The sequence below is a fragment of the Ammodytes marinus genome (genome assembly GCF_949987685.1).
Source record: "Ammodytes marinus genome assembly, chromosome: 8".
Lineage (NCBI taxonomy): Eukaryota > Metazoa > Chordata > Actinopteri > Uranoscopiformes > Ammodytidae > Ammodytes > Ammodytes marinus.
The window spans coordinates 16,292,811-16,351,773 of record NC_137212.1 but is presented as its reverse complement, the minus strand read 5'-3'; the positions used below and the strand labels follow the sequence as shown (position 1 = coordinate 16,351,773).

The 58,963-nt window shown below is 39.6% G+C and overlaps 5 protein-coding genes across 6 annotated transcripts; 2 read left to right on the top strand and 3 right to left on the bottom strand.

Moving 5' to 3' along the window:
- Positions 1-204: 204 nt before the first annotated feature.
- usp13 (ubiquitin specific peptidase 13) lies at positions 205-32,793 on the bottom strand. The gene is made up of 21 exons (XM_080032240.1): positions 32,659-32,793; positions 30,148-30,273; positions 25,994-26,051; positions 23,345-23,466; positions 20,718-20,860; positions 19,635-19,819; positions 18,905-19,002; positions 18,643-18,833; positions 17,728-17,799; positions 17,301-17,406; positions 16,306-16,431; positions 14,599-14,752; positions 13,702-13,876; positions 13,478-13,566; positions 11,196-11,309; positions 8,827-8,850; positions 8,275-8,418; positions 5,675-5,844; positions 4,110-4,302; positions 3,331-3,415; positions 205-2,918 (listed from the first exon to the last, which is right to left on the bottom strand). The coding sequence occupies exons 1-21, from the start codon at positions 32,767-32,769 to the stop codon at positions 2,822-2,824; spliced, it is 2,583 nt and encodes an 860-aa protein (XP_079888366.1). The 5' UTR covers positions 32,770-32,793; the 3' UTR covers positions 205-2,821.
- A 1,449-nt stretch (positions 32,794-34,242) lies between these two features.
- On the bottom strand, positions 34,243-37,403 carry ndufb5 (NADH:ubiquinone oxidoreductase subunit B5). The gene is made up of 6 exons (XM_080032398.1): positions 37,282-37,403; positions 36,533-36,615; positions 35,991-36,057; positions 35,766-35,827; positions 35,165-35,271; positions 34,243-34,456 (listed from the first exon to the last, which is right to left on the bottom strand). Exons 1-6 carry the CDS (start codon positions 37,397-37,399, stop codon positions 34,336-34,338), a joined length of 558 nt encoding a protein of 185 aa, XP_079888524.1. The 5' UTR covers positions 37,400-37,403; the 3' UTR covers positions 34,243-34,335.
- Positions 37,404-37,627: 224 nt separating this feature from the next.
- mrpl47 (mitochondrial ribosomal protein L47) lies at positions 37,628-39,915 on the top strand (the record flags this gene model as incomplete). The annotated part of the gene is made up of 7 exons (XM_080032914.1): positions 37,628-37,794; positions 38,366-38,514; positions 38,620-38,680; positions 38,763-38,859; positions 39,019-39,149; positions 39,341-39,436; positions 39,578-39,915. The coding sequence occupies 7 exons, from the start codon at positions 37,628-37,630 to the stop codon at positions 39,687-39,689; spliced, it is 813 nt and encodes a 270-aa protein (XP_079889040.1). The 3' UTR covers positions 39,690-39,915.
- A 1,935-nt stretch (positions 39,916-41,850) lies between these two features.
- On the bottom strand, positions 41,851-53,668 carry actl6a (actin-like 6A). Its single transcript, XM_080032419.1, has 14 exons — positions 53,500-53,668; positions 52,151-52,227; positions 50,798-50,969; positions 49,285-49,385; positions 48,865-48,962; positions 48,664-48,758; positions 46,990-47,096; positions 45,884-45,973; positions 44,457-44,518; positions 43,952-44,066; positions 43,684-43,764; positions 43,187-43,282; positions 42,830-42,916; positions 41,851-42,063 (listed from the first exon to the last, which is right to left on the bottom strand). The coding sequence occupies exons 1-14, from the start codon at positions 53,522-53,524 to the stop codon at positions 41,983-41,985; spliced, it is 1,287 nt and encodes a 428-aa protein (XP_079888545.1). The 5' UTR covers positions 53,525-53,668; the 3' UTR covers positions 41,851-41,982.
- A 48-nt stretch (positions 53,669-53,716) lies between these two features.
- aldh7a1 (aldehyde dehydrogenase 7 family, member A1) lies at positions 53,717-57,306 on the top strand. Of its 2 annotated transcripts, XM_080033309.1 has the most exons (3): positions 53,729-53,793; positions 54,963-54,995; positions 55,083-57,306. In XM_080033309.1, exon 3 carries the CDS (start codon positions 55,088-55,090, stop codon positions 56,714-56,716), a length of 1,629 nt encoding a protein of 542 aa, XP_079889435.1. In that variant the 5' UTR covers positions 53,729-53,793; positions 54,963-54,995; positions 55,083-55,087; the 3' UTR covers positions 56,717-57,306. The 2 variants fall into 2 exon arrangements, with proteins under 2 accessions (XP_079889434.1, XP_079889435.1); XM_080033308.1 differs by lacking the exon at positions 54,963-54,995 and having other exon boundaries at positions 53,717-53,793.
- The last annotated feature ends 1,657 nt before the right edge of the window (positions 57,307-58,963 follow it).

Here is a 58,963-nt window from a genome sequence, read left to right as displayed (position 1 = left end):
GGTGTCGTTTATTTAATTATCCAAATCTCATAAGTAAACAGTGCCAGTGAGTATATTGTCAGTAAGCTACTCTATTCACATACACCGAAACCATATGTGGATAAACGCATACATTACAAAAGTCAACGTAAAATAATCCTTTCAGGAAAACTGTTTAATGAAAACTACAGAATTGGAACAAACTTGTTTGCAAAAAAAAGGCAACAGAGTAAAAACGGGTGAAGAACCTTTTTGACATTTAGTTAAATGAAAAAAGAGAAGACAAAAAACTCACCAAAGTACAATTGTACAATCCAAATGACTAAATGTCAACGTCTAGTGCACATGCTGACAGTGAAAAAGCTTTTAAGCGACAAATTGAACCGTAACGGCAACAGAACGGGAAATGAATGAAAGAGACCGAGCTGAAGGGAAAGCTAAAACAAAACGACGAACATAGAAAGACAAATCAGTAGAACGGGGGTGACAAAAAGGAATACAAATAAATTGCACAGAATACCTGAAGACATGTATCACTAAACATCACTGAGCAAGCGACAAGCTTAGCCTATCGCCCATTCACCGGTCATGAAAAGCAGGAACAGGGTTATAGACCAGGATTTGAAAAAATACCTTTTAACCGGAAGAACGGAAGAAACACAAGACTTGCATAGAAAGACCTTTTAAAATCCCCCCCTGCATAGACAATGAACACTGCAGCAGTTTATCAAGTAGTATCTGATGAAGAGGATAGAGTCGAGATATAACAAAACCTAGTGAAGTCGAGGCACAGTGTTGCTGAAGGGGAGCTCTGCTGAAATGTGAAGGTATTCTGTAAAATGATTATTTATCTGAAAGCATCCATGAAGATTGATTTAACTGTAGCCCTCAAGGAAAGACACTGACTTTTTCAAAAAGCATTACCTGAGAAGACATCATTAAGGACAATCGTATTTCTTTGCTATCTTTTACCATGTTCGACTTTTAATAGGCATGGAGTAATGTTAACTTTATTATTGAACTGTTTCATTTTGTCCTTGATTATGAGAGGTAATGACTCCAAAATGTAGCTCAATGTTGACTTTTACAGAATACTATAGAGTCTAATTTCAGCAGAATTCCCCTTTTAAAATATGCACCCAAAAGTGCATCATTGAGTGACAGACAGTGTCACTGGGTGCCAGGGTCACTAAACTGGAATTAGATGTTAGTGACACTTATACAAGACAAACACATTGCAGAATTACGTTGTTTGAGATGTGTCAGATAAAACCATATACTGTATAATGTTGACATTCAAGAGGCTGTAAATTCACAAATATTTGACAAACAAGTACATAATATCTACGTTGAATCTGTCCGTCTGAGTTTGAGGTTATAGTGACGAAACAGCAAGGGCAAGCTCTGCGTTCATTGTGAGTTTGAGTCGTTCCGAGTATTAAAGCTGAACAGGAGGTTTTGGTTGCAGTGAGCACCATGAAGTTATACATTCAGCACTCCAACGAATCTGTTAGTATAAGAATGCACATCTTAAAGGAGATGCAGCTCACTGTCTGGTAGGTTTGAGTAGATTAGGTCAGATGAGTATATTATTTTAGATGTAAAAACTGTTCAGATTAACTGACCTGTAAATAAAAAAGAACAAGAAAAAGTGGCAACAGGTGAAGCAAACCATTAATTTTAACTTTAGGGGGCATAGTCTGAATCTGTCAGAGTTATAAAGGATCCAAACTGGACCGGCTGCTTCTGAGAGTTCAAACTCTTGCCTACTATGCAAATATTGTGCAATAATTGAAATAAGTTCACTGCAGGATTGTGGACTTCTATATAACTTGCATGTACACCAACAATTTGATAGCCACCTTAAAATAAGCACAGCTTTGCTTAAATGAGGCATCAGTTATATGCAATGCCCCCCCTGTTAATAGACTTGTGGCCACTTCAAGGATTTACAGATTCAGCTGCACTGAAGTTGAACTTAAGATAACACATTCAATTGCTTAGCTGGTGAATAAAAAGTCCACTTATGACTGCATACAGAGCAAATTATGAACTAATTTAAGTTGTGCTGGGAAAGAAAAATACTTGAGATCTTAGCCAGTCTACCTTGGAAAGTTCCTAATTAAAAAAGGAAACTTGCACATCCTCTCTAGGTAAAACTGGGGCAGGTTTGAGACATTATTCAGGTGATGCTGACTAAGTTGTTCCTGGACTTCCTGGTGTTCTCCTTCAGTCTGAAACATGCATCCAGTATGTGGGTTATTTCTCTTAGTGTAACCAATATATTTGAATTATTGTCTGTCCTTTCTATTTCCTGGATAAGAAAAAACATTATTTTTTCAACGTAGAATGCAAAGCCACCAGCAGTGCAGTCATTTTCTGGTTTGCTGTTGCAGTGTCAGGGTTGGCAGTGAAGCACTCTCATTTCAATATACATTTATAAAATGTACCACTTTTGAAAATGCTGGAACAGTAGCTGAAGGCATATAGAAGGAACAATGAGATTCGATATGTGACATTATTTTGTCGAAGTGGCAATTGTACACATCTCCCTGTACAGGCTATCAAGAAAATGTATTTTCTGAAACATCAACACTGAGATACACATTAAAAGCAGAACGTCACACGAAAAGCACAAAAAGCACATTGCTTTCCCTTTTTGACCAGTGTTTATGGTTGCTCCTGAATGACATCACAGTAAGGCGAGCAGCTGGTCTGAGAGGTTATTTCCATTGATTCCGCTGTTGCTGTTATTGAGGTCGTCTGCCAGTCCACAGGGGTGAATGACTACGGTTCATTTAAAAGGTTGCATGGTGGAGGCGAGCGGGTGAAGGAATTTTGTTTAACTGCTAGACAGTCGATGGTAAAAGTAGATGTAGCCCAAGTCTTTTGGAGGCCTTTCTGACAAACAAACTTTGTGGTCGTTGTAGATCACCCACCTACCAGAAGAAAGAACATAAGTGGAAAAATACACATTGCCTTACAGAATGCTTTCAATTGTCACTTCTTTCAAAGCGGACTGCTGTGAGGACAGGGGTGAATTGGACAATTAATCTTTTTCATTCAGTCTAAAAATGTTGTTCCTGCCATTTCAAATAATTTATTTTCAGAATTCTAGTTGCAAAATATTAACAATAAAACCAATATGAATTGATTTTTTTATTTTTCATTTTAGAAAATCTAGTTCCTGAAATGATTGACATAAAAGTAAAAAAACAAAACACATTACGATCAGAAAACTTTTTTTTTGTGAGTCACAGGAAGTCCCTCATTGTCATCAACAATAATCTGTCCGTTGTGTGCCACAATGGACTAAATTAATATAAAGCATTGAATAGGCACGCAGCTCACCTTCCCTCCTTTTTGATGTGACAAACGTAATGTCCAGACATTGTGGATGCGCCCATGTGACTGATGAAAGCAAAGAGCTCATAACCTAAAAAAGGGACATCAAGATATCAGAACTGCTAAATGTCAAACCATCAGTTACACAACCCGTTTCAATTAACATCCTCAGTAGAAAGACATTTAAATAAATTGAGCATATGTGCTGACCAGAAGATTAAATGGCTGCTGACAATTCCCTCAAGTTATAGGTCTGGCATAGCATAATCAAAAAGATAAAACATACAGAAATAAATTGCTCAATATTAGTTTTAAAATAATTTTTAAAGATGTTGTTCTCTCTGTACGAACCCACTGTTTACTATAGTGAACAGAAAACAGGGTCCTCTTGTGGCAAGGACAGTCCAGGGTACGCTTCGGCCAATAATAGTGAAGAGCGTTAAGTTGAGGAGTGGAGTTTTCCTCCACAACTTTGCATGGTTGTCGTTACAGTTCAATTATGTTCACTGTACATTTTTTGTTATGTTTTCAGTGGCTAGCAGCACCAGACTACGCTGCAGACAGTAATTGGAGCTGATGGTAAACTGTGAGACTGTGAGAGTTTATAACACCCCGGTGAAATCAGGATGCAGAAAACGCCCTTGTTACTCTGACCCTATTTTCATTAAGTAAAGCAGGGATTTGCCTTGTAAAACAAAATACAAATATATTTATTTATATATATTTTATTGTATTTTTTTTTCTCCAATCATTGCTTAGTATAGATGATAAATAAAGTCACTCACGTCCGGGTCCGTCTTTGACCCGGGGGCCCGACGAGTCTCTGTCCGGAGACAGTGTGGAGTCGCTGTGAGAGTTGGCGTTAGAGAAAGCATTGTCATTGGGCTCTGTTGTGTCAGCCATATCTGAAAGGGCATCACTCTCCTCCTCCTCTGGGTGCGTGAATATCCAGTCCAGAGCTCGTTCTAGGTTATTGTTCTGAAAGAACCATTTCAAAGGTCACTACAGATTTTCACTGAGGTTCCAACCCAAAATGCCTTTAATAAACCAGTAATTGATGAAAAAGTTAACGATTTTTGACACTTTATTAACAGGAAATATAACTGCAAAATGAAGACATAACGCCAACAGATACAAAGCAATGACAATCAAGGCGCTGGATAATACATTTTCATATTCTATCATGTTATATTCTATTCGCTGTTGTATCTTTAGGTAGCTCCTCAGAATAAGCAAGCATGTATCCGTGAGGTGGTAAACATCCATCTAGGCCAAGGTCCCCCTCAGGATATCTGTTTTTAATCCAAAATAGAGGTGTGATTGTTCGCAAATGTCTGTCTAGATTGGCGGTTGAGGAAGCTTTTTCTGTCAGGTCACTGAGTTTGAGAATAAAAAAAATAAAAAAGATCCTCCTCCTAATCTTGGGCCAATTCTTAAACAGCAGCGAGAGCTCTTTCCACTTCACACCTTCATCCACCTCCCAATGTTTGTTTTTTCTTAACAGCATGATGGATCACACAGTTAGGGATGATGACAAACTGCCTGGTATCTGTTCCATGTCTCAATAAAAGTCTGCTGGGCTATGTTTTGCTGAGGGGGCAGTTTGAAATATGAAAAATGAAACATGAAATGTGAGAATCAGGGGCCGTTTCGAAAGAAAAGAGCTGATACATTTTTAACCACCGTATTACCTTTCATTCAAAATGAAAAATCAATACAGCACATTTATTATCACTTTATTTATGACATGTGAGGATTAAATGGCCCAACATGTCACAGAGGCAGATCTTGTTCCTGAACCTCAAAGGCTGCATTAGAAGCCGCGTCCATATGCTGCTAGGACTATCTGTAAACACCATGAAGGCCAGACATCTTTAATCACTCTGACATGTTGGGCATATTAAATTTGCAGCTTGGAAAGCAAACAAGTAGGCCAGACAGAGCTTTGTATGCCTTATCTCACCCCCTCTTTGCCCTCTTTCAAACACCACCTGACTTCATGCCAACCTTCCTGCTTTGCCATGAGGGGGTGACACTTTAATGACGCTTTGAGCATTACAGTCATTGCTGTGATGTTCTTGTACTGCACTACCCAGACCACTCAAACATTGTGGGTGGTTCTTTGTTCTCAGACTTTCTCTTGACTTTACTTTTTTTTAATCCAATGAAACTTTTTATTATCTCTGTGAGCCACAGATTTAAGAATGAGCGTCATCCACATAAGTCTGACTTTCTGGAATTGCTGCTCTTTCCCTTCTGTCATAATCCAAATGCTCTGGTCATTCAAAACAATTCACCGTTATCGCAAACCCAATATCGCAATCATGAACAGCGTGGGCAGGAGACTGACCGTTGCTTTGAGCGCCTGGATGCTGTGAGCGCGGGGGAAGCCCATGGAAATGAGGATGGAGATGCTCTCCTCAGGGGGCGAGTTATCCAGTGGGGTGGCACCCATGGGACTGTCACTGAAGGAGGGACCAGGATCTATCATGGAGGGCAGAGCGAGAGGTTCTGCAAAGTCTGGGAAAAGAGAGAGAGAAAAAATAATAATGAAACGTGTAGCTCTCAATTTAATTTTAACCAAATCAATGAACATAATACACCTCTCCCAAAATGTGTCACTACCATAAATTGAAAAACACCATAATAAAAATAATCATATTGAACTGTTAAGATTAAATTTACACAAGTGCATTTTTCTAGAAAAAATATGGCCTATCCACTTTAGTACTGGCCAAACCAAAATACAGTTTCTGCCTTCCCCATTTTCCCATTTGGTATTGTATAAATCTGGGGAACATTGAGCCGTCGAAGCCCTGCAAAATGTCTCAATTTCTGTCTTTTCACCAGCACCTTGTGTTTATGCTGTCTTTTCCTCTATGCCTTTTCTAACCTTCTTTTGCTTCCTCTTGGATAATTTGCTGACAGAATTTCTGACCGCTGATATAACTGCACTTCGGAAAAACTGTTGAAAAGCATCCTCAACGAAGACTACAACTAAGTACAAAGTTCTATTTCTAAGTGAACTACAATGCCTTTTGCACTTTTAACGGATTTAATGAAGGTGAAGTGAACAAGGACATTCCTACTGTGATAACTCTACTGACCATAAACACAGCCTTCATTTCTGTCCTTGCCATAAATGAAAATGCGCACCACTTATCTCCCTCTCCCAGGCTCCATCACAGCCTTCTTTGTCTTGCGTCCTTTTAATTACCCAAAAAGCTGTTGTTTTTATCAGACAGGGAGACAGGTGTCTTAAAGGCACTGGAACTTATCATCGCATGTACACAAGTTGGGTTAAATGATTGTAAAATGATTGCTATTATTAAAATTCTAAGATCAAATTTGAAAGATTGCCTTATTTTTTATTTATTTTTACCAAATCAATTTAAATTGAATAATGACATAATGATTAAGTGTAATTAAGTGGCCTTGCTTGCTTTGTAAATTTGCCTTTTATAAAAACAAGGAGCAAATGCAGCACTCTAGGGTTCACCTCAGTCAAAAGAAATGTTACATGGAAGTTCATTGAAAAAATTATTTGGTGAAAAGTTTTTTGATGCTAATGGTAACAGAAAGAAACCAAACAAATGTGGATGAGGCAGGAGAAGGGTATGTAACCTCTGGACGGACTTTTTTACTAATTTAATTGAATGTGAATGCAGCCAATTTTGCAGATGCATTAGGGCCCATTTAAAAACTAACAGGCTCCAATTTTCCCTCCACTAGATGGTAAATGGTAAATGGACTTGACTTATATAGCGCCTTCTAGCCGATTTTCTCAGCCCCAAAGCGCTTTACATATCTTACCACATTCACCCATTCATACACACACTCATACACCGATGGCAGTAGCTGCCATGCAAGGCGCTCTCTGAACCATCGGGAGCAATTTGGGGTTCAGTGTCTTGCTCAGGGACACTTCGACATGTGGCGGGGAGACGGGGGATCGAACCTCCGACCCTGCACTCCAGAGGCGATCTCCCTACCCACTTCGCCACTGCCGCCCACTGTAGAGACACTTTTAAAGCCAACCATGGAAATGAAAGTGACACAAGTCAATGCCTCAAGGGAATGTCTCTGCTGCTGAGAAGCTCTACAAGAGACAAAGTTTCGGTTGATGACCTCTCACATAGACATACAGAGATATACATCCACAGTACACAAAGGGATGTAATGTGTTACATTTGCAAACTCAGATTGTCAGGCATTTTTTGGCAGATTTGCTTAAACAACGTCTTCGGTAGGAAAATAAATAGCATGACACAGTCTTCACATGTGAGCTGAAAAATATCATGTGAATGCTTGAGTTGCCCTGTGAAACAGCCTCTCCATTTGTAAATGCCAATACCTCATGAAGTCTGTAGACTGGAGAACTTTAAGTTCAGCTGCTGCTCTATTATCTATTATCTGTCACCAGTATTTTTATTTTTTGGGTTTTTACAGTTACCTCTTTAACCCTCAACACTCCTTAACACTCCTCCTTTGGCGTTTTTAGAAATGTATCAAATTGTTTGACTTCTTTGAGGGCAGCCAGGGAGGCACCCTATATAATTATACAACATAAAAAGGCATCAACCCCTTAGTCACACTCAGTGGTTGAGAGAAATGATGCAGCATCTTCAATTAGAGAAACTGAGGTATCTGCAAAGTGCCCCCCTGACAAATGTGGAAAAAAACATGGCAGACCTTTGTGAATCACGCCTTTTTGTTGTTTTCATTATATTTTGGCATTTTCAAACAGAAAAGAAGGAAAAGACAAGAGTCTGAGACAAGGTCTATGGTGTAAGGATGTAGCCACATGCCGGTCTTCCTGTTCAAGTAAAACTATGACTTTGCTGACTCCCATGTGCTGATCTACTTTAAAATGATAAAGACCCTGATGTGAGAAGAAGAAAAATGCGTGTCTGTCAAACTTAATACTTAAATGCAGTAACATAGCCTTACCAGGCTCCTCCATGTGGGCTATGATCCAGTTGAAGGCCATCTCGGGGCCCATGTTGCCTGTGTAGTACACTGCCTTCCTACAGGCCTCCAGAGGAAAGCCCATCTCTGCCAGCTGCATTACTGCTGCCTCGTCTATTTCCGGAGCTGGGGACAAAAAACCGACATCAATAACTAAAAACCCAGCAGCTGCTGATTCAACACAACTGGTAACCTTCCAGTTTTATCAACCAAACAATATTTTTTGGGAGCTCTTTCTTTGGGCCTCATTAAACAAAGAAGAGTTCAGCCTTAGGGAAGTTTCTTTATCGGGGAATGATTTGTCAAGTAGATTAAGTAGTGTGGCTATTATAAGCGGAGCCACATGAAAAGATAAGTTTGTTTGGAGGTAGAGAGAAGCTGCAGCTCAAGCATACATGGTCAGAGGTTAAGCTCCACAGTATTCATCCCTTTTGCTTGGTTCATCAAATACATGGCTATAACTTATAAAGATGGTACGTGTTCATATTTATAAACATTTAAGTAAGTAATTGGCTAAATAAATGAAATACTCACAGTCTGCGGAGCTCATGGAGTTATCTGAAAGAGGAAAATAAACTTATTTCAGGTGATGGCACAAAAATCACCAGTTTTGTCTGTTTTACCTATGTTTGTATGCGGGTTGTGTACTTTCATTTATACAAGTGTTTAATCATTTACAGATGACATGGCCCGGGCATGGTACAGATGCTAATGAGATGACACGCGCACACGCACGGATACACAACGTGAGCTGGATGACGTCCTTAGAAGCAGTGCTGCAGCAGCAGGACCAGGATGTTCCATGTGTGGCCAAAAAAGCGCAAGAGAGGCAGCAGTATTGTTCTCTGTGTTGTTGCTCTCCATTGTTATTCTACTAAGAGGCCAAGAGGCAAAATAAAATTAGCAACTGAAACGAATCAATAACTATATGGTTTTAGCAGATTGTTTGTGTGCTTTAGAACAATGGAAAAATAACAGAAAAACGTCTTCCATTATCTTAATGGTCAGGGTTCATTGAATGAATTGATGATACACAGACCAATGAGAACTAATATGATTCAAGCAGCACACAGGAAAACGCATTAGTGCAGTGCTGTGTAATCAATGACAAGCACTGAAGTCGTTTGGAGACATAAGGTTGACCAATGATTTGTCACTGCTGATGCCAAATGGAGGTAATGGGCCAGTGGTTAATTTGCAAGCGACAAAACTCATCATATAAATGTGAAATAAATACATAAATCAGGAACAGTACTGAAAACAGCACATCACCCCCTCTGACCTCTTTCCATTTCACAGTTTAAACCGCAAGATAAACACTCTGGCACTCATCATAACGTCTGTCTATAGAACGAGAAGCTCTGCCATAAGTGCAAAAAGGAGAAAAGTGCAAAGTAGAGCTATAAATGACTCTGCCATCTCAAACTTACTACATCCAAAAAACATTTACTCATATTTTCATGCATCGGTTTTGCTGTGGCCCTCCAAGATAGCAGCACAGCTTACTGCTGTGAGGCATAGATATGCAAAGCTCTAGTTTCAGCTCAAAGAAAGTACGCTTCAATGTGCAAGACTGTGAAGAGTCCCAAATGCATTTCTTTCAAATGAAGGCATACTCAGACAAACCTGTTCAAAAGCAGCTTTCTGAATGAGTATGTGACGCACCTTCATGGGTCAGTCAATGTTTGAAGCCCAGAAAAGGCTGCTTTAAGAAGTTACTATGACTTGGACCACGTTATGAGTCTGGACTTTGAGAGTGACAGGACCAGATGTGCTAACCACCTGCTAAAATATTAAGAAGGAAACTGATAACTTGATGTATCTGAAATTTACAAACAATGTAATGAAAGCAGGAATTACAATCACAGAGGAGACAGAGGCAAAGAGTGAAACAAAAAGGAGGGAGGTTTTAGTGTAGGTATTCAAGAAGAAGGGCAGACGAAAAGGCTGTAGCACACTGTATGTAATACTGGAAAAATCACTAAACTAACAGTCTGGTGCAGTCTATGTATCAACAATGTTTTAAGCAACAACAAGACTGCTTGTGCTCCAAAACTTACTTGCTAGCCTCTAGTGGGTTATTCCCACAGCCCATGGTAGTGTATTACAAAAGGATCTTATAAAATCATTGTAACTTATTAGGTTTAGCCACACTGTGAACACAACAGTTTGTATTAACTGAATGAGCATGTATTTCCCGTGGGATTCCATTCAATATTCCCCTAAGATAAAACTTGGACGGCTATGAGAAGAACATCAAATTAGAGACGATTTCACGGATAATTTGTCATTCACAAAAATACCCAGGTCAGGTTGCAGCCTTGGAACAACACACATCTGATATACAATGTTTCATAATTGAGAAGTGTTTCTAATAGTATGTACACTTCATGTATATAGTAAGATGGAACAAATATGTTTGGCTATTAGGGTGAAAAGTATATTAATAAACAGGCGCTCAGGGAAAACAATGCCCTCTAAATTTAAGGATTAAGATTGTGAACTTGAAGATGAAGAGCCAACATGTTCACAGTAGTAAAGAGTGCCATTTAGAGTGCATTTACATTCACAAATAAATGCAAATTATCCTGTACGCCACTGTTAGTGAGTAAGGGGGCTTGTGACCATGTGGTCCTTCTGATTGAATTCTCGGTGAGATAAATGGATGACTGCCTGATCTGAAAACAGTAGAATACATCTGAAACAGAATCCTATGTTGGTGCCAATGTGTGTTCCCAAGTCTTCATTGATAATGACTAAAGATTAAAATGTCAGATAAAAGGGGCAACATCCCCTTGACACTATTTTACTATTGTATTACTTTTGAGATATCTGTCAATGCATACATTACATATAGACATTTACACACAGGTTAAACCACTTTTGCAGTATAAGTGACCTACCTTCAGCTAGCACGATGGGAGGCATGAGGTCCGGAAGCTCCTCTTCACCTGCCTGCAGTCCCGTTGCCCTCATCCGGCTTAGGTCCAGAAAGTCTGGAACGTCTATGGCCAAGTCTGTATAGGAATAGCCAAATATTACAAAATAACTGAGAAATGCATTGACAACTGTTGTTCCGGGAACATCTTAGGGTTGCAATGATTTTATCACATAGACTTACAAAGAAGTTTCACAAATACACTGAGGGCCACATCCACTAAAGGGTTGCACCGCTTTTACTGCTGCTAAAGAGGTGCAAATGAGAGGAAATAGCGCCCTATCCACAGAGCACGTGGAAAGGGGGAAATGCGCGCAGCCGCAGACTGCACTGAAACTGCCCTGCCGAGCAGACAGGGGGCCATTTGAATGTGTTTACATGAGGGAATATTCAAAATCCAGCTCAGAATTGCTCCCTTCCTATGCAAATAAGCCTCGTTGCAAATAGCACCTTATCCTCAAAGGCAAGCGCTTATTGCAACAGGCCGTTTTAGTAGAGCAGTTACTGAATGAATGAAACTCGTGTACTAAAGTCACACAATCTTTCTATACTAGTACTACGCTTCTCTTTGTCTCCCTCTCTCTCTCTCTCTCTCTCTCTCTCTCTCTTCATCACTTGTGAGCTTTAAATTATTTTGAATTGATATTGATTTATATTATGGGGGGAAATCTACAGGAAGTGGATTGTGTACAAAAAACAGTTATAATGGAGCTCAGGTTTATTCAATAAGGGCTGCTTTATTAAAAACAATGTCACCGTATAAAGCTGTGATCTGTGTTTAACAGCCCACCTGTGTGGATGTGAAGCAGATTATAGAACATTCATCACCATCAAATCCTAGCCAATCGTCTTGGCACCAAGCTGCCTGAAACAGTCCTGCCTAGGAAGAGACCAGTTACTGCCTGCTGCGTATCTTCACTGTGCCCGCGCAACACAATTTTTCTTCATAGTGCAATTATCACAGTGCATCAAGTTAATGACATGGATCCATGAGCCCTTCTCCTACAGCTCTGTGTGGATAACATATCCAAATGTTGCATCACTTGCTCCAGCACAGAAGTGGGATTAGAATGTCTTTGTTAAAGCTCACATATTATGCTAAATGCACTTTTTAAATGTGTTCTAACATATCCATGGGTCCACGGTGTGCCTAGACTCCTAGAGACTGCCAAAATATTTAAAAAATAACAATCTCTCCTTTTCTCACTCTCCCCCTTTCTGAAACCCCCACCCTCCCCCCCAATATACTCCAGTCAGAATTCTCCTCGTTTCTGACCTCACAAACTGGAAAGCCAGAAGCTTCCACTGTGCAGCCCACACCCCTATTTCTTATTGGTCCACGGCCCTGACAGACAGAGGGCGAGGCGTATCTGGCTTCGCTTCCGGACAGGGGGTGGGGGCAGCTCAAAGATTGTATATTTACGAGGGGAGCTGCAGCTCTTTTTACAAAATAGGCCATTGTGAGATTAGCTGAACATCAGCATAGTACAATAAATTATCTGAACGTTTTTTTCAGCAAACAATTAAAGAAAAACGTATTAGGGACCACTAAGACCATATAATATGGTGTATAATAGTACCGAAAAGTGTATAATATGGGAGCTTTAATGTTGTTTTTGTGGGCTTGCTAGCGCCGGTATTAAGTGCAAATTCCTTTGTGGATCAGTGCTAAAACGGGGCAGATTGCGGACGCTATTTCGCCGCAATTCACGGAGCTATTAGCGAACGCAACTCATTCTTAGTGGATGTGGCCCTGAGAGATACTATCAAGAGCTAGCTGGAGGTGTAAGTGACTAGCCACAGACAAAACACAACTGTGATAATGGGCAACATATGGAACTCACAAATATAATATTGAAGATGATAACAGTTTACACTATTCACCCATTATGTGGCCATATCTCACCAGTGAGAGAGTAAAATGCTTAAACCCTTATTGGCAAAGAGTCATTGAATTTGATTAATTTTGGTATCCAGTTACATTTAAAACTCCATTAGCTCTTTATGCCAAATAAGAGAATGAGAGATGGTGTAGTTTATGACTATTTGTCCAAAATTGCAGGTTGAAAGAGTTGGACAAAAATGTACTGGCAGCAGTTTCACCTACTACTGTATGTGCCTTTTGAATTGCAGTTGCGATAGTGCTCTCTGCTGGGCAATTACAGCACTGGCGCACAGAGTTTGTGGAGGGCAGTTGAAGACATTTTAAATCATATTAATCAGTGGAGGAGGGTGACAGAAAGTTACCCAGTTTCTTTGGCACCCAGTCAACGCCAAATGTGAATTTCTTGATCTGCAAAACCAGATACTCTGGGAAGGAGGCGAAACGACAAGTTCTGCAAATAAAAAGAACAATAAATGTAAGAAGGAATTTTAAAAGAAGAAATACATCTTGTTTGAATTTAATTTAAGATGTGAGCTGATAAAACAAGAGAATCTAGAGAATCTACAACCCAGAAAAGAGTGCTTACTTTATTCCGGCTGATTTTGCCTGCAGCGCTGAGCTCCAGAAGTCGGGGACATTCTCCGGCTCTGTTAAGGCCTGTAGGCATGCGGTGAAGGGGATCCGCGCTCTAACCGGCTCAGGTGGAGCCCGCATGTTCTCCTCAGCTTCCTTCTTCTTGGCATCGTATGCCAGCAGCTCCTCTGGAAGAATGAAAATAAAGACAAACTAACACTTTGAGCTATTATGTGTACATCAAATACATCAGCATCAATCCTGATTTTCAGTTTTCTTGAATCTAGATTTGAGATATATCAAGGATTATACAAATTCAATTTAAACATAAAAAAAATATTTAAATGTGTAGCATTAAAGATGGCTGCTGACAAGACTGACAGCGTCTGTTTCCATCTACACATCAGACAGAGACTAACATCTTCACCAACGTCACATGTATACAATAACTATACAGATGCAGACAATGTCACATTAATATGGCGATGTTTCACGGATGTTAGCTACCTTAAGATATCTTTATATTGGTTTATACAATTGGTCATAAACAGTATTATGTTGAGCCAAAAATGTGTAATTAGTAACACCTTTTGATGCTGAAAGACACATATCTCAGCTGGAACGTTCTGTGCCCTTTCAGAGTAGGACCTGCTGATTCTCCCAGCAGCTTGTGCCACCTGAGCCCGGCGTCATGCCAGCTGTACCGATCAGAGGCAGCTGTGGTGTTATCCCAAACCACTGTGTGTGTGTGTGTGTGTGTGTGTGTGTGTGTGTGTGTGTGTGTGTGTGTGTGTGTGTGTGTGTGTGTGTGTGCGTGTGCGTGTGCGTGTGTGTGTGTGCGCGCGCGAGTGTGTTTGTGTGTGTGCGCGTGTGAGTGTGTGTGTGTGTGTGTGTGCAGGAGCTCCCTTACCTCGATTGGTGGCTGCCTCAATGGGCGCTGGCAGCTGGATGCAGTAGTCCACCCGCTGAGTGTAACGAACCTGATGTGACTGGCAGCACTGAACTCGCTCCTCCACCAGGAAGCGGAAGACGTCACTTGGATTCTCAGAGCCTGCACTGTTCCTCTGTTAACACAACATTGTGGGGAGTATGAGAGGATGATTTTCATTATCAACAACAAACAGGTCATGAAATTAGGTACAAATGATGTCTTAATAACATAATTTTTTAGTAAGCTCTGAATATGTTTTAGCAGTTTAGCTAGTGTTGATCTCTGAAAACTTGTATCAACCAAATATATTTGAACTGTATGTCTATGTCAGAGCTGTACAGAAGCTTCACATGTATCATAAACATGTAAAGCTTCTCTGACACATGACAGCCTGAGGCCTGAAATGCAACTATTGTCAAGAAGATATTCTTTGCTGTGGTCTATTAAAGCCTCCTGGCACGACTACAGTTTGACCCAGATCTCTTTCTACCATCATTCATAATGCAGATGCAAATCTTTAATTTAGGAACTGCCTCAATTAACCATAGCCACCATGACTGAGAGCGCTACATCTTTTCAGAATTACGGACACATTTATCATTACGACTGAGCGGCTCTGTGTCGTCCCACTATGTTTGAACAGCAGGGGTCCTTGAGGTTTACACTGTGTTTATTTGAAGACTGTGATGACGGACAGCATCGTGACTTAACACACAAGTTTGCACTGCAGCCTTTCTGCAACCAAGCCCTTCTATTCTGAGAAGCTACAGAAATAAACGTTACAATTATACTCAGGCCGAATGGCCAGGCTGACATAGACAAAGTAAAATGTTGCTGATGACAGTGGCTTGAGTTAAGTTAGCTATGTCTAGATAACTAAATCTGTATCTAGTTTACAGACAGCTGTTGAGGCAAGTGCACTAAGGAAGGGGAGGACAGTGAGGGCCTTTTACTTACAAAGCTAGTTTGAGAACAAGCTCTGTGAGGAATCTACAGATAAAAGGGCAAAAAATTAGAAACTGGGGCTCAGAGGATCTGGTTGGAGTGTTTTGTTGACGATCACAACATGAGGTGGAGGAGATGTCCGGTCCCAGTCAGGACATGTATCATGGCTGTGACAGAATAGGAAGCATTATCTGCCCCCCATGTGTAACAGATAGCAATGAGCTATATATATATCCTGGTTGAGAAAGACACATCAGAGCACACCAAGTGTATGTACCAACCGAAGAGACCGTGTGCAGTGTTAGGTGAAAACAAACCGTTCCTCTCAATGAACTGGCAGTACATGTCTGTCAAGGGACGGACGTGACCCAACCATATTGTAAAAATTTTAAGATTCCACAGTAAAGAAAATTCAAGATTTTTGGCACGATGTGTTCTATGAAAGGCAGCTTCCCTTTCTGTTGTGTGTTCGTAGCATAAAAGAACATTCATATGTAACCAGCCCTGACCATCCAAGGAATAAATAGTTTTCACATTGCCTGCCTTTGTTTAAATATGGAAGGCTTTTATGGCTTTTCCCAACATACTGCAGTGAATAACTCTTGACATTTAATACTTAAATTCTCACTGCACAATGTATTAACTCAACAGAGTATTATACCTCAACACGTGATTCTTAGGTATGAATGATACATTTTGTATATTTTGACCTGCACAGAGTGCAGATTTATCTTTACTCACCTCCACCAGGTTGACCATGTGCAGTAAGAACTCGTGGGCATCTTGTTGTCTGTTGGAAGAAAACTCTGGGTGTCCCCTGCTGACCATGGCCTTCAACATCCGGGGAGAGATACCCTTCTGCTGGTGCTGGAATGAAAAGATTTGGGGCGTCAATCACACATCGACAGTGCATGACCACTCACCTGTCTCGCAAGACATCAGACCAATGCCGAATGTTGCAGATAACACACTGAGAGCAGCTTTAGGAGGCCTGCCAGTACAAGTGAATACCAGTGAATCTGATATGAAGAACTGTTTATGCAGTTTTACATAACTGCAGTACAGAGACATGATAACAGGTACATCTAATGTGGAAATATTCATTATTCACCCTGCTTCTCCATGTTGACTAAGTTACAATACAATCTTTGGCAAAGGAATACACTGACAAAGCTATTTGAATGAGATTATGTCATTATAATGGTTAAGGCAATACTTTTTATATTGTATGCATTGGAAATTAGTAGAAGCAAAACACGTAGACAAATAACCAAACAAATCAATTAAACTCTTCAAGATCTCGAGATTGCAGGCAGCAAAACATTATCCTAAAGCACAGTTAATTAGTTAATAACACAATAGAGCTGTGCCTTGAGATGTGCTCAAAAACAATTGTGTTGCATATTTGGTTCTGCAGCCAACAGCTATTTTCAGACTTATAGGGAAAAGGTCAGAGCTCAAGAAAACTTGACAAAGGAAAGTATCTAAAAAATCACATCTTCTTTTTTTCGATAAACAATTCTCCAGCTGCAACAAACAATGTATTAGCAACAAACAGATATACAGCATTATAAAAAAGCAGTTTCATGTTTTAATTAAGAAAACATCAAACTGACAAGCTAAAGCTCTTGGCAACCCCAACAGTTTGCTCATTTATTGAAAAACACTAATTTTGCTACCACTCAGTATTAACATGCTTCTGTCGGTTATGGACCTGGTTTGGGAGCTGGACATACCCAGTTTAATACCTTGTGTTCTTCTTTCATCACCTGTTCAATGAGCTCAGATTTCATGGGTGGTTTGGCGTACTGGCCTGAGATCAGTCCATGTCCCAGTTTAGCCCTGTGTGTCAGACAAAAACAAAGAGGCATAAACATGACAACAACAATTTTTGTTGTTGTGTTCTTCCGTCATACACATGACGAAATACACAAGTATTTACCAGAACATGTGGGGAAAAACACTTTCATCCAACAAAATATGTATATTCTATATACTAAGATTCATAGACACATCTTGGCCTTGTTATAAATCTGCAGTGTCATAAAAGCCTGCCCCTTTTTTCAACATATTGAAGCCCATGGCAAGACAGAAGAAGCTGGAAACACTTTCACTTGTTTTTTGTATTTTAACACTGCATTATGTAAAACTGGAGTCACTTACATTTGTGTGGCGAAGTCCTGGCTGGGGTCAAGGGGTGAATAGTCATATATCCTCTGAAGATTACCCACATACCTAAAGATCAAAGTACTTGTCACACATTGGACACCACACAGACACAAGACCTTTGGAAACACAAGGTGGTACTAAAGACACTATCAGCTACTGCTGGTGGCAATGTTAGTTGTTTAAATACAAAGAGCTGTGTCAAATTAAGCATTAGTGGGGGCGCCCTTAGCTCAGTTGGTAGGGCCGGGCCCAGCAGCAGACCCGGGTTCGATTCCCGCCCGCGGTCGTTCTCTGCATGTCACTCCCCTCTCTGCCCCATTTCACCTCTGTCTCTCTGCACTATCAATAAAGCATAAAAATGCCCAAAAAATATCTTTAAAAAAAATTAAGCATTAGTTTTGTGTTACTATGAATTACCTCCATACCTAATACCAGAACAAATAAAAGGAAAACATACAATAATAATTACATGCAAGTGAGATGACAGAATAAGAAATACTTGTAAATTGACTTTGAAGCAACTGAATCAGCTAAACAATTGCAAAAGTTGTCATATTGGGCTATCCATCATTTAATTTTACAAGTTAGTTTCAAATTGTGACTGTTGTTTTATTTAGATTTTTCTTGATGCAGTTTGTCGATGATTGGTTTACGTTTAAGTGATGGGAAAAAAACGGTTGTTCCGTGTGTACGGTTGTTCAGAGTGTATGTTTTTCCTGTGTTAAAAAAACAAACAAAAAACAAACAGGTCTTTTTGACCCCAATAAAAAATGTAACACAAAACAAAAGTGATGGGAAAAAAGTCTACACATAAAGTAATATACAGTATATGATAACACATTAAACATAATAAAATACAATGCAATATTGTGTGTTCTTTAAAGAAAAATGTCATCCAAGGATACTCACATCCTCTGGAAGTCTGGGATGCTGAAGAGAACCTGCATTACTGTGCCGACGTAGCAGCTGTTGCCCAGGTTTTTGATGCCTGTGTAACCAGAACCAAACACTGCCTTGAGCTTCATGCCCGACTCCTGTATCACCTCCCACTCGCTGACCCGCGGCCGGGAGTTATTGTCTGTGTTGTGACCATTCTCTGTCTGAAGGAGGAGAAAGAAAGAGCTAGGTATGACACCTCTACTTTTGTTCGTTCAGAACTGAGTCTACTTACTTTTTTCTGCATCTGTAGCATGTCTATTCCAAAATGTGACAAATGTTCTGATATTTGGGGGTCCAATACAGCTTCCTCCTCCTCAAATGAATAAACATCTGAAACCAAATCATCAAGAAGTCACTATAATACTAATTACATAAGTCCAGCATACTATTCTCTGTAAATCTACTGCACAGACAAATCTAACCATTTATACTTCAATTCACAATAGTCCCTAATTTGTTAGATAAACCTGTACAATATAATAAAAAACAATGGTGGTGCTGTTTTTACATACAAAAGTGGGCTAAAACATTATAATTACCTCTCAGTACAATGCTATCCATTACAATATCATCATTAATGAAATCCTCAAAATGAATCACGAAATTAAAGTGTCAAGAAATATGGTGAGCTTCATTACAGGTTCTATATTTGATTGCAGGACTGTGAGTTTGTACAGTTATACATAATATCCTAGTAGGCAGTGCAAATAACTTTCAAATTATACCATATAAATATAATAAAGACTATGAGATACTTTACGCACCATGATCGGAAACAAGGAACATTTTAATTTTAGATATAAATGTGACAAATAACCCTTTCCCAAAAACGTGTGTTTTCTGGTTTGAAATCCTAAGAAACTGTGACTTGCATGTTCTATCTTAAAAGGATACTGACCACTAACACCAAATTGGTTTCTGGATTCATGCAGCAGTAAATAATGCTATCATGTGTCTCAGACCTGCTCCGTCTGGGGTGATGGTGTCCAGTTTGGCAGCCAGGGGGTAGTTTTTCTCTCTGTAGTGATCAAGAGCGTGGCCGTTTCCCCCGCTCCCATCGAAGAACCATTTCCCACAGAGCACTGCTCCATCCGTCAGGTTCAGCCACAGGTTTTCTCTCAGCTCGCACTTCTGACACTTCCAGCCTCTGATATCGAAGAAACATGAGACTCCTGTTGCTCTTGTGTTTTTAAAACCTACACAAACTTACAGAACTATTTTACTCACAAGCAGGAGCAGAAGAGATGAGATTGTTAACAGACTGGACAAACAGCAATAGACAAAGTAAGGCAGACATCCATTGTCTTTCAAATTAAAAAACTTAAATTAAAACTAAATATTTTTGCAAACTATCTCATCCTCACTGCCTTAATGTGAAAAAAATGGCACAGTGTAGTATCCTTACAAAAGTTGTTAGGATCTGACATCAGAAGAGTACTTTAGGAGTCAGGCAGTGCAGTTTACTTAAACTAAACAAGATATTAAAATAGTGGTGGCATTTTGATCATAGTATAACTTTACAGTGGATCATCTTATTTACCACTGAGCACACAGAAGCACATGACCTACATAACAATCACAAAAACTTCACCTCTGCATTAACAAGGACCAACTTTGACAATTATTTTAATTCTCGTTAAGTGGAATGTAAAATATTTGATAAAATATTGACTTTCTCTATACAATAAAAAAAAACACCTGGGGAGAATGTTAGTTTGTGATTGGTCCCAAATTCTTTGGCGGAAGTAAACTGAGTCAAACTGGGGTTGGGTCCAGACTAGTCTGCAGAGCAAAATCAAATCGCCAGCAGACTCGGTTGGGTTCACCCAGGCTACCCAAAAGGTAGAGCCAGCTTGTTAAACAGAATGGGTGTCATTACAGTGGCCTGTTTTAACATTCAGTATTTCATCAGAGTTAGCCATGTGAATGGCTACACTATTGTTACCATCTATCAAATGAAATTGTTATTGTCTATCCACCCAAATTAAAGACCCAATGTATAACTGATAGAATGTTATATCAGTTTGTCCAGGTGCCTTTCCTACCTGGGGGGGATCCTGACCCCATCATCTAGCTGTCTGAGGCTCCTGGCATGTCTGGACACCTGGATCTCCTCATCCCAGGATTCAGGCTCCTGTTTCTTGTAAGCTGATGGTGCATTGAGCACTGCGTCACAGGCTATGGTCACCTGAACGTCGGAGGAAACAGCAGAGTGGGTTAATGTTTAAATTACATCAGTATATATTATTTTCCTAAAATAAAATATCAGGAATAAAGAACCTCTCTTTGAACAGTGTAAATTTCAGAATTTAGAAATCATTTTACAGCTGTTGAAACAATAAACCTGTCAATGAAACTTAATTGTGATTTGTCAATAACAGCAATGAGAACTAGAACTGCAAGCAGTTGTGGACGGGGGCCAAGCCGTCCCGTGCGACTCGGGATGGGGCGTCGTCGTCCGCGGCGCCGGCCCCTCGCTTCACGGAATCCGGGGATGTAAAGTTTTTGAATGTGGGATGTTCGGTTCGGGAGTTATAGACCAAAAGGGAAAAAAATGGCAGAGAAAGATGCTCAAGTGTGTTGTTGGCGCCCCCTTTTGGAGCAATTTAAGGAAAAAGTAGAACCAACCATAGGACAAACATGTGTGAAGTTTGGTGTCAATAGGATGAATCGTTTTGGATTTAGGAGCAGTTTGGTACAAGGTAGCTAATGTGCAAATCTTTAAAGCGCTACCGTTTGGTCTTCCGACGGTCGTCGAGAAATTATTTAGTCAACTTTTGTTCGTGGGAGTCCATAGAGCATACTGCTTTTGGTTTCGTCCAAATCGGGCAAAAACTGTAGGAGGTGTGTGTTTTGGTGACTGACACAGTTTTTGCGATGTAGCGAAAAAAAAACCCATACGCAAATGGGCGTGGCCTATCCCAAAAGATGCAGCTGACTTGTGGGCATCTGTGGATGTAAAGTTTTTGACTGTCAGACTTTTGGTGTGGAAGTTATAGCCCCAAACGCGTTTTATTTGCGTTTTGTGGTTTTGGCGCCCCCTATGGATGACATTCGCAAAAATGCGTTACATAGAAAGATGCAGCTCAATGTACCAAACAAGTGGATGTCAACTTTTTGAATGTGCGATGTTTGGTTGCGGAGTTATGAGCAAAATCAAATTGTCTACCTCTCCACTTTTTTGAATTTTCCCGCCAAATAGTTCGAAACAGGAAGTAAAAGTGCAAAACTAATTTGTTTAATAAATCCGGCATACATTGGAATTTCTTGGCCATATTTTTTTTATAGACTCAGGTATGCCCCATGATAGTGTCCCTTGAGTTTCAAGAAAATGCCTTTATTTTATTTTTTTTAAGAGATTTGCGCGAATGTTTGAAGCGCTACCGTTTCGTCTTCCGACGGTCGTAGAAAAATTATTTATCTTACTTTTGCTCGTGGGAGTCGGTAGAGCATAATGCTTTTGGTTTCGTCCAAATCGGGCGAAAACTGTAGGAGGAGTATGTTTTGGTGACTGACACAGTTTTTGCGATGTAGCGAAAAATGTATATATACGCAAATGGGCGTGGCCTATCTCAAAAGATGCAGCTGACTTGTGGGCATCTGTAGATGTAAAGTTTTTGACTGTCGGACTTTCGGTGTGGAAGTTATAGCCCAAAACGCGTTTTCCTTTGTTGTGGCGCCACCTAGTGGCTGGGATGTCTGAATTTTTTTGTATGCTGAGAGACCGGGGGTCTGAACTAGTGCTGCAAGTGGCATGTCCCAACCCTTTACGGTTTGGGCTGCAGCACCACTTCTAAACATGGAATAATAATAATAATAAAAGGCCCAACAAAAACAATAGGGTTCCCTGCCCCGCAGGGCTTGGGAACCGCGGTGCTCTGCATTCCGCGGTCCCAGCCCTTCTCGGGCTTGGCCCCCTAATAAACAACAGGATACATGCAGTAAATTGTGAGGCTGGGCTACATAAAGCTACTGATCCAGCAAAGGAAGCCAGGGCAGCACTATACCTCTACTGTAGTGCACAAACAAACCATGCAAAACTAGAATGGTAGTCACAAGGTGTTTTCACAGATATTGTAAAAAAATATATATTATTATAGGAATTAATATATGCTCGGAATCCCGATGTCTATATTTAAACAACAATAAATTAAACATGCAAAAAATATTTTAAAATGTTAAACTCATGCCAACGTCAACCTCATGTAGAAGCCAATACTGCTTGACAAAACATGAAAACAGAAACAGGAGTAAAATGTCTCCATGCAAACAAGAGACAACAGACGTGAGAAAGACACCTACACAGTATGTGCATCCAGTGGTTCCCCAGAATCTTTTCATGGAAAAGAGTAGTATATGAAACAGCCTCTACGACAAAACTTTCCACCAAAACCTACCCAAAGGAAAACTTGTATGTAAGCTAACAGCTGATAGAGGTTAACTGAAGCATGGGAGGAACTCTGAGCTTCAAAAAATAGTATTATATCCTTCAGTGCAATTTTTAAACTTTGTGACCATGAAACTTTCACTTCAACATAAACTAAATGTTGCGGCTCTCCGAGACAAGAATGGCCCACCTGTCTGTTCAGTGACAGGGGAACCACTGAGTGCACCCTCCCATCCATGCACATGGACACACACACCGAGCCCCATGCATCACCGACTCACTGACCAGAGCGGGCAACTCCTCAATATTTGGTAAAGGGATCTCGAAGTGGTCTGGAAAAATGACGAGTTTGGCCTCGTCCTCGTATTCATAGTCCTCTCCGTTAAAATCACGGTTTAGCTCTAAATCTAAAGGGGAGGAAGTAAACATCCAGTCAGCTGCTGATAGACGTTAGACACTGACTGACGTCACCCGATGAGCACGTCATGATCGACTTTGCTCTCAGTTATTTTTATGTTCTGATCTGTTTTTTTGCCCATGAATGTGAGGTCTGTTCTTTTTTTATGTTCCCTGTTTATAAAAGTCTAAGGATGCAGCGAGTACAAACAGGTGAATCCATCAACGGCATCATGTTTTATAACAGAGACAGGATGACATCATATGCTGCTTATGCCTTTTTATGTAGAGCTTTATTTAGGCATTTATCACACACTCTTATCACCATGAACTTACTAAGGAGTACTAAGGATGGCTTTGTCTGTTTAGATATGTTACGCTCATTTCCTTATGGATCGCAACTAACAATTACTTTCCATATTGATTAATCTGCTTGTCATTTTCTCAACTAATTACGGTCTGTAAAATGCCAGAAAATTGTAAAATGCGTCAACTACATTCTGTAGGACTAACAGTCCAAAGCCCAAAGACAATGTGGTTAAAAAAACTGAAACATTTAGTCGATCAAAAGATAATTAATCTGCTGGAAAAATCATTTCAGTAATTTTTTAAGCAAAAACTCAGCATATGGGGCTGTTTAGCGTACAAAACAAAGCATTTGAAGACATCACTCTGAGCCCTAAGGACAGTTGATGGATATTTTTCCCTTTTTATTTTAATTTTAATCTGCAGATTAATCAAATATGAAAATAATTACAAGTAGTTTAATACTAAGAAAAGCAAGCAAATCTTCACAATGGAAAAGCTGAAAGCAGAAAATGTTTGGGTGGTGTCACTGAAAAATAATTCCGTTGAATAATTTCCTGTCGACCGGCTAATCGAACAATCATTTCAGCTGTTAACAGAGGGATATCAAACTTAACTTGAGCGAGAAAAGATTTTTGGAGGGAAATCTAGAGAGAGCTTCTTTCACTCTCCATATAGAGTTGTCTGTCTGTTTCTAATCCAGCCTAAAGTCATGTAATGACTCATGAGAAACAGGATCATAGGTTATCCCTTACATTGTTGTTGTGCCCACCGGTTCCATGGTAACGTCTGACATTGGCAGCTAGATTGGATCACTGGACTGGTATGAAGATGACGGTGGACACATACATGCCCGCTGTCACATCAAACATAATCAAACTAAATGGATGCCGGCAAGAATCGACAGAGAGAAGGATGAAGAAAACATCCTATCACAGAGAATGAGTCAGAGGTTGGCCTAATGCCGAGCAGTCACTTCCAAAGCAATATGTCTTTCTATTCAACTCTGGACAATAAGGAAACAGGAACATCAATTACATGGAGGTTGACTGGAAGGTATTCTTCCCCCTGCTGGGCCAGCAGTGAGGGAGAGAGACACCTGGCTGGTCCTCTCCGAGCAGCGTCACAGACCCAGCACAAGTGTGTCAGCCTAGAAGGGAGGTTGACAGGTGGTGGCAGCTGAGAGGCCTGCCAGCAAACTCCCCCTCCCCGAACCCGGAGAGGAGGAGAAGCAGGCCAGACTTCGATTTAGAGCAGTAACCAACCACATATACAAATATATGGGCTATTTTTAGAGCACAGGAGGAGGAGGACAGGTCTCATCATGGGAAATATTTGACGCTTTGAGTAAAGGCCGGCTGGTGGGGCAGCTGGCAGGTCAACACAGTGTATCAAAAGAAAACAACAACTTATAATGGAGGGGGTTGTGTTAGCTGAGGGAGGTGTTTCTGACCACACAAATCCCAATTTGTTTATATCAAAACACCAACTCAGTGCAAAAAAAATGTAAATGCATTCAGAACTGCATTTAAAAAAGAAAAATGTTTTTTATCGCCAACAAGTTTCATTTTGTTTTTGGCTATAATGAGAATACCAATGGTTAAGAAGGCCCTAGTCCAGCCTTTAACCACTGGTGTGGTATGTAAATGAAAACACATTCATACATATTACGTACTTGTATGTTACTTTTCTTTCCTATGCTACTTAATTTATTCCAACCCACTACATTTCTGAGGGAAGTATTGTACTTTTAACTCTACTGTATTTATCTGGCAGCTAAACTAAAAATGTCCTTCCTTAAAATGCACACAATGCACTGTTGCACATAGAACAACCACACCATTGGAGGGCCTCTTGTCAAGTTTCAGATGTCTATGAGTTGTTAGCAGACATTTCCCTTCTATTTTTCATAAATGTTGCTATTTAATATTTTCCAACATGTCCTCCAAAAAAGAAATGTATCCAAATTTCTTCTTTTGAGCTCCATTAATCTTGTCACGCCCTCTCAGTCTTATCTTGTCAACCTGAAGGTTGGGAACTACTGGAAAAAACTATTTTACTTCATAAAAATATCTCTACTTTGACCAGCTACACTACTATTTACACATATTATTATATATAATATAACATTGTTTGTTGTTTTACATAGTGGAATTGATATTTTTAGTGAAGTAAAAGGAACTGAGTCCATCCTCTACAACTGCCTCTAACTGACAGGCAACCGTTACTTACCTAGAAACACTTTTCCATTTCTTCTTCTAGGGATGGCGCCTGCAGCTCCTGTGGCTTTCTGAGGGAAACAGGAAGGAAGAGGTTAAATCAAGAGATCAAAGAAACCTAATCACATAAAAAACATATTTAACAGCTTTGATGATTCTCTTTGTAAAAACGCTGAAAAGGGCCATATGCGTTGCTGTGACAGATGGTTGTCATTTTGTTAGAAATAGAGGCTGGATGTTCTGTTTGTCAGGTCAGGTTACAGGGCGAGTGGGAAAACCCCAACCAAGGCATGGTCAAAATTAAAGAAAGATAAGCGAAGCTGCTTCAGTTGCACAGTTCGACTTGTAGACTTGGGCAGATACCAGTTACAGTATGTTACTCGTCATGTGTTTGGGCCTGTATTTGCCTATAGAGTCGGTCATTGTCTCTGCATTTTTCATTTCTGGTGCGTACTGACTAGACTTAGATAAAATAATAAATATTAGCTATTCTACAGTTAGTGAATCCACTAAAAGGGGAATCTGCCAAATGACCAGCTGGGAAAGAGAATTATAATTAATTTCTTAGGTTCAGGTGACTGCTTCTTGTTTGCTCGGTGCAACGGAGGACATGAAGGCAGACAGTCAGAAAGACAGAGAATGCTGACACACTAGAGACCAAGTGGACTCATGGAGGGGGGAAAAACAGCAGATACAGGAGCCTGCAGAATGTGAGCAGCTGTTTCTTTCAGGCTGCTGGAAATAGCAGCTCATTACAAAGCAGAGCTTATCTGAGGGCAATTAGAGCCAGTGAGGAAAACAGCTACAGCAACAAGACTTTTGTTATTCACCATCAACTTTAAAACCAATGTTGGGGTTTGTCTGGATCTGCATTTTCTTTATTTCCAAAATGACAGGAATACCTATCAACATAATGAGTTGGATCAATAGCTCTTTGGCTCAGTCTCAGCCAAAATGTTACAATCTTTAAAAGCGTTGGTTGCAGAGTTGTTTTTTGTATCTCATAAAATGTTAAAGATGTTCTCGTCCATTACATGTACTAATATAAAATCATTATTTTACTTAAAGGTGAAGTAAGCGATTTATTTATGTTAATATAAGTGTTAAATCGCTCTTTATTCATACAGTGATCACTTATATAGTGTGCGCGTTTCATAAAGCCGATCTCTCCGTCACTTGCTCTGCATGTAATCGGCAAATAAACTTTTCGGGGATCCCACTACTGATAACCAATCAGAAGATAAGCTCACTTTCAAAACACAAGTTAAAAAACTCCTAAACAAAATCAAATTCAACTCATCAAATTTCAGACACATCAGGAATAATTTAACGACAGAGGCCTCAAGGTTGTACCTTCTTAGGGACCACAATGGAAATAAGCCTTCGGGCTTTTTTGTGTCTATCCCTGGCTATTTTATGTATTTTAATGAGTGCTGTTCATGTTTTTATATCAAAATAGTCAAATAAAATCATTCATTCAATCATTCATTCATTCATTCATTCATTCATTCATTCATTCATTCATGCTATGATTTTCTCACATATTAATTACTGTCTAACCAGCTGGTCACAGGCAGGACGGACCACATTACGCTCTGTTGAAACACGTTTTAAACAGGCCTTGAAAACGCCAGATAAAAAATCAAACTCATATCACCATTGTAAAATCTTGATCAAATATGATTTGTTAAACTGGGAAAACATGATTAAGTTTGCAGACATTCTACTTGTATATAAAATCTTTCATGGTATGACTCCCCCTCCGCTCAAGGAATTTGTATAACAAAATATAAACTCTTCCACCAGAGCATCCACAAGAGGGGATTGTAAAATACCATATAGAAAAAGTTATTTTGGACAGTCAGCCTTTTCCTATCGAGCAGCACATACTTGGAATACCGTACCCGCAGAACTAAGGAACATTACATCACTCAAATCCTTCTCAAAATCTATAAAAAACTGGTTACTGACAAATCAAATATGCGTCCATAATAATCTGGGATAGTGTGTTTGTCTTTGTGTTTACTAATTGTGTGTTTGTGTCTGAGTTTATGCTCCTTGTCTGTATGCCCTTGTTTGTGCTTATGTGTTTTTGTCTGCATTCATGCCACTTGTATGCTCCTTGTCTGTGCTTTTTGTCTTTCTTTAAATGCTTATGTGTTTTAATCGTGCTATATGTTCATGCACTTTTATCTGTGTCTGTATGCTACTTGATTCATGTTTTTCACACATCACCAACCTGTTATGGGCTAAAAAAATTATTGTGTCATTTTACTTGTCTGTACTTGTGTCATTTTGTTTTTGTGTTTATGTGTTGTATTTTTGTAAGCTATCTACCTGCCAGGGACTACAGGTGAAAATTAGCCTACATGGCTAAATCTGGCACATTTACATGTTAAACTTTGGTGCTCATGTTCATCAATATGCGCTGTGAGAACGCTACAAACCGGCACCCGTCTCACTGCCGATGCACGCGCAGAGCGACAGATGGGTGAATGTGTATGCGCCTACAATGGCGGAGCAGGTAAAAATCCTTCCCAAGTTCTGTTTCGATGGTTTTTATCATGTTTTATCACACTTATGGATCTGAGATGATGCTAGATAACTGGCTGCTTGAAGACCGCAGTGCATTAATGTGTTGAGGTGGGGACGAGGGAGGGGACTGCTAACTGCAGTCACTGACAGGAAGTTAGCTAAACTGACGATTCCGCTTACTGAACCTTTAAAATCTTGTGTTGTTTATTACTGTATCCAGTATATTGCTATATTTTGAATTTCAGTAGTAATTTCAGCAGTGTGAATTAAACAGCAACACTTTATTTTATTGGTCTTGATCATTTTCAAGGATGTTTCTTGGAAAGAGCACTAGTATGTATGTAAATGTACTATTGCTAATTATAGGGCTATCTTAGAAAAGTGCTCTGTTTAAACCCAAGAGAAAAATCATTCATTGTTGATTGAGTTTTCAAAACTTCAGTCTTTATGTACATCGAATTCTATGCTTGCCTTTAAACAAATGTTACTTTTTCTGACGTGCTGTGCACTGATTATAATACACAATGTTTTGCTAAGAATTAATTTCAATTAATTAATTTACAAATAATTATATCCAAAATACCAGGTTCCTTTTTGGAAAACTTCATAGGAAATGATGAGCAAACGAGGGAACACATTTATCACCAATATGGATACAAACAGAACATTGTGCAATGATATAGTAGCTGTGATATGGAGAATACAGCGAGAGAGATACAGAGCTGAAAACATATCAAGTGGTAGCCACAAACACTCAAGACAGGCCTCAGCCTGAAGGTCAAAACACTATTGTCCAATGAAAAGGCTAAAACAAATATCAGATTTTCTAATTAAATATTGATGACCAAATATTGCAACTCCGAGTAAATGCAGGACAAGCAATGTAATCTAATCACTGTTGTTCATAATAACAATGTCTGCATTTCAGGTTACCGGTGTACCTTTTTTATCTAAGGCACCTGATAAAGTATAAAATACTTCTGCAGCATTCAAACTGTTATCCTGACAGCATTCATGACATGATCTACAACACACAATATAAACCCACTATAATATCACTGAAACAGATTTATGTACAGTGTTTTTCAGCAATTGTAACATCTACTATAAAGACATTTGATATTATTATATCTGTATTTTCCGATTTAGTCATTACCTGTTTATACAGCAGCATCAGCTTATGGGTGCCTACAGGACGAGTTATAGTGTTTGACAAATACATCCATAAACACTTAGATCGGCTTACAGCTACATTATAGCTTGTCATAAACCATTTATTAAATGTGTATATACTGCTTAAGAATGCAAAATAGGGGTATAAGGTGTGTTTTTTTTCAGAAGTCAATCTTGCTGATTTTCCACAGCACATGTTGTAAGAATAAACTATAATTGTATTCATTTTTTGAAATTTGTTGCAGTTCAGTTTTTATAGAGAATAATATATATTTGTTATATATTATGTATGCCTGAAGCTGGAAAAGAAACAGTGTCATCATTGAAACTGGTAATAACTTGTGTTTTATTGATTGCAAAGCCCTTTTTGTGATTTATAAAAGCACTACGTAACCTGGGCAAGTCAACAAAAAAAAGGAAACAGTGCCCAATAAAATACAGCGTTTGTTTAAAACGTACCTCTTTGACATGCCGTTTCATGTGCATGTAAACGCTCTGTCCTGTTTTGCGATAATGTCTCTCCACGTGTTCTCGTCCAAAGCCCAGGAATGTGTTCATGCACACATACAGGCCTCCCTCTGACTCCTGCAGACCAAAACAAACAGGAGCATGAGCAGTGGCAAGAGGTTCAAAACCATCAACGCAACAGCACATCTAACAGAAAACTTGGAAAAGAGCATATTACACACAAAATCTATTCCACCATAGTCTAGGTTTTAGAATTGTGGTCCTTGCTCTATTTTGCCTATTTTGACAGTAATGCCTTTTTCCGGTTGGAAACAAAGTGAGAAAGACAGCGATTTAACTTTATTAAAAATGCATCTCACTGTGAAATTTGAATGAGAATAATCATTTCAAAAAAGTGAATGTCAAAAATTGTTTTGTCAAAACAAAAAACAAAAATAAAAATTGGTTATGCACTGGACTTTGTTCCAGACTTCCTTGCGCTGGTTAAAAATATTTTACACAAGATGTGTGTCACTTTAATCACAAAAACACCTGCAGCTAAAAAGCTGTTTTTTTTTGTCTTGTTTTTACAGTAAATCCTCAACACCACAGTCACCTTGGAGTGTTAGTTTAGTCAATACCTCAAAAAGGAAATTGATCACGCCTATTTTGTGTGATACAATACTTTTAATGGATCAGATGATTAGTTATGCTGGTGCTGCCACTGTTTCAGATACAGATTATGTGCAGCATGTTACAAACGACAAAGAAGTACCCATTTGCTTTTGAGGCACTGGGGATGTGCAGGTTTTTCTCATCAAATCACAGTAACGAACTACGACACATGTCACATCTCAAGTCTACTCATACGGTATATAAAAGCAGCTTGTAACGGGACACACATGTTTGAACATTTTGTCACATTCAAAAGATCTGCATGTGACCATCAGCTCACATTTAAGTTGTTTAAAATGCAGCCTAACAAAACCTCTATTTAGGCTTTACATTTTTCCGACAGAAACAACCTACTTGCGCACACACACACACACACACACACACACACACACACACACACACACACACACACACACACACACACACACACACACACACACACACACACACACACACACATACACACACACACACACACACACACACACACACACACACACACACACACACACACACACACACACACACACACACACACACACACACACAGAGGTGGTATAAGTACACATCAAGAATATATTTTCAAAACTAACCTAAATCTGTAATCAGTGTAGGCCTTAAAAACCCCTGTGATAAACCTTTAAGTGGCCCAGAGTGACATATGAGCTTCAACAGTGCAAGGATAAAAATAAACCAGTCCTCAGGCCACCATGATGAACTCCAGACAGCTGAGTCACCTTTGAGAACGATTTTCGGACAAGAAACCTTTGTTTGTTTGTTTTTGTGTAGAATGTGTTACCAGGTCAAGACATAGAATTTATATCTGTATCATTGAAATAGCCTACTTGATACAGTATCAAGTAGGCTATTTACAAACTACAAGAAAGGTTGACGTCTGCATCTAATCAGTAGATTATGATTTTTTTATTAAAACAATCTAAATGTAAAAAGGGTAACCTATTACTTTTCCCTTATTCACAGACAACTCAGAAGTTTTCTTCTGTGAATAATAAATGTTTTAATTAATTAAAACGTGTGAAAATATGGGTCATGAAATCTAAACCCACACTCTCTAGTAGTGATACAATTACATAAAGTCATCGGCTACTATAAAATGCCCCTACATGCAACTCTATTGAGTATAAAAGCCCACTTGAAGTCACTAGTAGGCCTGGCCTACAATTGTACCATGCTAACATACACTTTTGCTTGGTCATTGTTAACTGCAGTGAAGTTTAACTGGACAGAATCACACCACATATCGATAAATGCTATCAAAGGCTAAATAACCCAATTTAACACTGTACATTAAGTACAAGTAGTAGCCCCTTTGATGGAACTATTGCAGTAATATAACAAGCTTCCAGCAAAGTGCCATTGAGCCACTTTTAGCAATTTTAGAGGAATTAGAAACTGTACCGAGCGAGCTGTTTGATGCTGCGCAGCTTAGACAAGACAGATGGAGATGCAGAAGCAATTTCTCACGGCAGGTGCGTTAGCTTCTGGGCTTATTGATTTAATTGATACGTGTGGCACGAGCTGGACCGTCTACCCCTCTCCTGCACAAAGGGAATCCCCTCCACCCCTCTCTCCTGAGATGTAAACAACATTTAATTATTTAATTTATTTGAAGTTCACGAGGGAAGGCCGCGGCCATGGAGACAGACAGATATCCACACAGACAGAGGCGCGCCCGAGCCCAAATAACAGCAGCTTCACGTGTTTTTCAGCCGAGCCAAATAGGAACCAGACTGACAGCCCGTCTGAGACCCACATTCAACCACTCCCCCCCGAACAACCCGCTCATGTCTCTATGTGTTTGTGAAGCAGAGAGAGACAGACACTTACGGGAGAGTCGAAGGAAAAGGCGCACTCGCTCTTGAAAACCCTGTCTCCCGTTCTGGGCACTCTGATGGTGGGCATGTATGGGACCAGCAGCTCTCCTAGGTCTGTAGCCATCTTAGCATTCCTGCTTCTCGCCCCACAGTGGTTCGGAGCCACCGGAGCAGCGCTGTCAGACGAGAGGATGCTATTTTTAAAGCACTCCGTCTCTACATTCCTCCGACCAAGGGGATGTGACGCTGAAAATCATAAAAATAAAATGACAGAGGGGTGGAGGGAGGCTGCTACACAGCTAGGCAGCACAGCTAAGGCCGCGGAGTCTGGTGTAGTTCTTCTGTTTTGTATTGTTTTGGTTTTCACCTGCGCAGAAATTACATTGCCACAGTTGACTGTGGTGACGCTCCCTGAGTGCACGCGGGGATGTTTTACTAGAAGGGCCCCTCCCACCTCTGAGGATGATTCATGAAGGTACCCGCTCTTACTACACAACGATGTTTCGCCTTCCAGGATTCAGGAAAAAACACTTTTTTCAAAAAGCACTTTGTTTTTCAAATAGCTATTGCAGTACAAGCTCCCCCCAAAAGCCTGAAACAATATAAAACATGTATTGCCTAGTAGCATTTTTATTAAAAAATAATTATTTAAAAAGTTGGATATCTCCTTTAAGAGAAACACCAAATGGCTTACCTCGTTCACCTTGCAATAATATGTAATTATTCTTCTATTCCACCATGAGGCCCTTAATTTGTCCATTATAAATCATCCTGTCTGCACACCACTGCCATCACGTGGAAGCTCTCGTCAATTGCAAAACATATTTATATGGAAACCACGTGATTATCCAAATGGTATAAACTAATACAAATGTTTCTCATTCATTCAGTGTATTGATTGCCTACCGATTTCCTTGTGAATGAGAGTAAAAACTGAAGGCACAATTATTGATGCTCTAGTATTAAAAGGCTGCATTTAAATGTGTTTAACATTAGCCCCTTTGTTAACATAGCCTACCCTTTGTTTGAATACCAGTTTACAGAGTCTAGGCTGTGTATTAACTCTGGATTTTTTTCAGCAAACACACAGTACATACAGGTAGCAGAGGGTGAAGAGATATTCTTGGATTTTGACGAGCGTTCTACACAATCGCTTAATCCACCTTTAAAACCCAAATAAGCCTTGCTTTTATTGCAAGGTACATTCACAAATATAAGCACTTTGGCTGATATATAAATACTATTGACCGTTTACTTGCATATGCATGCGTCATCCCTTATTTGTCGCTGGTCATTCGGCAACTGTCCTGATTGGGTGAGAGGCACATGGACAGTTAGCCAGTCAATCACAGGGCTGACACATGAAGCTTTCCAATTTACCCATTCTGCACATTATTAGATTGTGAGAGTGCACGGGAGTACCCAGAGGAAACCTACGCAAATACAGGGAGAACATGCAGACTGTGCTCAGCATGCTATACACAGAGCCACTGTGCTGCCCAAGCCCAACAATGTTACCTAATCCACAAAGATTAAAATGTTGTACCCACTCAAAGTAAAAACATTTTGCGGCATGAAGCCAATAAAGACACTGGAGGACATATAGATATTTTATTTACGCAAGAAGGGGAAAAAATGTACAAACAGTGAGATCGATCTGCATGATGTACAGATGGGACACACGTCCAGATTAATGGTCAGGTGAAGACTTGGGGCTGTGGTCAATGAACTCCTTGTTGAGGGTGTCCACATGGAACCAGGGGCCATCTCCCTTCTGCCTCATTTGCCGACGCACCTCCAGCTGTGTCAGTCTGTCGATGACAAACAGTCAGTGAATTATTAAAATCCTGCTTCAGATATGGAAATCGAGAGAATGTTCGAGAATAGTGCGTTTTTTTTTTAAATGTTTATCTCATTAACAGCCCTTTGTGAGTAAACAAGAGTTTTAGTCCTACACAGAAACCTGTCTGTAAACTGAAATTAAAACATGTATGTTTCATTAGTAATAAAAAATTACTCAATTCAGAATTATCATTTGAAATATTGGAATCATTAAAAAATAAGATTTTACGCATTCACATTGCTGCATGGACACTCTTAGGCACAGATAATAGCTGATTTGATCAAATTTAAACATGCGCTAGAATCCCGGTCATACATGTTAGCAATGAGGAATCTGTAAGTTCAAAGAACTGAAACCCTCAAATTAATCAAATCAAATGGTGTCATAAGAAATATCAGAGAATTATTGGACTCAGTTCATACAAGGCATCGAAGCATTGGCACCAATTACTTACTAACTGTTTATGTGTAACTTTGGCAAACATTATTGATTTTGCTTCCAACTTTAATATGAGGAAATAAGATATTTTTTTGGAGATCCTAATAATCCATTTCATTCAGACACCGTTTAGTTCTGTACCCGGGCAAGTTAGATTTTTTTTTATGCCACTGTAAAACAACTGCTGTGGGTTATGGTGAAGCTACAACATGACACACTGTTTCCAACACACACTCACCTCATGTCGGCTTTTTCTTTCTCTGTTTGGATTGCGGCCATCATCTTTTCATAGTCCTTCACTGGGGAATCACAGAGGTTCCTTGCGATCCACCGGGTGATGGGGTGCTGCAACGACAGGTGGAGAAGAGCCAGAACAAGACAAGTATTTTAATGAAGGAAAATGTTAAAGGTGCTCCAAGAAACTTTCAGTTAGTGTTAATTCTTGCACCCCTTTTGGACAAAAGCAGTAGTGTTTCAGAAATATTTTAAAGTTCCTCGTAGCACCTTTAATGACACATGATAAAATGATAAATAAAACGAGGACTTTACATAGGCTGTTCTCTGAAATATTTATAATTATAGCACTCTGTGCAAGTTCAAAAAGCACTCTTGTGGTCTGACAGATAGCACAAAACATTCACTAGAGGCAAACACGGCTATTAAGGGGTTGGCACTGCAGCAAAGGCTTTGTGATGGCAAGTATGATTATGCTATGCACGCACTGTGATTCCCGGTTCCAAATGTAATGCATACCTGACCCCGTCCTCCCCTAAACAGATCAGTCACACCAAGAAAGACTTGACTGAACGAACTAATGAGGCATGTTGTTAGCTACATACCTTGTAGTACTCCCAGTACTCAGGTTCGTAGTCCTCCGGAGTTTGAACCATCTCTGCCTCACCTTTACAACAAAATAACACTCATATTTAAACTCAAAGTTACATGTGATTTCTTTTGATTTACTCATTGAATTACATATTTATTTAAATGATAAACAATTATCAAATCATTCAAAAACAATATTTAAAAAAAAAAAATTGTTTTAATAAGCTTACAACGCTTACCGATAAATACATTCACCCCTGTGACAATGATAGCCATGGGTATGCCGGTCAGAAGGATGTAATATTGCTGGGGGTAAAAAAACGAGAATACAAAATGAAATACTGAAAATGTAGAATGTAGTGCTGCATGAGAGGTAATGAACACTGGAGATCTAACCAAACCAACATGTCAGGGATACATATGCTTTCATACAAAAGGAACATTTCATGTATGGCTCTATTTCAGAAAAATGCACTTCTATATCTTGAAAGTTCAAGCACACTCTTCCAAAAAGGAAAAGAAAATTCAAGCCCAGGAATAATTCTTCTACTACTGGCTCCATGTAACTTATGACATGGGTTAAATCAGTAAATCCCAACACTTTTAAACAACAGTTCAATATAATGCATTCAATGCATTGAGGAATACGAAGTTATAGACTGTCTGGGAGGCTGAACAAGAGTATAGTGTGACATTACAGACATTCATTTCCTTATCAAAACTTAAAAAGAGTGAGCAGGTAAAGCAGGGTCTTCCACATAGGATAAGACTCAGTACTCACCAACAAGCGCAGAAACCTCCTGTCGTAGAAGTCAGTGGGTTTGACGACAAACATTTTCTTTCCATGACCCCAACGGACGGCCACTGCAAAAACAAGGCAGGGTATACTGTCAGGACCTTTTTATTCCATATTATATGGCATAGTATCAAGGCCATTACACAAGATTAGACATGAATGGGCTGGGCTTTTGGTTCTTGTGATAAGTATAAGTTTTTCTAGATTTTAAAGGTTGTGTTTTGAACTTATTATGTTGTATTAAACAGATAGATCATCACTCAAATGTGTGTTCTTATTAATAAATCAGGGGATGGGCAATACTATATACATCTCCATTATGATCACTATCACAGCTTTATGTTTGATATCGACATTTTATGTGCGTCCCACCGAGTCCAATGGGTTGCATAGTGTTTGACTACCCCTTGCGTTAAAGCTCTCTGGTTATTAAAGCAGTGGTTTAAATCACGTTTATAATTCATTTAAACAGTTGAATATGACATGATTATATAAGATAAGAGAAACCAAAGAAGGGAAGTTCAAAACAAACGTGCCATCAGTTGAAGAGGGAGCAGCTACCTCTCACTATTAAAGCAATGATCTACTTTGAACGTTTTGTTGACAGCAGGACAAACGCCGCCAGCTTGTTAGCTCTTAGCACGCTAACAAGTCCCGGCGCAAGGTCATGAGGAGAGACGTCCCCCTTTAGGATCAAACATCTCTCCCTTTAATCGCCCAGGGTTATCCCTTACCTTTATCAGTGCGTGGGATGGTTCGTGCGAGTAAATTTGCTGCATTATTTCCAGATTTCAGAGGACTCAGTCTGGCTGCAAAGGCAGCAGCAGACCTGAGAACGCTCATTCCCACCATCGTTACTGTGGGACGGCGGAGAAACAAGGCGCTCTCTGATTGGTTGATCAAAGAGTGAAGCTGAAAACGCCATTTTTGATTAGGTCTGTTTCTTTTCTTTTCTTTTTACTAGTTTTGCGAAATAATTATAATGTAGGCACAGCAAATATACAACACACATATATATTAATATCTCAAAAAAACAAAAGATAAATAAATAAAATGTATTTGTAGAAGGAAGGAAAATGCATGACGGGTAATGTGGGAAGGACTTCGATAAAGATGGCGGCGTCCTCTCCAGCAGGACGCGCTTTGACTCTTTGCAAGCAGTTTCAAAATGTCTTAAAGATATCTTCAACGATACATACTCAGCACTGTGCTGCTACTTTGACCAAATACCAGCCTCCTCTTTACAGGTAAGAAGCTGACGCAGAGGTTAAAATACGACACACACGCGACGTTAAAGTCAACGTGTTCAGAGCTGACACTGGCTCTGTGGATAATAGTGGAAAGGAGAGAATTAATTTTACTACGAATACTCCCTTAAGCTCTTAAAAACGAAACTACCTAGTCCAACTGCTAATACCTTTTTATTTGGACTTATATTTTAGGTTGGCACAGGTTACTGTTTGGTTGTTGTCTGTTGTTACTCTGAGCATTTATGTAATGTCTTCTCTGAAGGGTATGGAGGACCGTAGAGCTGACATAATTAAAAATAAATTACTAAATTAATTAATATATGGCATTAAATGCACCAAATATTAGATCAAAAATAAATGTAGGCGGCATTACATTATAGAGTGGGACATATATTGATATTTCTTTTAAAATTTCTCACTGTATTTAATTACATTTTGTAGTAAAACACACCCATTTCATTCTTCACTCATTTTCCATTTTAGTCAGTAATCTATTGATTCTTTTTTTTGTGTATTTATTTATTCAATAATCAGCTGTTTCAAATCAAATTATTCTTGCATCCATCAGGGGAAAGACTCCACTTGTTGCCCTGTCTTTGCACAGTCCCACCAGCTTTGTGGGTCAGTGTCGAGCCCTGCACACAACCGTCTGCAGGAGAGGGCTGGAAGAGTTCTTTGACCTCCCTGAGAATTGGGGAGAGACCAACGTGAAGTCAGGTAAAAACACTATGAAACTCAGGTTGTATTTTGCCGATGTAACCACCCCACCCACCCAGTCATGATGGCATAATTTCACACCGTTTTTTTGTCTTAATTTTGTAGCTGCGCCATGGACGGCCAAACTACTGAGAGCAAAGAGCAATGAAGATTTACACAAACTTTGGTGAGCGCTTTTGAGATTACACTGATGTATTACAGGGTAGATAAAATATCAGCAAAGTGTAACATTCTCAATTCGGTCTCAGGTATGTGCTGTTGAAAGAGAAGAACATGCTGCTCACACTTGAGCAGGAATCCAAAAGGCAAAGGATTCAGATGCCAAGTCCGGAAAGAATAAGGAAGGTTGGTATATGATGCACCACCAGTACTGCAGAAATGGTGAATCAAGTTTGACAAATCAGACTTTGAGGCAGCTGGGCTGTACTTGCAGTTTTGTGGGTGTTGTCTGTGGTAAAGTAGGAGCCCTTGTTATGGTTAAACCTATTCTCTTCTCCCTCCCAGGTTGATCGGTCCATGATCAGACTGGAGACGGTGGTGAAGGAGAGAGAGACGGCACTGCGTCTGCTGCAGACGGGACAGGAGAAAGGCCGACCAGGAGACTGGAGGAGGAACACATTTGGTTACGTCTACTGGTGAGTGGATACGTCTCTGTGTGTATATTCTTGTGCTTACATATGGAAAAAAAAATGTATATAAGTTTTTGACCTTGAGTAGCACCATGGAGATGGTTATCGATTTTGTTTGTCAATTCAGCCAGACCCTAGGTGACATATTACGCCACTGCACTGGCATCAGTCATGCCAACCTCTTTTCTCTCTCTCAGGTATCGATTCAAAGAGTATGCTATTCCTTGGTACATGAATAAAAGATACAAGCGAAAGAAGTTCTTCACTCCCAAGTTTGTCCAACCACATATCAGGTAAGAAGTCGCACACAGGCAAGGTTTTTTTTTAAATACAATGTAAAACAAGGTTTTAAGGGTAGTCAAAAAAAATCTGCGCAGAGTTAAGTTATGAAAGAATTTCAACCATTCCTGACGTCATTATTTTCTGTCTTGCAGGATGCGCATAGAGAGGTATCTCAGAGAGAAGTCCAGGAAAGCCAACTTAGAGAAGAAAACTCAGGCCAAACTCAAGGAGAAGTTTCCTCAAATGAAAGTTCCCGCATCATGAAATGTTAAACACGCACTTTACACTTAAGGAGCTTTTGACATCAATTGGCAGCTGAGTTCAAATGAATACTCAAGCATTGGATTCAGCTTATGTCAAATAACTGAAGGTGGTCCGAGATCGTTGTCCTGTGTAGAATGTGTATTTGTCGAGCTGTTATTTGATCCTATAAGATAAATTATGCTATATCACATTTGCTTTGGTCACTGTTTTCATACTTATTAAAGCACACCTCATGTATTAGTTTTCCTCATGTTTTACTAGTCTGTAAATTTAATATTTAGTCTGAAGATTGTCAGTCTGGAGAACTTTACAGTAATTTGATATGGTTAAGCTGTTTCATGTGTAATGGCCAGAGGCGGCCTTAACGATCTGGGGGCCCCATTCAAGACCTAGTGTGGGGCCCCCCACTTTTTTTGTATTTTCTTGAAAAAAAAAAATCTTAATTTTTTTTTTTTTAATACATATTTATTGTGCATGCTTGTGCATGCTTCCCGCAAAAAGAAAACAGATTGTAGAGTTTTATGAGATGATGGGCCACTGGGTGCAGACTCTTGAAGGGCCCCCCCACTCCTACCTATCCAGTCAGGTACACTGACTTTTCAGCACATATACAATTAATGGTAAAAACATATTAATGAAGTCAGTTTTTCTCACAGGATTTAGGGATACTGTGGGAGGGACCCTGGTCCTTGTTGGGGGGTCCGGGGGCATCCCCCCCGGAAGAAAATTTGTGCCTTTTGAATTAAAATGCATCAATCTGGTGCACTTTGAGGGGAAATTTAGAGGCTATATCAAATCCTGAGATGCAGCAGGACCATTATTTTTCAGATTTTTCTTAATCAGGCTGAACTCTTTACTCTGCTACTGTAAAAACAGTACAGTAGATTGGTCTGCAGACTCATGTTCTATGATGGAGAGACTCATTTCAACAGATACAGGGTGGATAGCTACTTTTTATGAACAGCATAGAATTTACACATAGAAATCATATTCCTGTATGTGTGTGGGGGCCCTAAAGACTCATCATGAAGCCCCTTAGACAGAGCTACTAATGCTGTTTTCTTATGCTTTTGTATTTCTCCCCCTACTAGTTGAGGGGCCCATGATGATTTATTTCCTTATATTTAGGCTTATTCCTTTTTGGACCCTGTTATTGACATGAGTGACTGAGCTCTTTGACAATGCAACATGAAAAGTTACTATGAGGCCTAGGGCCCGGTAGCCTGCTCAAGAATTATTTATCAAAAAAAAAAAAACATTATTTTTTTTTAGGGGGGGCTCAGAGGGCGGGGCCCCATTCAATTGAATGGGTTGAAACATAGCTAAGGCCGCTACTGGTAATGGCCACCTGTTAATCTTAAATGAATTAATACAACAAACCAATGGAATTTAAATAAACTTGTACCTATAAAAGTGGGATATTGGGGGAGCTTGTGGTGTACTGGTTAGAGCGCCCCCCTCAATAGAGGCTCAGTCTTCGTCACAGCAGACCCGGGTTCAAATCCAGCCGTGGTCCTTCATTTCATGATCTCTCCAAACTGTCTACATAAGCAAATAATGCCTCCCCCCCAAAAAAAAGTGGGATATAACACTCAACAAACTCACTTTAAAAAAAAAAGGACTTTATTTTTTTTAAAGACCATATGTAGCCAATGACAAGCCAAGTGAAAATTAAATACAGATTTATTTGCGTTGACACTCAATGGCTGGCCTTTGCCTACGACAAGCTTATTTACTACACAAAAAAGAAAGGTTTATGGACAAAAGACTGTAAGGTTGTTCCTCTAAATACACATCACCCGAATGTTTACCCTTTTCAGTATTCTGCAGAAACCTTGGACAACAAATATTGTGTATTTCCCCATGTGATCAAAATCTTGAATTCAGGACCTACTTACTGATAATAAATGGCACTGAGACCCCGTCAGATTATCTCAAACTGGGAAAAAAATTCAGATTAAGCTAGTCAATTTTGGAAAAACTGACATTTCGAAGATGTAAGGTTTCCATAAAACGGCAACAATCCTAAAGATAAGGCAACTGACTGAACTTAAACCCTGTATGATCATAGTAACACAGTTTACAGTTGTACTGTGGACGTTTGATTTTTCACAATCCCAGACAGGCAGCAAATGACAAACTTAATTCTCTTCTTAAAAAAATCATACAAAACAAGAATGATCATCCATAGGTGTTCCTGAGTCCAGGGTCAGAGGTGAAAGACGCATGATGTTAAGCTTGTGGCAAAGACAGTGGAGGGTGAGGGAGCTGTTGCTGTGTAAAAATAAAAAAATCAAGGGCACTTCCTGTCCACACACTGCTTTCCTCCCTCTTCGTACTCCTGTTTGGAGATCCACATCTGCTGGAAGGTTCCCTGGCAGACAGAAGAAACATGTTTAGTTTGAATACATCAGGGTCAAAATAAGAGTCATGAATACAAAATACTAAAAAATAACTAGTTCAGGAGTTTTTCTTAAAATCTTAACAGTTTTCTTTGAGTATGAAGTAGGGCTGGGCGATTTGGAGTCAAATCAATATCACGATTAATTGAACATGTTACCTCGATAACTATTATATTGCCCTCATAGTTCACTGACAAGATGTGTAATGTAAATAAATGAAATGTACAGATTGTTTATGGTTATCGTTGAACATTTATAACGGAAATCAAAGCATCGCTTGAAATGAAAATGTCACATTTCAGTTTTGAAGTAAAAAATCAAGTTAAATAAAAAATTAATTACTTGCATTTCTTGCAAATCAAATTAATTATTTGAATCTTTTGTACAGAATTATTTTAAATATTTCCTTGTAAAAAATAAGAGAATAACTTCAATCTCTAATAAACAAATATACGTCACATAAATGTTGATAAATCACTGCTGATTAAGAGTAAAAAAGAGCGGCCTGGACAGGTCCCAAATCAAAATAATCGTTTTGTGCAAGTTTAAGTCGTGTACAGGGTCTGAAAGTCGGTTTGATTAATTGCCCAGCCCTAGTTTCAAGTTCTAAAGAACAACAACAACAAATAAGTTTGTGGTAGCCTAATGGTCCAAGAGCCGAGTTTCCAGCTTTAGAGTTGACAGTTTTTTTTCTTCCAAAAGGAAAATATATTTTTCTGAACTGCCGTGGGTACTCACAAGTGATGCCAGGATGGAGCCTCCTATCCAAGCGCTGAACCTGCGCTCCACTGTAGTGTTGTTGGCTATCAGCTTCAGCCTCATGCTCTGAAAATCACAAACATGCATGTTTAACTCTGCTAGGAGATAAAAGTATTGTTCATAGATGTATTAAGTACATAATTGAATATTGTGGAGAAACAAATACTTCTGTTGTGAATTCAAATGTAATTCTCAAGCAGCAGCTTTGTCTTTTCTAGATGATGACAACAACAACAACTAGCAGCACTATGTCTTTTGAATCTTTTGTCATTAACTGAAGCCTAACATAATAATAGTAATCAGAGTATTTATGAGGAAGCAGTGGTGTTAGCTTACTGGAGGAGTTTTCTGGGAGAGCTCTCTATTTAGTCGGTCCGTGAAGCCCTGAATGAGCGTGTTCCCTCCAGTCACCACCACACTGCCGTACAGACCCTGAGACACAAGGAAGAAGTCAGGAATCTCTCTTTTTTTTTTTAAACCAACGCTTACACATGGGCACTCTTATTTAACAGTCTTATTTTTTCAAACAATGAAACAAATTCCAGAAGCTATTCTATTACCAAAAATTTAATTGGGGGTATATCCAAGTTTCATACAGCATAACATACCCATCAGATTTTTTGTGTATTAAATTTGTTGAATTCAGCCACTAATGGCCAAATGTCTGTAAGTAACATCTACATTTCTTGCAAAGGCAAGATTTAGCCTTTTCTTACAATTTGATAAAGACATGTTTAACCTGTTCAGTCATTTTAAAATTATAAAAGTTAAACTCAGACTGTCTCCAAAAAAAAACTTAATTCAGCATCCCAGAAATATTTTCTTAAAATCACCGGTCGGATGTCGATGTCACACATTCCCACGCTGGTCGTCACCACATGGCCAACTCCCAACATGGTGTTCCCAGACAGACCCTGAAGGGATTCGAACAAACGAAAAGGTTCAAACTTAATTTTTCACTATACTATTTTGTAACACCTAAAAGCAAGACATTAAGAGAACTTTTCATAACAGAGCTTTACTTATTTAGAGCTGTATGCAGTGATAGAATGTGTTCAGCTGTGTCAGATGCCCTGTTACTTCCACATTAAAAACACACACCTTAGCATTAGAGGGGTCAAACAGCCCCTCTGGGATCTTCAGCCTCTCGGCCCCAAAATCAGCGTTGTATCCGTTGGGCAGCTCATAGTGCACCGTGGGCATCTGAGCAGCAACCCTGGAGAAAGGGAGGGAGTTATTTATTTTGGGATGAAACTTACATTTCACCAAGTGATCAGTGATTCAGTGGATGTTTACTTTAAGCACACAAACCTCCATAAAAGCTGAGGGTTAAAGTCAAAGATAAGGTCAAGATGAAAAGTATTGCAAAATAACCATGACAGGCCCCACACTCCTTAAGTCTTTGTATACAGTGAAACACCATGTGGGGGAGGAAAAGCATTTGTGTGCCGGACTATAGCTCACATACCCTCAGGTTTTAAGACTACGCATTATTCCGCTGTATGCCTTTTCCAGACAGGGGGCAGATTGTGGAAATCTGTTAAACAGAAGTAAAACATATATCTACGTAACTAGAAGATAATCATAATGAGAAGCACAATCTTACTGTTCATCGTAGGGAGAGTCTGACACCTGCAACACAGATGCCTGGAAGTCCTGGATCACACACTGCAAACGTTGAGAAAAAGGAAAAGTTGACAAACATACAACAAAACACCATACATGTAAAGTAATCGCACCTGGGGCCTCATTTATAAAGCTTTCTACGCACAAAAACCTTGCGTAGACAGGCAGAATGTGCAGTCAAATGTGCGGTGGCAAAACGGTGGTATTTATAAAAGAATTCTTTGCGGAGAAGTGTGCGTATTCCCACGCAAACTTTTGACCATGCGTAGAGCTACCGCAAGGTTTTCCTGACTCGGGGAATCAGCGACACTCAATGGCAACACCACGAAATAAAGCTCTGTCATCGGAAAAACACACATATCCTTGTGAAATGCATGGCACCCAATATATTTAATCAATTACATGTGCGTACCTATTGTTGCGAATATAGGCTACTGTTGTCTATGGCATGCAGTAATGATGTAGGTTGATTTACTTATCAAGTAGGTCTATACATGTTTTGGTTATATTTTTACATGTAATCTTATAGTTCTACTCTATAATAATATCATATACCTCGGGAGGTGTGTCCGTGGCCAGCGGGAGAGCAAAGTCAATATTTTAGGCTGTGTGTAAAAAGTAGTTTTGTACAAAGTTAAGGCCAAACATATTAATTAAAACTAAATATTTCGTTAGATAAAATCATGTTATGAATTTAGCAAATTATTTTATGCATCTCTTTCCCATAACAACTAACCCTGGAAGTTTAAACTATAATCTGACGTTGTTGTTGGAAATGTGTGGATCTCACGGAAAGGGAACAATGCTTTGGAATAGACTATAGGCTAATGCATTATTTCACTTCTCACAACACATTTTATATAGGCCTACATATAGTCCAACAGGTTCGCAAATACGTGATATTTCATACAGTACAAAGTTGGGCAAAACAGTTTACCAAAGACTATAACGACTGTACCAATCATGATATGTGATCAGCGCGCGCGTGTGTGTTTGTGTTTTAGTGGCAGTTACAGCGACGCATGGCACGGGCTTTCTTCCTTCCCAGTCGCTTTCTTTGCGGCTGGTTGCCTCCCTTTTTTCCCCATGTCAGTCAAAATGTCGTGCTTATTAAGAGCGTCATCATATTCAGGAGCTATTTAGCATTCGCCATGTATGGTAGATTGTGGGATGAAACTGGGAGGTGAAGTGGGATGACACGGGCGGAGATCGTCTGCGCACAATTCACCGCAGGTGGATAATTATAAAGGGAAGATTGCGTGCAACAGTGCGCCGCACAGTTTTATAAATCTCAACTTTTTTTTTGCGCAGCACATTCTTGGCTTTGTGCGAACGCAATGTTTTGGGAAGGTTTCTACGCACACCGTTATAAATGAGGCCCCAGGAATCTAAGAGTTCGCTGCTTACATTACACATGTAGTTGTGCCATGAGCGGGTGACTTGAGGTAGTTTTTCCTTTTTCTTCCAGTTGCCTGCGGCTCCCTCCCGCACTGGATCCTTTAAAGACAAACACTATGTTTGACATTGTGTGGTATGAAGGTAGATGACAATTAAAAAAGGACCAATACAGACTGTGCAACAACATAATGTATTATTTTTAACAGCCCGAATAGAAAAACAGTAAAAAGTAAGGTTAAATCCTCCAGGTTCATCTGACATGTAAGAACATCCAAGTCAACCTAAGTAACATTATGATCAACCTATTTATATTAATTAATACTTAATTAAGTATACAGACATTTCAAATCAGTTAGTATATACAACACTTACAGTCATATGAAAAAGTTTGGGAACCCCTCTCAGCCGGCATTATAATTGACTCTGCTTTCACAAAAAAAAGATAAAAGTGGTATGTCTTTAATTTACCAGGAACAGCTAACTACTGGGATGTTTTCCAAACAAAGATTTTTTGAAAAGCAGTATTTGGTTGTGTGAAATAAAATAAAATGTGAAAAACTGGCTGTGCAAAAATATGGGTACCCTTGTGGTTTTGTTGATTTTAATGCCTGTAACAGCATGTAAAACTGATGACTTTAGACACAAAGTTGGTTGGATTATGTTGTTAAGCCTTGAACCTCATAGAAATGTCTGTTTAATCATGAGAAAATGTATTTTAGGTGCCTAACTGCAAGTTGCACTTCTCTTTGACTCTCTGCTGAAGTGAGACAGAATGGGACCATCAAAACTGCTCCCAAAATATCTTAAAAACAAAGATTATTCATTATCATGGTTTAGGGGAAGGCTACAAGAAGCTTTCCCAAAGGCAGACCAAGAAAAGTACAAGAGCGGCATATGCGGCGGATTGTGAGAATGGTTGCACACAACCCAAAGATCACCTCCAAAGACCTGCAAGAACATCTGGCTGCAGATTGTGTATCTGTACATGGTTCAACAAATCAGTGCAATGTTGCCGGCTGAGAGGGGTTCTCAAACTTTTTCATATGACTGTATATGCCATATGAAGTGGGTTATCTAAAATAGTCAATTCCACTTGTGAAACACAACAATCTTACCTTTGATGCAATCATGTAAGGGGGGATTATTTCAACACTTAATTCTTGAAAAAGCTCCCTGCACTGCATGCTCATGAAGTCTCCAGCCAGGGGCGATTTGACAATTCCTGGGAGAAGACATAATAAATGAGCACAGTCAATCTCAACCATATAACATAACAGTAAACTCCACAGTAAGAAATGCATGATTATATAATACAGGTGCAATAAAACAAAATCGAGTATCAATTAAAAGTTATTCTGTAATTAATTCAAAAAGTGAGGCTTTCACATATTCTAGATTCATTACTCATGAAGTGAAATTAATCTAGAATAAACATTATTTTTTAGAAGGTCAACATTTCTGTTTTATGAATAATGTTTTTGATGTATTATTCTCATATTTTGAGAAACTGGAGTTTTTATTCCATGAGCTGTGAGCTGTAATCATCAAAATTAAAAGAAAATAAATGCCAGACTGACCTATTTCACTTTGTGTAATGAATCTAGAATACAGTATATGAAAGTTTCACCCTTTGAATGGACTATGATATCCTAATTTTCTGAGATGCACGTGTATATTATTTCATCCAGAAATTTTAAAATGAATTACAAAATCAGCCATCAAGTAAATGAACTGGGATCATGAGAGATGAACAAACTTGATAGTTGTCTGAAAATTACTCTCTTCCACCAATAGTTCACGATGGTCATTTAAGATTGCCATACCTGAACATTAAAGCCACTACGAGTAACATGGCACGTTGGCGTCCCCTTTGGACAAAAGCGGTAGTATTTTTACGACGCCCGCTGTCGCAAAGCTGTTTGCACCTGATTGCAATGAGTTGATGCAGCAGTGTCACCTAACTACTCTCTCTCACGGAGCTGAAAGATTACGTGTCCGACTCCTCACAGAAAGCGAATGAACGATAGACGGCAGTTAGTATGGATCACGATGAGGTATTGTGTTTATGTTGTTGTAAATAATTACTATTTCAGATAATGGTTATCTGATGATGGTGAAGCAAAGCAAACTTTGTGTTAGTACCAACCGCTCATTCATTTAGGAATAAACACTGCAGTCTTGTTTCTCGTGAAATTGTATACACGTTGCTTGGCAACGCCCTCGTCCCCCGTAGCCTATATCACTCTCCCCTTTAGCTTTTCTTCATTGCATTTTCTTTTTTTTCTTTGATGGTTCAGCCCCGTTATCAGTCATTATGACGACAAATAACTGTATCAAACAAGGCTCCGGCTCCCCTTCCCTCACCTGGAGGGATAGGCTTCTCAATTCACGTTGCTGCGCCACACTGAAATCTGCGACCAATACGGATATGTAACCATAGAGCTTGCACGAGCGAACCGAAAATCGGACTGGGTGTGCGACCAGACCAAAAGCAGTAATAAAAACTATTTAAAAACGTCTTTCTTTGCACTGATGGTCTCGTTTGCTGTTAAAGGTAATTTATGATTATCAGAGGAAACATGAGGCTGTTTAAAAGATATTTAAATGTTACTCGTAGCCGCTTTAAGGAACAGAAGGTTTAAATGGCAAAGCTGAGATGCCGGCTTCAACCAGCAGGTGGCAACAGAACTCATAGAAGATGAGCACATGCATTATTGATGGATTCAGGACTATCACATTTACATGAATCCTCTCCCTGGTTTATGGAAGGATTTATGATAACTGGTCACCTTGCTGCAGGACGTAGCCGTCGTGCACCGGAATTGCTGTGGTGTGTGTTGCTCCGCTGTCCAGAACCAAGCTTGTTGACCGCCCATTGGCAAAGCTTCCAAAACTCAGAGTAAAGGAAATGTAACATAGTTCAAAGTATGACAGATGTACAACAGAATCATCGTAAGAGGAAAAGTTAGAGGGAGCTCTGTCAAGGATACGCAGAGAGCACGGCAGATTTGCAGAGGAAGAAGGCAGGAATGTTGTAATGTTCAAACATCAGCTCTGTTAGCTTCTCTCGTTTCGCTCGTGTGTTCCACTGCAGACACAAAACAGAAGATGGGCCGTTTACCACAGATCACTGTCAGCACAATGCAAACGCTTTCTCCATGAGGCAATGGGGAGAGTGGGGAAGTGCAGGAAACAAACCGTTCACTTCAAAACTTCACCTCACATTACAGCTCAAACAAACAGCATCTCAAAACAGGTCAGCAGCAACTACGAGGATTTAAATAACAAGTTTACGTTTTAAGACAGAACACTAGCTCTTGGTTGATGAATTCAAACAATGTGAATACTGTTACATCACAGACGTAGGAGCCAAAGTGTTGTTCCATCAGATCCTACACATGCCAACTCACCGATGCTTCTGACATGAGCACTGGATGCAGGCTGGGTTCAGACTTGAAGTGCATCTTGTAGGTGTGATCCAATATGGCTTGGAAACTGTCCCAGTCCTCAACTGTAAATGTGACAAGAGGAGAAAAAGAAGGACAGTCGGGTTTGATCAATGTCAAATCAATTGAATTACAGCTGATTTACTATTTTTGGCCTTTGTAAAAGTGAGAGAAAAAAAAACACATCTTGGTTAACATGACACAGCCCTAGTTTTTCAAATGTCTACATCTAGGTTCAGGAGAAGGCTGTACCGTTATTGAGGGAACAAAGACAAACAATTTTTTCATTCAAAAGGAAAATCCTGACAACAACAGACCATGAGCAAGTTATGTATTTACATTATTTGGAATTCAACGTCACAAAAAACCTGCATCTTTCGTCATTGCTGGGTCACATGGAGGAGAAAGTAGAGCAATGAAGAGCTTTTTTAGGCAATCATTTGAGGACTCTGCACCGATGTTCCAGGTCAGCCCTCTGAGGGAGCCTGTGGTCCCACCGTGCTGTTCTGATGCAATTAAGATCGGTGTCACGCTCGTCTCTAAAATAGCCTCGCAGCCAAACTCCACTGGACCAGATTCTGACGAGCATCATCAACTAGGTCAGTGCACCGGAGCGCTTGATTCATTAACGCCCACGTCAACGACGGAAATAAAAAAACACACCTGCAAGATGTAGATTTCCTAGCAGAGAATACCGATTAAACAGTTGCTGCCCTAGTTTTGGATAAAAGCTTTTAAACTGAGTAACACAATATGATTTTAGCTAAGTAACATTGGAGAATACGCCGGTAAAAAAATGAAATCTGGGACCGAAGATGAGACCAGAGTAAAGCATGGGTATGTAATCAAAAATCCAACTGCATTATTTTAGTAGTATTTTCTTCCCAACTTAAGTTTAGCACCTAGGAAAGCTCTGGACATGCGACCCCACATTTGACTTTGGACATTTGACAGATTCAGACATGAACACTTGAGGGTTGGAAAATATGATCACAGGCTTGGCAGTAAACTCAAAGCAGAAAGGGGGTTTGCTTTCATTCAAGAGGACACTAGATAGGCGGACTCATGATAATGAGTTGCCTTGGTCTTCAAATAATCTCATTAATATTCATGATGAACATCAGTCTTCTACACGTCAGTAAGGGTTGTGACGAGTTCATCCACACAGTCAGCTGTCCGACTAAAACAGTCTAATTATGGATATGGATCAAGCAGACGGGATTATGAATATTCATTGCCGAGATCATGTCACAGACTAAGAAAAATAATGGGGTCATACACTTACAAACAACCTCTGTATGTTCATATGGGTTTTACATTCTTTAAATTCTTTCAAAGTGTGTCAATCCATTGCATTTCAATTCTGTATGTGATATTACTGTCGAGGCATCATTTACCACAAAAAAGAGCAAGGGAAAAATAAAGTTAAACATGTTAAAAAATAGATAAAAAAAACATGCCATGAGTCAACACTCACTCATGCCGTTCTTGAGAGGAGACATGACCTCCATGTTCTCCCTGGGAACTCTCAGCTGGTTGGTATCAATATAGTAGGTGGTGCCAGGTTTGGTCTTCTCCCCATCCGTTTCCATGGGCGTGCTGCCATCCTCTCTGTCAAGGGTCACACCTATCACCGTGGGGAAGTCCGCCTGAGCCGAGCCAAAGACAAAACCAGTACACAATACAAGTCAAGACGCATTCCCTGGTTTCTCACACACAGACACACGCACGCACATAGATTGAGAAAAGTCACATTTCTAAGAAACTGGAGGTGGATGTGAGGCAATCTCTTCTAAGTTATACACAAAGCGTATAACTGTTTTGCAATTTTCAAAAGTACCTGTTTTCATTCTGTCCCAATATGTCTTGTACTGACTGAGTCATTGTACATAAACAATGTCTGCACATTGCATCTCAAAGCCAGGAGGACTATCATTCATTTTGACTTGTTATAGAGTAAAAAATGTCACTATAATTTTTAACAATTTAATTTAAGCGTCCCAGCAAGTCATGGCAGCAAAGAGGGAACAGAACCAGGATCTTGAAACTTTAATCTCTATTCTCAAGATATACTGTGCTTTCCCTATTATGACATGTCAAAAATATTTTTGGTGGAAAAAAGCCTATTAAAGTGAATTGGATCAAACCAGAGAGGAGAATTAAATACAACATTTTGATGGGGCAACAATTAAGTCTATTAGAAGAAGAAAAACCTGGCTGCAATTTTTTTGACATTCTAATATCTCAACGTGGCTTCTGGAAAACCTGTCATGAACATTTGTGACATTTTATAGACTAATAATCATCAATCCATTAAGAACAAAATCATATGATGTATCAATTTGAAACAATTTGAAAACAGTTTGTTAGAAACTTTCATACTCGGTCTACCAACTATCATAACATCAATAATGAGGTCACATTGTGATATAGTATGAAGATAATGTAAGGACAGCATTTCATTTTAGAAAGCAAACATAAAAGTGGAAGGACTACGTGGTCAGCTTAAGCATTATGTTGTACATAATGTACAAAAGATAACACATTCTAAGGGTATATCATACTGTGTATTATTTTCATAAAGCCAACAGTATGGCCAATCTGTGTTATTAAACTGATATTTACACGTTCAAAATCTCTCCGCAAAAGCACAGATAAATTGAAACCAAGCAAGCTACTCCATAAAGATCTGAACTCAATTCATGCCATCAGTCTCCAGGGTGACAGCCCCATATTTCTTGACATTGGCATAGCCCCAGAGGGAAGAATAGGATTCACAGTGGAAGAAAAAGACACATAGTTAATCAGGCCAACTGAGCGATCCATTTACCTTGGGACAGTCTTCTCCTGCGTAGCCGGCTCTGACAGAGTATGAGCCAATGTCGAACACCAAAGCACCCACCTCATCTACAGAAATCATATACAATATACATTATTAATTATTGATTTCAGCCACAATTATCCACCTTAGAGAAGGAGCAGTACTACAGTTGGTTTAATTACTCAACAACTTATACTTTGAAATACATACTCAAATTTTAAGCTCTGCCTCTTAAATGATCAATTGTATTTTACAATTTTTGTATTATATACTTTTCAATAAATTGAGCTGAACTCATAAAGAGCTGTTGCCTAAACATCCAAAATACTACCGTTCCCCACACTATATGTCATTGGACAAAATGAAAAATAAACAGATAATTTACACTGCATATCTGCACCCATTAGTCTTAGTAGTATTTGTTGAGAGTTCTTAAAAAATAATTAGAGATGAAGGATAAAATGTGTAGTGCTCTCAAATAATTAGTCAAATTGTACGGTTTAGATTTGATTATTAATATGATTCCATGATACATTTACCAAGAGCAAATAAACATTTTGCTAAGTTTTGGTGCTGATGCCTAAGATACAGACTTCTAAGCTGACACTTTAAATGTCTTTGTACAATAAACATCGCCTACTTTAAGAAAATAAGTAGGAACACTGTTATATTTAAACTATGTACTGTCTACATAATTTAGTGAATTGAATATGTTACAAATTAAATAAGTGATTGTATTTAATAACTCTACTTCTTCTCTATCTTGTGCAAGGATCCAGGCACTAATATCTATAGTTGTTCTAGTGTTTACTTTTCATAACCACTGACATCTGCATGACTATCGTTGGTAAATGATGCACTCAGAATAAGTTCTCAATGCAGAACCAAAAACATGTGAGCAGTTTCTCATGTAAATGTAACCAGAGGTGCAGACATTTAGAAAAAAGACTGTGAACTCACTGTGAGATGCTTTGAACACGTATCTTCATTTCTAAGAAAGCGATATTTAACGGATAGTTACACAAACACAACGGGATGTGTTCGAGAGGTCGGCAAGCCCACTTTCATTCATTTCCTTGCTAGCTGGCTAAGTGGCACCTAGTTGGTATACATGATTGTTGCATACAAAAAACTAAGATTAAGGCTAAAAAGGACCCACCAAATGGGTTAAAAACTAACATTCTCAAACTAATGGCAAATGAATATGCTGACACGAATACAGTTTTAGTTTGCTGCGGAGATAGCTGTACGTTAGCAGAACTAGCTTAGCTTGCTAACCGTAAAGCTGGCTAAAGCTAAACAACGGGAACAACGTGAACGAGTGTTTTGTTTTATTTTCATCAAAAGATCCCACTCACCGCCTCCATACACTCCGCCGCTCATCCTCTAAATGATCTCAACGGCGACTTTCTTAATATGAGTTATTACAGCAGAATCGCAACCGCTAAACGGTTAATCACAACAAAGAAAATAGGTTAGCATGGATCTTGGATCAATCTAACAAAGCACGCGCCACACTGCTTACGGTCGGACGTCCAATCAGAGCGCAGCACAGCAGCAGCCCTTCCGATTCACCTTTGACGGACACAGCGAGAGACAGCAAGTACTTCCGTGCTCCTGAGTGGACGTGGCCCCACCGACTTGATATCAAAGTGAGTGAAATGCTGAATACAAGTAGCATGAACCTACTTTTAACCTTTAAAACTCGCCCTGCAGACTGTGTGAGTGCAGGCTTATACGTTGCGGTGATTTTGGGGGTGTAAAGTGCAGGACCTTGAGTCACGGTCGTTAAGACTCAACATGTCACGCCATGCTGCAAAAGCAGCAACACCGGTGTAACACCGTCATACTGAACTGAAGGATTTGCAAAAATACATAGCTGAAATGATTTAATATAGCTACATTGTCTATGTTAATATCTTGTTGGTGTCTCGTTTCTGTATCATAAATAAGTTAAAGTTTATACAGCCTCGTGCTTGCCCAAAGTTGGAGTAATTGCGCATGCGCAGAGGGGGGAGGTGACTGAGTTATACATTATGCATAAAGTTAAAGTGTGATTATATAACCCATGGACTATTTTAAATTCAACTCCAAATAATTAGCTCAAAAGCAGTTGCAGTTTAACAACTTCTCTTTTGGATGTTCTGCTATATTTGTTTTTGGCATGAAGTTAAAATGAGAACATACCATCTATTGCATTTTCATGTTTGAAAAAGTAAAATAAAAGGTTATTTTAAAACACTTTAAACTATTTAAAACAAACTGAATACTCTAGTTTGTACCCTCTAATCAGATAATGTGGAATATCACATTTCCCCGGAGTTTAATTGGACATCTTTTTAAATTGTTTGTTTGTGCCATGAGGCAAAACCAACACAGATTCAGTGTCATGCCATAGAAAATCTGAAAATATTCACTTAATTAGCATCAACCTGTTAATGTTTGCCTAATAAAATGCTGAATGATTGACCATTAATCTATTATGAACCAACTAATAAATTAAACGACTGTTGTTTTAGCTTGAATCAGAACGTCTCATACTGACTTTATGCATTTGTAGAGCAGAAGTTTTAACAAGCGCCTATTTTTAAACTAACAGTCAGTGATCAACACCTGTTGACTCTCTGCATTCCCTGTAGCACATGTTTACTGTCCTGCTTGGACTATAACACCTTCAAAGTTATATAATAATTTTGAAATTGAAGATTCATTCTTGACTGGCGATGGTCAGTTTTTCAAATTTCTGCCATTTTACCTACACAACAATTACTTGATTTAAAAAATAACAAAAAATCTCTAATGTTATAATTGTTATTTGCAGTTCTCGACAGATCAAGCTCATCTGATCCTTGTGGTGAGATTGTCTGGTCAACAATAACTTGTGAATGATCTTCAAATGTTTTTAAACGAAAAAATAATTTTCAACCCTGTTTGCTTCCAGCACCCATGCAGCGCTGCTTAACCCTGACCCTTGCCCGGCACAGCAAGCTTGTCTTAAGAAACAAATTTGCATCTGTCCGCTGCCAGCAGTCAGCCGCCATGTCTGGTCTCCTCATCAACCAGCCCAAATACTCCTGGCTGAAAGAGCTGGGCCTGTCTGAGGACAACCCCGGCGTTTACAATGGTAGCTGGGGAGGCAGCGGCGAGGTCATCACGTCGTACTGCCCCGCCAACAACGAACCGATTGCCAGAGTAACCCAGGCCACATTGGCAGAGTACGAGGAAACTGTCCAGAAGACGAGGGAGGCTTGGAAGATGTGGGCAGATATTCCAGCTCCCAAAAGAGGGGAAATTGTGAGGCAGATTGGAGATGCTTTGAGAAAGAAGATTAAAGTCCTCGGGAGCCTTGTGTCTCTAGAAATGGGCAAGATCTACGTCGAGGGAGTGGGAGAGGTTCAGGAGTATGTTGACGTATGTGATTATGCTGTCGGTCTGTCTAGGATGATTGGTGGGCCGATTCTGCCTTCAGAAAGACCAGGCCACGCCCTGCTCGAACAGTGGAATCCAGTTGGTCTTGTGGGCATCATCACTGCCTTTAACTTCCCCGTGGCTGTCTATGGCTGGAACAATGCCATCGCGATGGTCTGTGGAAACGTCTGCCTCTGGAAAGGAGCTCCGACCACACCTCTCACAAGTGTTGCAGTTACCAAGATCGTAGCTGAAGTGCTGGAGCAGAACAACCTCCCCGGAGCCATCTGTGCCATGACCTGCGGAGGAGCCGACATCGGCGAGGCCATGGCGAAGGACCAGCGTGTGGACCTGCTGTCGTTCACTGGCAGCACCCATGTCGGCAAGATGGTGGCTATGGCAGTGCAGGAAAGGTTCGGCCGTAAGCTGCTGGAGCTCGGTGGAAACAACGCCATCATCGTGTTTGAGGACGCCGACCTGAATCTCGTGGTGCCATCTGCTGTCTTTGCATCGGTTGGTACTGCCGGCCAGCGCTGCACCACGACCAGGAGGCTGATGCTGCACGAGAGTGTTCACGACGCAGTGGTAGAGAGGATCACCAAGGCCTACAAACAAGTCCGCATCGGAGACCCATGGGATCCCAGCACCATGTATGGGCCTCTGCACACCAAACAAGCAGTGGCGCAGTATCTGGCAGCTATTGAGCAGGCCAAGCAGCAGGGCGGCACTGTGGTCTGTGGAGGAAAGGTGATGGACCGCCCCGGTCACTACGTGGAGCCCACCATCATCACAGGACTGGCTCACGATGCTCCAATTGTCCACACCGAGACCTTCGTCCCCATACTGTACGTCCTCAAGTTCAAGACAGAGGAGGAGGCGTTTGCCTGGAACAACGAGGTTGAGCAGGGTCTGTCCAGCAGCATCTTCACCAAAGATATGGGTCGCGTCTTCCGCTGGCTGGGGCCCAAAGGATCCGACTGCGGCATCGTGAATGTCAACATTCCCACAAGCGGAGCTGAGATCGGAGGGGCCTTTGGCGGAGAGAAGGCCACAGGAGGGGGAAGAGAGTCGGGCAGCGACTCATGGAAGCAGTACATGAGGCGCTCCACCTGCACGATAAACTACAGCAAGGATCTTCCTCTGGCCCAGGGAATCAAGTTTGAGTGAAGCCTTCGGCTACTTTGATGTTTATGCGTTCAATGAGCCCAAAAGGTCAACACTAAGTGTTTTAATGGTGGAGTGTTTCCCAAGCAACAGATAGATATTTGCTATTGGTGACAATATGTCATTGCATTTTTGCATTAAGAAAGGTCAGTTCAAATTTGAACAAAAATCCTACTTTTGAAAGGTTTAATTTTTCTCACATCAAATCTATGTATGTTGTCCATGTTAGGTCCTGGTTCCGACATAACTGTGATAATAGGTTTGTGTGAAAGGTCAAATTCTACCCCAAATGCTGGTGTGCACTTTCCTACAGGCATTTAGAAAGCGAGTTTGAGTGCTAGCTGACTGTACCAGACACTTTATACTGTAATAAAAAATAAATCTGTCTTATTTTGGAAGAAAAAACTGGACTGTACATTATTGTGTAGATTATTATTTTTTATTTTCTTCAGAAATCCTAACATACGATTACTAACAGTAAAATGTTAATAGAAGGTTGCTTACAATACACTAGCTGTTTGCATCTCTTTTACAGCATTAACAAACTTAAGCAAGAGCTGCACTGATTTCAGACAAACAACAAAAATAAAAGGCTTAATGTTGACATGTGGCATATTCTTTTTGTATTTTTTGTACTTCTATAGGGGATTAGAAGAAACAACAGGCCCTAAAAACTTAGACCGGTGAAATATGAACATCAGCACTTTCAGCTTCATTTCTGTTGGGTGATTTCTGGGCTCATTGGTTTTCACATGCTACATTGAAGAATTTATTAAGAAAAAAAATTGCAGTGAATTTAATAGGTTGATTTATATATATTCAATTATATTTTATCTCTTCCATCCTGTCAACAAAAGGTGCATGTGATGATTGTTGATTTTAGATGACGGGTAAAAAAACAAAAACGTGTATGATTATCGCGGCAGAAGTTTTGACTTATGACATTGCCAAGGGCTATGCTCTGTTCAATTGTCCCAGTAAGCTGTGACATAAATTGTATTATTTCCCAACTGGTAGTTTTTCTACTGTGTCAAAATATACCCAGGGGGCAAAGTGATTTTATGGACATGGAGCGTTGTAAAAGGTTGTTCACCAAAAATGACATCTAGGACCTTCCATGATCACAACCTGGGTGGACAACCTTGTCAACAAGGTGCTGGAAAGCTACAGTGGGCCGACATAGCAAATCAGAACCACTGTTTAAGTGAATGGGGATGGGCTAATGGGGAATTTTTTAAACTTATAGATATCATTATGAGACTTTGCCAGTTGATTACTGACATTAAAACAAAAACTTTTTGTATTACAGTATTTTACAAAATGTTTAAATAAATATGAAAAATCATCAATATCTTACTAATGATGCGAAAATTTGCATATCTGCAAAGCCCCAAAATCTAGATGTTGGAAGAAAACCAAGTCAATTTGTTTTTAAATTTTGAAAACAAAACAAGTGTCCAACTGCCTGAAGCCTTTCCTAATCACAGTTCAAATTTGATCAATAACCCATAGAAAATACATTTTTTACACAGTTACATTTCATGTGCTATGGACCAAAAGTGTCCTTTTGGAGTCTCCAGCTGCTATTTTAGGAAACGGCTAGACATTCCCTTGGAAAAAACAGTGTAAAAAATTAATTTTCTATGGGTTATTGATCAAATTTGAACTGTGATTAGGAAAGGCTTCAGGCAGTTGGACACTTGTTTTGTTTTCAAAATTTAAAAATAATTTGACTAAATTGACTGTTTTTGTCCAACATCTAGATTTTGGGGCTTTGCAGATATGCAAATGTACGCGTCATTAGTAAGATATTAATGATTTTTCATATCTATTCAAACCTTTTGGAAAATACTGTAATACAAAAAGTTGTTGTTTTAATGTCAGTAATCAACTTGCAAAGTTTCATAATGATATATACGTTTAAAAAATTCCCTATCAGCCCACCCCCCATTCGCTTAAACAGTGGTTCTGATTTGCTCTATGTTGGCCCGCTGTAGCTTTCCAGCAGCTTGTTGACAAGGTTGTCCACCCAGGTTGGGATCCTGGAAGGTCCTGGATATCATTTCTGGTGAACAACCTTTTACAACGCTCCATGTCTGTTTTTCAAAAAAAGGGGGTTTTGCCCCCTAGGTAATAGCTTCTAGAAAAAAATATAAAAATCTTAATTTTGGGGGAGCTTCATCCATAATTTTTAAGATTAAATTAATCTTAAAAGATTAATTAAAAGTCTGGCAAAGGTGTATTGGATTT

Bases quoted from the DNA above. Each gene is read 5' to 3' on its own strand.
- usp13 (XM_080032240.1), bottom strand. From the start codon at position 32,769: ATGGCTACAGACCTAGGAGAGCTGCTGGTCCCATACATGCCCACCATC. The intron at 14,753-16,305 runs GTGAGTAAAGAT...TTGTGTTAACAG, and splicing joins ACATGGTCAACCTGGTGGAG to AGGAACAGTGCAGGCTCTGA. The intron at 8,851-11,195 runs GTAGGTCACTTA...TTCCTCTTTCAG, and splicing joins TCCCATCGTGCTAGCTGAAG to ATAACTCCATGAGCTCCGCA.
- ndufb5 (XM_080032398.1), bottom strand. From the start codon at position 37,399: ATGGTGGGAATGAGCGTTCTCAGGTCTGCTGCTGCCTTTGCAGCCAGA. The intron at 36,616-37,281 runs GTAAGGGATAAC...TTGTTTTTGCAG, and splicing joins CATCCCACGCACTGATAAAG to TGGCCGTCCGTTGGGGTCAT. The intron at 34,457-35,164 runs GTGAGTGTGTGT...TGTCATCGACAG, and splicing joins AAAGAAAAAGCCGACATGAG to ACTGACACAGCTGGAGGTGC.
- actl6a (XM_080032419.1), bottom strand. From the start codon at position 53,524: ATGAGCGGCGGAGTGTATGGAGGCG. The intron at 52,228-53,499 runs GTGAGTGGGATC...TGATTTCTGTAG, and splicing joins CGGCGGAGTGTATGGAGGCG to ATGAGGTGGGTGCTTTGGTG. The intron at 44,519-45,883 runs GTAAGCAGCGAA...CAACGTTTGCAG, and splicing joins GGCACAACTACATGTGTAAT to TGTGTGATCCAGGACTTCCA.
- aldh7a1 (XM_080033308.1), top strand. From the start codon at position 55,088: ATGCAGCGCTGCTTAACCCTGACCCTTGCCCGGCACAGCAAGCTTGTC.